Source organism: Triticum dicoccoides, chromosome 4A (assembly GCF_002162155.2).
Source record: "Triticum dicoccoides isolate Atlit2015 ecotype Zavitan chromosome 4A, WEW_v2.0, whole genome shotgun sequence".
Lineage (NCBI taxonomy): Eukaryota > Viridiplantae > Streptophyta > Magnoliopsida > Poales > Poaceae > Triticum > Triticum dicoccoides.
The window spans coordinates 84,232,280-84,304,368 of NC_041386.1; positions in this window are offsets into that span (position 1 = coordinate 84,232,280).

Genomic DNA, 72,089 nt, shown 5'->3' on the forward strand with positions numbered 1-72,089 from the left:
GCTTTGTTTGCTCTGTATTCATTATTTCTTCCCCCTCTTCTCTCCGGTAGACTACGAGACCGACGCTGCTGCTGACCAGTTCGACTACGGAGTTGACGACCCCTCTCTCTTGCCAGAGCAACCAGGCAAGCCCCCCCCCTTGATCACCAGATATCGCCTATTCTACTCTATACTGCTTGCATTAGAGTAGTGTAGCATGTTACTGCTTTCGTTAATCCTATTCTGATGCATAGCCTGACATTGTCGCTACATCTGTTGATACCTTACCTGCAATCCTATATGCTTAGTATAGGATGCTAGTTTATCATCATTGACCCTACATTCTTGTCAGTCTGCCTTGCTATACTATCGGGTCGTGATCACTTGGGAGGTGATCACGGGTATATACTATACATACATACATACTATCCAGATGGTGACTAAAGTCGGGTCAGCTCATTGAGTACCCACAAGTGATTCTGACAAGGGGGCTGAAAGGACAGGTGGCTCCATCCCGGTAGAGGTGGGCCTGGGTTCCCGACGGCCCTCGACTGTTACTTTGTGGCGGAGCGACAGGGTAGGTTGAGACCACCTAGGAGACAGGTGGGCCTGGCCCTGTTCGGCGTTCGCGGATACTTAACACGCTTAACGAGATCTTGGTATTTGATCCGAGTCGGCTACGAGCCTATACGCACTAACCATCTACGTGGGAGTAGTTATGGGTATCCCGACGTCGTGGTATCAGCCGAAGCACTTCAGACGTCAGCGACGGAGCGGCGCGCGCCGAATTGGACTGGAACGCCACTAGGCTAGGTCTGCTTTCGGCCGCCCTCGCAACGTGCAGGTGTGCTATGGGCGATGGGCCCAGACCCCTGTGCGCTTAGGTTTAGACCGGCGTGCTGGCCTCTCTGTTTTGCCTAGGTGGGGCTGCGACGTGTTGATCTTCCGAGGCCGGGCATGACCCAGGAAAGTGTGTCCGGCCAAATGGGATCGAGCGTGTTGGGTTATGTGGTGCACCCCTGCAGGGATGTTAATCTATTCGAATAGCCGTGATCTTCGGTAACAGGACGACTTGGAGTTGTACCTTGACCTTATGACAACTAGAACCGGATACTTAATAAAACACACCCTTCCAAGTGCCAGATACAACCGGTGGTCGCTCTACCTCAGGGATATGAGGAGGGGATCGCCGGGTAGGATTATGCTATGAGTTGTTACTTGGAGATGCTATTTGGAGGACTTCGACCTACCCTCTTCTGCCTGTTGCAAGACGAAGGTGACCAGAAGCGTAGTCTTCGACAGGATTAGCTATCCCCCTCTTATTCTGGCATTCTGCAGTTCAGCCCACTGATATGGCCTCCTTACACATATACCCATGCATATGTAGTGTAGTTCCTTGCTTGCGAGTACTTTGGATGAGTGCTCACGGTTGCTTTCTCCCCCCTTTTTCCCCCCTTTCCCTTCTTTCTGGTTGTCGCAACCAGATGCTGGAGTCCAGGAGCCAGACGCCACCGTCGACGACGACCCCTACTACACCGGAGGTGCCTACTACTACGTGCAGCCCGCTGACGACGACCAGGAGTAGTTTAGGAGGACCCCAGGCAGGAGGCCTGCGCCTCTTTCGATCTGTATCCCAGTTTGTGCTAGCCTTCTTAAGGCAAACTTGTTTAACTTATGTCTGTACTCAGATATTGTTGCTTCCGCTGACTCGTCTATGATCGAGCACTTGTATTCGAGCCCTCGAGGCCCCTGGCTTGTATTATGATGCTTGTATGACTTATTTTATTTGTAGAGTTGTGTTGTGATATCTTCCCGTGAGTCCCTGATCTTGATCGTACACATTTGCATGCATGATTAGTGTACGATTAAACCGGGGGCGTCACAGGATAGAAACTTCCAACTCAAGTTTTTCTTCATAAGATTGCATCAAAGCATCAACAATATGTTTAGTAAAAGCTTTATTTTGACTATAAGCATGAGGAGAATTTAGCATGGATTGCAACAAGGAAATGCAATCTATCAAAGACCAATTATCATAATTAAATTCCTTGAAATCCAAGATAGTGGGTTCGTTGCTATCTAAAGTTTTAACCTCTTCAATCCCACTTTTATCAATTTTTGCATCAAGATCTAAAAACTCCAAATTTTTGGGACGCCTTCTAACTAAAGGTGACTCATCTGCAGTCCCATCATTATCAAGATTCATATTGCAAATCAAGGATTTAATAGGGGACACATCAATCACTTTTAGATCTTCATCTTTATTATCATGAAAACTAGAAGAACACGCTTTTATGAAGCAATCTTTTTTAGCACGCATCCTAGCGGTTCTTTCTTTGCACTCATCAATGGAAATTATAATGGCTTTGAGAGACTCATTGATATCATGCTTAGGTGGAATAGATCTAAGTTTCAAAGAATCAACATCAAGAGAAATTATATCCATGTTCCTAGCCAACTCATCAATCTTAAGCAATTTTTCTTCAATCAAAGCATTGAAACTCTTTTGCGAACTAATAAATTCTTTAATACTAGATTCAAAATAAAAAGGCATCTTATTATAATTTCCATAAGAATTGTTGTAGGAATTACCATAATTATTAGAGGAATTACTAGGAAACGGCCTAGAATTAAAATTACCTCTATATGCGTTGTTACCAAAATTGTTCCTACCAACAAAATTCACATCCATAGATTCATTATTATTCTCAATCAAAGTAGACAAAGGCATATAATTAGGATCAGTAGGAGTACTCTTATTAGCAAACAATTTCAGAAGTTCATCCATCTTTCCACTCAAAACATTAATCTCTTCAATTGCATGCACTTTTTTACTAGTAGATCTTTCCGTGTGCCATTGAGAATAATTAACCATAATATTATCTAGGCGTTTAGTAGCTTCTCCTAAAGTGATTTCCACAAAAGTGCCTCCCACGGCCAAATCTAAAAGATTTCTAGAAGCAAAATTCAATCCGGCATAAAAATTTTGTATAATCATCCATAAATTCAAACCATGTGTAGGGCAATTACGTATCATTAATATCATCATCTCCCAAGATTTTGCAACATGCTCATTGCTACGTCTAGAGCTTGCGTTGGATTTCCCCGAAGAGGAAGGGATGATGCAGCAGAGTAGCGTAAGTATTTCCCTTAGTTTTTGAGAACCAAGGTATCAATCCAGTAGGAGCCCACGCTCAAGTCCCTCGTACCTGCACAAAGCGATAGCTACTCGCAACCAACGCGATTAGGGGTTGTCAAGCCCTTCATGGTCACTTACGAGAGTGAGATCTGATGGATATAATATTTTTGGTATTTTTGATATAAAGATGCAAAGTAAAAAGTAAAAGCAAAGTAAAAAAGCAAAGCAAGATTAAAGTGATGGAGATTGATATGATGAGAATAGACCCGGGGGCCATAGGTTTCACTAGTGGCTTCTCTCAAGAGCATAAGTATTCTACGGTGGGTGAACAAATTACTGTTGAGCAATTGACAGAATTGAGCATAGTTATGAGAATATCTAGGCATGATCATGTATATAGGCATCACGTCCGTGACAAGTAGATCGAAACGATTCTGCACCTACTACTATTACTCCACTCATCGACCGCTATCCAGCATGCATCTAGAGTATTAATTTAAAAACAGAGTAACGCCTTAAGCAAGATGACATGATGTAGAGAGATAAATTCATCCAATATGAAATAAACCCCATCTTGTTATCCTCGATGGCAACGATACAATACATGCCTAGCTGCCCCTTCTGTCACTAGGTAAGGACACCGCAAGATCGAACCCAAAGCTAAGCACTTCTCCCATGGCAAGAACTACCAATCTAGTTGGCAAACCAAACGGATAATTCGAAGAGACTTGCAAAGATAACCAATCATACATAAAAGAATTCAGAGAAGATTCAAATATTATTCATAGATAGACTTGATCATAAACCCACAATTCATCGGTCTCAACAAACACACCGCAAAAAGAAGATTACATCGAATAGATCTCCACAAGAGAGGGGGAGAACTTTGTATTGAGATTCAAAGAGAGAGAAGAAGACATCTAGCTACTAACTATGGACCCGAAGGTCTGAGGTAAACTACTCACACTTCATCGGAAGGGCTAGGATGATGTAGAAGCCCTCTGTGATGACGGCCCTCTTCCGGCGGAGCTCCGGAACAGGCCCCAAGATGGGATCTCATGGATACAGAAAGTTGCGGCGGTGGAATTAGGTTTTTGGCTCCTGTTCTGATTGTTTGGGGGTACGTGTGTATATATATGAGGAAGAAGTACGCTGGAGGAGCAACGAGGGGCCCACGAGGCAGGGGCGCGCCCTAGCGGGGGCGCCCCCACCCTCGTGACCGCCTCTTTTGTTCCTTGGAGCAGGGTCCAAGTCTCCTGGATCACGTTCGGTGAGAAAATCACGTTCCCGAAGATTTTATTCTGTTTGGACTCCGTTTGATATTTCGTTTCTTCGAAACACTGAAATAGGCAAAAAAAACAGCAATTCTGGGCTGGGCCTCCAGTTAATAGGTTAGTCCCAAAAATAATATAAAAGTGGAAAATAAAGCCCAATATAGTCCAAAACAGTAGATAATATAGCATGGAGCAATCAAAAATTATAGACACATTGGAGACGTATCAGGCATCCCCAAGCTTAATTCCTGCTCGTCCTCGAGTAGGTAAATGATAAAAAGAGAATTTTTGATGCGGAGTGCTACTTGGCATAATTTCAATGCAAACCTTCTTAACTGTGGTATGAATATTCAGATTAGAAAGATTCAAGACAAAAGTTTATATTGACATAAAAAATAATAATACTTCAAGCATACCAATAAAGCAATTATGTCTTCTCAAAATAACATGGCCAAAGAAAGTTATCCCTACAAAATCATATAGTCTGGCTATGATCCATCTTCACCACACAAAGTATTTAAATCATGCACAACCCCGATGACAAGCCAAGCAATTGTTTCATACTCTAACTTTTTCAAAACTTTTTCAATCTTCACGCAATACATGAGCGTGAGCCATGGATATAGCACTATAGGTGGAATAGAATGGTGGTTGTGGAGAAGACAAAAAGGAGAAGATGGTCCCACATCAACTAGGCGTATCAACGGGCTATGGAGATGCCCATCAATAGATATCAATGTGAGTGAGTAGGGATTGCCATGCAATGGATGCACTAGAGCTATAAGTATATGAAAGCTCAAAAAGAAACTAAGTGGGTGTGCATCCAACTTGCTTGCTCATGAAGACCTAGGGCAAATTTTTTTTGAGGAAGCCCATCATTGGAATATACAAGCCAAGTTCTATAATGTAAAATTCCCACTAGTATATGAAAGTGATAACATGAGAGACTCTCTGCTATGAAGATCATGGTGCTACTTTGAAGCACAAGTGTGGTAAAAGGATAGTAACATTGTCACTTCTCTCTTTTTCTCTCATCATTTTCTTTAATTTGGGCCTTTTCTTTTTTTCTTTTTTTTGGCCTCTTTTTATTTGGGCTTCTTTGGCCTCTTTTTTTGTTTATTTTATTTTTCGTCCGGAGTCTCATCCCGACTTATGGGGGAATCATAGTCTCCATCATTCTTTCCTCACTGGGACAATGCTCTAATAATGATGATCATCACACTTTTATTTTTCTTATAACTCAACAATTACAACTCGATACTTAGAACAAAATATGACTCTATGTGAATGCATCCGGCGATGTACTGGGATATGCAATATGACAATGATGAATGTGTCATGAACGGAATGGTGGAAAGTTGCATGGCAATATATCTCGGAATGGCTATGGAGATGCCATAATAGGTAGGTATGGTGGCTGTTTTGAGGAAGGTATATGGTAGGTGTATGATACCGGCGAAAGGTGCGCGGTATTAGAGAGGCTAGCAAAGGTGGAAGGGTGAGAGTGCGTATAATCCATGGACTCAACACTAGTCATAAAGAACTCATATACTTATTGCAAAAACCTAGAAGTTATCAAAGCAAAGTATTACGCGCATGCTCCTAGGGGGATAGATCGGTAGGAAAAGAACATCGCTCGTCCCCGACCGCCACTCATAAGGAAGACAATCAATAAATAAATCATGCTCCGACTTCATCACATAACGGTTCACCATACGTGCATGCTACGGGAATCACAAACTTTAACACAAGTATTCTTTAAATTCACAACTACTCAAGTAGCATGACTTTAATATTATTACCTCCATATCTCAAAACAATTATCATGCTTCAATCTTTTCTTAGTATTCAACACACTCAAATGAAAGTTTCACAAATCTTGAATACCAAGCATATTATTATTAAGCAAATTACCATGCTATTAAGAGACTCTCAAAATAATTTAAGTGAAGCATGAGAGATCAATAGTTTCTTTAAAACGAATCCACCACCGTGCTATAAAAGATCTAAGTGAAGCACATAGAGCAAAATTACTTAGCTCAAAAGATATAAGTGAAGCACATAGAGCAAAATTATCTAGCTCAAAAGATATAAGTGAAGCACATAGAGTATTCTATCAAATTTTAATTCATGTATGGCTCTCTCAAAAGGTGTGTACATCAAGGATGATTGTGGCATACTAAGACACAAAGACACAAATAATACAAGACGCACCAAGCAAAACACATATCATGTTGGTGAATAAAAATATAGCTCCAAGTAAATTACCGATGGAAGTGGACGAAAGAGGGGATGCCTTCCGGGGCATCCCCAAGCTTTGACTTCTTGGTGTCCTTGGATTATCTTGGGGGTGCCATGGGCATCCCCAAGCTTAGGTCTTGCCACTCCTTGTTCCAAGATCCATCAAAAGAATTCACCAAAACTTGAAAACTTGACAACACAAAACTCAAAATAGAAAACTCGTGAGCTCCGTTAGCGAAAGAAAACAAAAGACCACTTCAAGGTACTGTAATGAACTCATTCTTTATTTATATTGGTGTTAAACCTACTGTATTCAAACTTCTATATGGATTATAAACTATTTACTAGCCATAGATTCATCAAAATAAGCAAACAACACACGAAAAACAGAATCTGTCAAAAACAGAACCGTCTGTAGTAATCTGTAGCTAGCGCAATATCTGGAACCCCAAAAATTCTAAAATAAATTTCTGGACGTGAGTAATTTATATATTAATCTTCTGCATAAATAATTAACTAAATATCACGCTTCAAATAAAAATGAAAGCAGTTCTTGTGAGCGCTAAAGTTTCTGTTTTTTACAGCAAGTTCAACAAGACTTTCCCCAAGTCTTCCCAACAGTTCTACTTGTCACAAACACTAATTAAACACAAAAAACACAACCAAAACAGAGGCTAAATAATTTATTTATTACTAAACAGGAGCAAACAGCAAGGAATAAAAATAAAATTGGGTTGCCTCCAACAAGCGCTATCGTTTAACGCCCCTAGGTAGGCATAAAAGCGAGGATAGATATAGGTATTGCCATCTTTGGTTTTGGGGAAAAAGAGAGAAAACTTGTTATCTATGGAATTAATCTTCCTATTTTGACAGAGAACATGTCCATTAATGGTAGAAGAAAGATTAAGAATATTGCGTAAATTGGCATCTAGGCTAGCTTTTATCTCTTTAATAGATTCGTTTTGGTAAGAAAGCAAGAGAGATGTAATTTCAGTTTTCTCATTAATGGGGTGCCCAAATATAGTTTTCATCCTCTAATAGGTATCTATGGGGTCTCCTTCAAGAAAACCCCCCTCGAAAATAGAATCTAAGACTTGTTTGAACGAAGCGGGTAGCCCAACATAAAAGCTTTTCAAGTAAACCTCAATTTGATATTGGGGTACATAGCTAGCCCGGATCCTTAACAGCCTATCACAAGCATCTTTCAATGATTCATCAAGTAAATAACGAAAAATTCCAGAATCATCTTCATCAAAATTACTAAGGTTCTCATTGATAAATCCGGCAAGTTGTTCTATAGCATTCCGATTTATGAGTTTAGATAAGATAGCAGGATTGTCTAAAGCACTAGAACTTGGGAGAGAACCCCCAACTCTTTTTGGTTCTGACATGGCGAGGGAAAAGAGGCAAATAGAGAGGGAGGATAGAGAGAGAGAGAGTGAGAGGGCGAATAAAATGGCAAGGGTGAATTGGGGGGAGAGGAAAACGAGAGGCAAATGGCAAATAATGTAATGCGAGAGATAGGGATTGTGATGGGTACTTGGTATGTTGACTTTTTGCGTAGACTCCCCGGCAATGGCACCAGAAATCCTTCTTGCTACGTCTTGAGCTTGCGTTGGTTTTCCCCAAAGAGGAAGGGATGATGCAGCAGAGTAGCGTAAGTATTTCCCTCAGTTTTTGAGAACCAAGGTATCAATCCAGTAGGAGCCCACGCTCAAGTCCCTCGTACCTGTACAAAGAGATAGCTACTCACAACCAACGCGATTAGGGGTTGTCAAGCCCTTCACGGTCACTTACGAGAGTGAGATCTGATGGATATAATATTTTTGGTATTTTTGATATAAAGATGCAAAGTAAAAAAGTAAAAGCAAAGTAAAAAAGCAAAGCAAGATTAAAGTGATGGAGATTGATATGATGAGAATAGACCCGGGGGCCATAGGTTTCACTAGTGGCTTCTCTCAAGAGCATAAGTATTCTACGGTGGGTGAACAAATTACTGTTGAGCAATTGACAGAATTGATCATAGTTATGAGAATATCTAGGCATGATCATGTATATAGGCATCACGTCCGTGACAAGTAGATCGAAACGATTCTGCACCTACTACTATTACTCCACTCATCGACCGCTATCCAGCATGCATCTAGAGTATTAAGTTAAAAACATAGTAACGCCTTAAGCAAGATGACATGATGTAGAGAGATAAATTCATGCAATATGAAATAAACCCCATCTTGTTATCCTTGATGGCAACGATACAATACATGCCTTGCTGCCCCTTCTGTCACTAGGTAAGGACACCGCAAGATCGAACCCAAAGCTAAGCACTTCTCCCATGGCAAGAACTACCAATCTAGTTGGCCAAACCAAACGGATAATTCGAAGAGACTTGCAAAGATAACCAATCATACATAAAATAATTCAGAGAAGATTCAAATATTATTCATAGATAGACTTGATCATAAACCCACAATTCATCGGTCTCAACAAACACACCGCAAAAAGAAGATTACATCGAATAGATCTCCACAAGAGAGGGGGGAACTTTGTATTGAGATTCAAAGAGAGAGAAGAAGCCATCTAGCTACTAACTATGGACCCGATGGTCTGAGGTAAACTACTCACACTTCATCGGAGGGGCTAGGATGATGTAGAAGCCCTCCGTGATGACGGCCCTCTTTCGGCGGAGCTCCGGAACAGGCCCCAAGATGGGATCTCGTGGATACAGAAAGTTGCAGCGGTTGAATTTGGTTTTTGGCTCCTGTTCTGATCGTTTGGCGGTACGTGTGTATATATAGGAGGAAGATGTACGCCGGAGGAGCAACGAGGGGCCCATGAGGCAGGGGGCACGCACTAGGGGGGCGCCCCCCACCCTCGTGACCGCCTCTTTTATTCCTTGGAGCAGGGTCCAAGTCTCCTGGATCACGTTCGGTGAGAAAATCACGTTCCCGATTCCGTTTGGACTCCGTTTGATATTCCGTTTCTTCGAAACACTGAAATAGGCAAAAAAAACAGCAATTCTGGGCTGGGCCTCCGGTTAATAGGTTAGTCCCAAAAATAATATAAAAGTGGAAAATAAAGCCCAATATAGTCCAAAACAGTAGATAATATAGCATGGAGCAATCAAAAATTATAGATACATTGGAGACGTATCACTCATGATCAAGTTGCATAAAATTCATAATATCGTTTCTAAGAGAGATGATCTTAGCGGGAGGAAAATACTTAGAGATAAAAGCATCTTTGCACTTATTCCATGAATCAATACTATTTTTAGGCAAAGACGAAAACCAAGCTTTAGCACGATCTCTAAGCGAAAACGGAAATATCTTAAGTTTAACAATATCATTATCCACATCTTTCTTCTTTTGCATACCACAAATCAATAAAGTTGTTTAGATGGGTAGCGGCATCTTCACTAGGAAGGCCAGAAAACGGATCTTTCATGGCAAGATTCAGGAAAGCAGTATTAATTTCACAAGATTCAGCATCGGTAAGAGGAGCAATCGGAGTGCTAATAAAATCATTATTGTTGGTATTGGCAAAGTCACACAATTTAGTATTATCTTGAGCCATCGTGACAAGCAAGCAATCCTACACACAAGCAAACAAGCGAAGAAAAAGCAAACGGAAAGAGAGGGCGAAAGGAAAAGAGGGCGAATAAAACGGCAAGGGTGAAGTGGGGAAGAGGAAAATGAGAGGCAAATGGCAAATAATGTAATGCGAAGGTAAGAGTTGTAATGGGTACTTGGTATGTCTTGACTTGGCGTAGATCTCCCCGGCAACGGCGCCAGAAATCCTTCTTTCTACCTCTTGAGCACTGCGTTGGTTTTCCCTTGAAGAGGAAAGGGTGATGAAGCAAAGCAGTGTAAGTATTTCCCTCAGGTTTTTGAGAACCAAGGTATCAATCCAGTAGGAGACCACGCTTGAGTCACCTCGTACCTACAAAAACAAATAAGAACCTCGCAACCAACGCGATAAAGGGGTTCTCAATCCCTTCACGGCCACTTGCAAGAGTGAGATTTGATAGAGATAATAATAATAATAATAATAATAATAATATTTTTGGTATTTTTATAATATAAATTGAAAGTAAATATTGCAAAATAAAATAGATTGGAAACTTGTATGATGGAGAATAGACCCGGGGGCCATAGGTTTCACTAGTAGCTTCTCTCAAGATAGCATAAGTATTACGGTGGGTGAACAAATTACTGTCGAGCAATTGATAAAAAAGAGAATAATTATGAGAATATCTAGGTATGATCATGTATATAGGCATCACGTCCGTGACAAGTAGACCGACTCCTGCCTGCATCTACTACTATTACTGCACACATCGACCGCTATCCAGCATGCATCTAGAGTATTAAGTTCATAAGAACAGAGTAATGCCTTAAGCAAGATGAAATGATGTAGAGGGATAAACTCATGCAATATGATATAAAACCCATCTTTTTATCCTCGATGGCAACAATACAATACGTGCCTTGCTGCCCCTACTGTCACTGGGAAAGGACACCGCAAGATTGAACCCAAAGCTAAGCACTTCTCCCATTGAAAGAAAGATCAATCTAGTAGGCCAAACCAAACTGATAATTCGAAGAGACTTGCAAAGATAAACCAATCATACATAAAAGAATTCAGAGAAGATTCAAATATTGTTCATAGATAATCTTGATCATAAACCCACAATTCATCAGATCTCGACAAACACACCGCAAAAGAAAGTTACATCAAATAGATCTCTAAGAGAATCGAGGAGAACTTTGTATTGAGATCCAAAGAGAGAGAAGAAGCCATCTAGATAAAAACTATGGACCCGAAGGTCTGAGGTAAACTACTCGCACATCATCGGAGGGGCTGAGGGAGTCCCGGATTAGGGGATCTCCGGATAGTCGGACTATATCCTTTGGCCGGACTGTTGGACTATGAAGGTACAAGATTCAAGACTTCATCCCGTGTCCGTATGGGACTCTCCTTGGCGTGGAAGGCAAGCTTGGCGATACGGATGTGTAGATCTCCTTCCTTGTAACCGACTTTGTGTAACCCTAGCCCCCTCCGGTGTCTATATAAACCGGAGGGTTTAGTCCGTAGGACAATATACAATCATACTATAGGCTAGCTTCTAGGGTTTAGCCTCTACGATCTTGTGGTAGATCAACTCTTGTAATACTCATATCATCAATATCAATCAAGCAGGACGTAGGGTATTACCACCATCAAGAGGGCCCGAACCTGGGTAAACATCGTGTCCCCTGCCTCCTGTTACCATCTGCCTTAGACGCACAGTTCGGGACCCCCTACCCGAGATCTGCCGGCTTTGACGCTGACATTGGCGCTTTCATTGAGAGTTCATTGTGCCGTCACCGTAAGGCTCGATGGCCCCTTCGATTATCGGTAACGATGCGGTCCAGGGTGAGGTTTTCCTCCCCGGACAGATCTTCGTATTCGGCGGCTTCGCACTGCGGGCCAGTTCGCTTGGCCATCTGGAGCAGATCGAGAGCTACGCCCCTGGACATCAGGTCAGGTTCGGAAACTTAAACAACACTGTCGACATCCGCGCAGACTTGATCTTCGACGGATTCGAGCCCATGTCAGGTGCGCCGCACGATCACGATGAGCATGAGTAACTCTGTTGTCGGATAGTGTTCGGGAGATTGCATCTACAACTACTCCAGCCCTCAATCCGAAGCAAATTGCGCCATCCGAGGACGAGTGGATAGACCCCGGCATGGAGGCTGCACTCTCAGTGGCAATAGAGTCAAATACTGACTTCACCCCTTACGAGAGCCGTGTTGCCAAACCATTGGATTCATCTCCGGCCACGGGCTCTGAACCGCCTGCATCTGTGCACATCGAATCCGATTGGGCACCGATCATGGAGTTTACCTCCGCAGATATCTTCCAGCACTCGCCTTTCGACGATGTGCTAAATTCATTAAGATCTCTCTCCTTGTCAGGAGAACCTTGGCCGAACTATGTCCGGCTAGAATGGGATGCGGACGACGAAGAAATTCGCTCCCCACCGACCACCCACTTAGTAGCCACTGTAGACGATTTAACCGACATGGTCGACTTTGACTCCGAAGACATCGACGGTATGGACGACGATGCAGGAGACGAACAGGAACCAGTGCCCACAGGGCACTGGACATCCTCTTCATCACATGACATATACATGGTGGATACACCCAAAGAAAACGATGACGAGGAATGGGAGGAGACAGCGGAGGATGACCCCTCCAAGAAGCAAACAAAGTGTCGGCGTAGGTGCCGCTCCAAATCCCGCCTCGGCAAAAACAGCGATAACAACGCAAGAGAAAATAACACTCCAGTCGACTCCAGAGGAAACAACGACCACATCGACCCAGCGGTAGAGCATGACAAAACTGCAAACGGCGAACACAGTACGGATCCGATGTCCGAACACGGCGACACTGAGGATAAACCTCATCAAACCCCTCTGGGGAGGAAAACAGTCCGGACGAAGATGCACAGATCATCTCGGAAACGCACTTGGAGCAAGAGAACATCCGCAGATGGCTTATCGCCACAGTGAGGAGTCTGAAGAAGCAGAAGCAAAGGCTTAAGGCCACACAAAATACACTCAACAGCAGGTGGAACAAAGTGCTTGACAACGAAGAAATGTATGGTGGAAGTTACCACACAAAGAGCTATCCAAAGCGCAAGCTATTACCTGAATTCGACGATGAGGCCTTAGAGCCCACACAGCCGAAAAATGAAACGGCCAACCAGCCGGATCAACCACCTTGCGAATGTGATAGAGCGGCTAACAAGGCCGCATATAAGTCAATGCACGATCTACGTGAGGACTTGCGCCAAAAATCCAGTATGACCAGATCCATCTATGGATCTAGGAAGCTCGCTCCGGCACAAAATAAAAAAAAATGAATACTACAACCGTCTGAACGCCATGATACATCCAAATACAGGGGTGCTGCATACCCCCTATGTTTCACCGATGAGGTGTTGGACCACGAATTCCCAGAAGGATGCAAACCAGTGAACATAGAGGCGTACGACAGGACCACAGACCCTAGGGTCTGGGTTGAGGACTTTATCCTCCATATCCATATGGCTCGCGGAGACGACCTCCACGCCATCAAGTACTTGCCCCTCAAGCTTAAAGGACCAGCTAGGCACTAGCTGAAAAGCCTCCCTGAAAACTCAATTGGAAGTCCACCATCACCAAAACCACAATGTGGCTGCTATAGGTTTCTACCAAGAACGTCCTCTAATTGTTGTTGCAAATTTTTACGTGGCTGCTATAGGTTTCTACCAAGAACGTTTCTTACCTACGCCAAAACCACAACGTGGTATGCCAATTTCTATTTACCCTTCATAAGAACCCTTTTCATCGAATCCGATCCGACTAAAGTGGGAGAGACAGACACCCGCTAGCCACCTTATGCAACTAGTGCATGTCAGTCAGTGGAACCTGTCTCACGTAAGAGTACGTGTAAGGTCGGTCCGGGCCGCTTCATCCCATGATGCCGCCGAATCAAGATAAGACTAGTAACGGCAAGTAAATTGACAAAATCGACGCCCACAACAACTTGTGTTCTATTCGTGCATAGAAACTACGCATAGACCTAGCTCATGATGCCACTGTTGGGGATCGTAGCAGAAATTTAAAATTTTCTATGCATCACCAAGATCAATCTATGGAGTAATCTAGAAACGAGGGGAAGGGGAGTGCATCTACATACCCTTGTAGATGGCTAAGCGGAAGCGTTGCAAGAACGTGGATGAAGGAGTCGTACTCGTAGCGATTCAGATCGCGGTTGATTCCGATCTAAGCGCCGAACCACGGCGCCTCCGCGTTCAACACATGTGCAGCCCGGTGACGTCTCCCACGCCTTGATCCAGCAAGGGGAGAAGGAGAGGTTGGGGAAGACTCCGTCCAGCAGCAGCACGACGGCGTGGTGGTGGAGGAGGAGCGTGGAACTCCAGCAGGGCTTCGCCAAGCACTACGAGAGACGAGGAGGGAGAGAGGTAGGGCTGCGCCAAGAGGGAGATGATCTCGTGTGTCTTGCAGCCCCCAATACCTCAAGTATATATAGGGGAAGGGGAGGGGCTGTGCCCCCATCTAGGGCTCCCTCCCTAGGGGTGGCGGCAGCCCCAAAACCCATCTAAGGTGGCGGCCAAGGGGGGAGAGAGGGGGCGCACCTAGGGTGGGCCTTAAGGCCCATCTGGACCTAGGGTTTGCCCCCTCCCACTCTTCCTTGCACCTTGGGCCTTGGTGGAGGGCGCACCAGCCCACCTGGGGCTGGTCCCCTCCCACACTTCGCCCACGCAGCCTTCTAGGGCTGGTGGCCCCACCTGGTGGACCCCCGGGACCCTCCCGGTGGTCCCGGTACGTTACCGATAGCACCCGAAACTTTTCCGGTGAACAAAATGGGACTTCCCATATATAAATCTTTACCTCCGGACCATTCCAGAACTCCTCGTGACATCCGGGATCTCATCCGGGACTCCGAACAACATTCGGTAACCGCGTACATACTTTCCCTATAACCCTAGTGTCATCGAACCTTAAGTGTGTAGACCCTACGGGCTCGGGAGTCATGCAGACATGGCGGAGACGACTCTCCGGTCAATAACCAACAGCGGGATCTGGATACCCATGTTGGCTCCCACATGATCCATGATGATCTCATCGGATGAACCACGATGTCAAGGATTCAATCAATCCCGTATACAATTCCCTTTGTCTATCGGTACGATACTTGCCCGAGATTCGATCGTCGGTATCCCAATACCTTGTTCAATCTCGTTACCGGCAAGTCTCTTTACTCGTTCTGTAACACATCATCCCGTGATCAACTCCTTGGTCACATTGTGCACATTATGATGATGTCCTACCGAGTGGGCCTAGAGATACCTCTCCGTTACACGGAGTGACAAATCCCAGTCTCGATTCGTGCCAACCCAACAGACACTTTCGGAGATACCCATAGTGCACCTTTATAGCCACCCAGTTACATTGTGACGTTTGGCACACCCAAAGCACTCCTACGGTATCCGGGAGTTGCACAATCTCATGGTCTAAGGAAATGATACTTGACATTAGAAAAGCTTTAGCATACGAACTACATGATCTTGTGCTAGGCTTAGGATTGGGTCTTGTCCATCACATCATTCTCCTAATGATGTGATCCCGTTATCAACGACATCCAATGTCCATGGTCAGGAAACCGTAACCATCTATTGATCAACGAGCTAGTCAACTAGAGGCTTACTAGGGACATGGTGTTGTCTATGTATCCACACATGTATCTGAGTTTCCTATCAATACAATTCTAGCATGGATAATAAACGATTATCATGAACAATGAAATATAATAATAACTAATTTATTATTGCCTCTAGGGCATATTTCCAACACCTATGTCCGACCTCCGGATGCAGACAATTTAAGTCATATAATTCAACAACCCAGAGAGTCAGCCCGAAAGCTCTGGAACAGGTTTCTCACTAAGAAGAACCAAATCGTCGACTGTCCGGACGTTGAAGCCTTAGCAGCTTTCAAACATAGCGTCCGAGACGAATGGCTCGCCAGACACCTCGGCCAAGAAAAAACCAAGAACAATGGCAGCCCTGACAAGCCTCATGACCCGCTTTTGCGTGGGCGAAGATAACTGGTTAGCCCGCAGTAGCACCAGCGACCCAAGCACATCCGAAGTCAGGAATGGCAATGGAAAACCACCATGCAGTAAAGGCAAGCGTCGCAATAAACAAGATAGCCCAGATAATACAGCGGTAAACACCGGATTCAGGGGCTCTCGACCAGGTCAGTGAAAAAAGCCTTTCAAAGGCAGCAGAGATGGACCATCTAGCCTAAACAAGATTCTAGACAAACTATGTCAGATTCATGGCACCCCCGATAAACCTGCAAATCACATTGAGGGAGTCCTGGATTAGGGGGTGTCCTGATAGCCGGACTATACCTTCGGCCGGACTCCTGGACTATGAAGATACAAGATTGAAGACTTCGTCCCGTGTCCAGAAGGGACTTTCCTTGGCGTGGAAGGCAAGCTTGGCGATACGGATATGTAGATCTCCTACCATTGTAACCGACTCTGTGTAACCCTAGCCCCCTCCGGTGTCTATATAAACCGGAGGGTTTAGGGTTTAGCCTCTCTGATCTCGTGGTAGATCTACTCTTGTACTACCCATATCATCAATATTAATCAAGCAGGACGTAGGGTTTTACCTCCATCAAGAGGGCCCGAACCTGGGTAAAACATCGTGTCCCCTGCCTCCTGTTACCATCCTCCTAGACGCACAGTCCGGGACCCCCTACCCGAGATCCGCCGGTTTTGACACCGACATTGGTGCTTTCATTGAGAGTTCCTCTATGTCGTCACTTTTAGGCCCGATGGCCCTCCGATCATCAACGATGATGCGATCCAGGATGAGACTTTTCTCCCCGGACAGATCTTCGTATTTAGCAGCTTTGCACTGCGGGCCAATTCACTTGGCCATCTGGAGTAGATCAAAAGCTACGCCCCTGGTCGTCAGGTCAGATTTTGGAAGTTTAAACTACACAGCGGACCTCCGCGAAGACTTGATCTTCGACGAATTCGAGCCGCAGCCGAGCGCATCGCACTGTCACGATGGGCATGATCTAGCTCTGCCGCCGAACAGTGCCTTGGAGGCCGCACCGCATCAGCTCCGACCCTTAATTCAGAGCCAACTGCACCAATCGAGGATGGGTGGTTGGACATTGCCTCGGGGGCTGCAATCTCTACGGTGATCGAGCCGAACACCAGCCCTATTCTCTGTGAAGCCCATGACTCCAAGGAGCCGGACTCCTCTCCCGACCCCGAGCCCTCCGCGCCCCTACCGATCGAACCCGATTGGGCGCCGATCATGGAGTTCACCGCCGCGGACATCTTTCAGCACTCGCCCTTCAGCGATATTCTGAATTCACTAAAGTCTCTCTCTTTATCAAGAGAGCCCTGGCCGGATTATGGTCAACAAGGTTGGGATGCGGATGATGAAGAAATTCAAAGCCCACCCACCATCCACTTCGTAGCCACTGTCGATAATTTAAACGACGTGCTCGAGTTCGACTCCGAAGACATCGACGGTACGGACGATGATGTAGGAGATGAATATAAATCAACGCCTATAAGGCACTGGACAACCACCTCATCTCATGGTGTATACATGGTGGACACACCCAAAGGAAGCGACGACGAGGAACACAGGGATGCAACGAGGGATCGTTCACTCGAAAAGCAATCAAAGCGGTGACGTAAGTGCCGCTCCATGCCCCGCGTCGACAGAGATAGCAGCCATACAGACCCAGCCATAGAGCGGGACAAGCCGGCGGACGACGAACATGCCTTTGAGCAACCATTCGAATAGGGCAACTTGGATAAACAAACCGAACACCCCGTCCCCGGCGAAAACAACAGTCTGGACGACCTTACGCCGGATAGGCTCATGGAGCAGAAGAACCTCTACGAAGGGCTCGTCGCTACTGCGCATAGCCTGAAAAAGCAGAAGTGGAAGCTCAAAACTACGGAAGATGCACTCAGAATCAGATGGAGCAAAGTACACAACACCGCAGACAAATATGGCAGCAGTCGCCGCACAAAAAGCTATCCAAAGCGAAAGCTACTGCCTGAATTTGACGAGGAGGCCTTAGAGCCCCCGCAGTCAAAAAATAGGAAAGACACCCGGTCGGATAGATGACCGCATGGCCAGCACGAAGCGGCAAGTAGCGACACACACAAGCCGGCACGCGATCCACCAAAGGATCCGCATCAAAAAGATGGCCCAGCCAGATCTATCTACAGGCCAAGAAAGCAAGCTCTAGTAAGCAATGCAACACAACAAATATCCAAACATCACGGCACACCCAAATACAGGGGTGCCGCACACCCCCTATGTTTCATCGATGAGGTGCTGGACCATGAATTTCCAGCGGGATTCAAGCCCGTAAACATAGAGGCGTACGACGGAACAACAGACCCTGGGCTCTGGATCGAGGATTATATCCTCCACATGGCCAGAGGAGATGACCTCCACGCCATAAAATACTTACCCCTAAAGCTTAAAGGGCTAGCCCGGCATTGGCTTAAAAGCCTTCCCGAAAACACCATTGGAAGTTGGGAAGAGCTTGAGGATGCTTTCCAGGCAAATTTTCAAGGGACCTATGTCCGCCCTCCGGATGCAGACGATCTCAGTCACATAACTCAACAGCCCGGAGAGTCAGCGCGGAAATTCTGGAACAGATTTCTTACTAAAAAGAATCAGATAGTCAACTGTCCGGACGCCGAAGCCCTAGCAGCTTTTAAGCATAACGTTCGAGACGAATGGCTCGCCAGACACCTTGGCCAAGAAAAGCCAAGAACAATGGCCACATTAACAAGCCTCATGACCCGCTTTTGCGCAGGAGAGGACAGCTGGTTGGCAAGATGTAGCACCAGCGACCCTAGTACATCCGAAGTTAGGGATGGAAACGGAAAACCCCGACACAACAAGGACCAGCGCCGAAATAAGAGAAACAACCCAAAGAGCACGGCGGTCAACGCCAGATTCAAAAGCTTGCGGCAGAATCAGAGAAAGCCGCCCCTCAAGGATAACAGGGACGAGCTATCCAACTTAAACAAAATCTTGGACAAGATATGTCAAATACACAGTACTCCCGGGAAGCCTGCGAACCATACCCACAGAGATTGTTGGGTTTTCAAGCAATCCGGCAAACTCAACGCCGAACACAAGGGGCTCGACACACCAAGTGAGGACGACGACGAACCCCCCAAGCAGAGCACCAGGAAACAGAAGGATTTCCCACAAGAAGTCAAAACAGTAAACTTACTTCACGTGATGAACAGGATGGCGCCAACAGAGACACGCGCCATACGGCCTATCCCAAAGGAGTCTCGCCCATGGTTGTTAAAACCGATCACCTTCGACCATCAGGATTACTCTAGCAGTATCCGGAACGCAGGCTGGACTGCCTTGGTATTAGATCCAATAATCGGCGGACTCCACTTTACAAATGTCCTGATGGACGGAGGCAGTGGTCTAAACCTGTTATACCAGGACACAATCCGCAACATGGGGATAGACCCAACAAAAATTTGCCATAGCAAAACCTCCTTTCAAGGGGTAACGCCAGGCCCGGATGCCCATTGCATGGGTTCTCTCCGGCTAGAAGTTATGTTCGGCTCCCCCGATAACTTCCATCGCGAACAGCTAACTTTCCACATCGCCCCATTCTCAAGTAGCTATCAAGCACTGCCGGGACGCGAAGCTTTTGCCCGCCTTAACGCAATACCGCATTATGCATCTCTCACGCTTAAGATTCCCGGTCCACGAGGCATCATCTCATTAAAGGGAAAATATTGAGTGTTCCCCCCGCGCGGAAGACAGTGCGGCTGCCTTGACAGCCCCACAATAAAGCGGCTTCACCAGCCAAAGCACCTAAACAGGTCGTCAAGACCACGGACACGGCTAGACGAGTCCGGCATAAACATACAATTGATAAAGGCTTAATAGCCGTATACCCCTGTACTAGGGGCTCCGCGCATATAAAACAAGAGACAATAAAGCTCAATTTTACCCATTTCGATTTATACATCGTTTATTTAGTATAACTCATGTTCGGCACGATCTTTTCTAAACTAAGTTCCTCTCTTTTACAGATGAACACTGTGCTACGCCCGTCCAGGATACGGCACAACGGAGACACAGGCGCAGACGTGTAGCAGGGACCCGTTCCAAGGATTCTTTTCAGATTAAGACCCTGCGTAAACCTTTTTTACTGTCTCTTGTTGATACACATCCCTGGTTTCTTGGTATAACCAAGGAGTAGGCTGGCGTTTTGGCATGTGGCCACGTCAGAGTTTTGCGCGTACCTGGACACTAGGGGCTTATTACTAAGGGCGTTATCCCGCCCGCCCTCAGAAAGACCAAATACCTTAGGGAGTGTTCGGCGCCCGAGTTTGGCCTTATATGCATCAGCTCCGAATCATGTCTTTGGTCAAATGTTGGGTTTGCCCGGCTCCTATGTTTTGCTACCTTACGTTCTACTCTATCGGCTAAGGCGGCACCAGGAGAACTACTGCGATTGTGCCCCGGTTCGGCTAGGCGAGCACCTTAGTAGAGAAAGCCGAAAACTGACTATCATGATATAGTGTGAGACTGGTCAACCACTCGATGACTTACTGGAATCTTTAGGATTCCTCCGCATTAACGAAGGGCCGCTTCCCGGCCAGGCACATACGCGCCCCGAGTTCAGGCGAGCGCAGGCGCCACCAGGGGCTATATAAATAGCCTCACTGTCAAACTCCTATGGCTAAGTGAAAGTGTTAAAGCATCATAGTCCAATTGCCTAGTTCGCTGCGCTATCACCTCCTTTGTAGGACCAAGACGTTGGATCAAGTGTGAAAATGCGCCTTCTGCAAACACCCCCGCATTATGTGCGTGGGGGCTGAAGCCGACGACTGCCATCTTTCAGATTATATATACATATATGTTAAACGGCCACACATGAGGTATTATAATACTTGCAGGCACAAGTATAAAAAGCTTCTACAATTTATCAAAATATTGTTTTACAATAATATATGCTATTCGAATATAGTATCCTTCAAGCACTGCGTCTCTATTAAACGAGCGCCTTGCAGAACTTCCTGAAAATAGTGCTCGGCAGGTACTCGACTTCCATCCGAGTCTGGGGATGCAACAGCGGTGGCCTCCATTTCCGCCCATTATGTCTTCACACGGGCAAGAGCCATCCGCTCACCCTCTATGCACGCTGACCTCTTCATCGCATCGATATGCGACGCCGCACCAAGGAACTGCTGCACTAAGTTGAAATAACTTTTTGGCTCTGGCCTCTCTGGCCACAGATGACTCATGACATACTTCATGGCGAGTCCGGACAACCTATTTAGCTTGGCCCATTCGGCCAAACGATCGGCTAATGACAGTGGACACTCCGGATTGTGGAACTGTGACCAAAAGAGCTTTTCCACTTCGCGATCTTCTTGATCTCGGAAGTGTTCGGCCACATCCACGGCACTTGCTGCCAAATCCAGATAGGGGTCCGCTGTACTCCACATCCGGTCTAACAGAGCATGTTTAGGATCACAGAACTTCCTCCACAGCATAAAGGGCTTTCCAGCCGCGTTCTCTCCGGCCTGACGCAGCTCCTCCTTCATAGCTCTCATTGCAGAGCGAGCATCCTTGGCATCGGAAATGGCCTTCTCCAGGTCCGTCTGTTCTGCCCAATCTTCTTTTTCAAGAAGCTTGCAATGGTCAGCAGCGTTCTTCAGCTTCACGGCCATCTCGGTCATTTCCTTCTTGCTTTGGCAGTGAGCAGCTTGTTCGGCTTTCAGCTCTTCAATTGCCTTTCCGGCAGCCGCATCACTTTTCCTGGCTTACTCCTGGGCTCGGGCAAGTTCCGCCCGAAGATTCTCCATGGCAGCAGCACCATCTGCATCAAGCACACACATTGGAAGATACTGGCATAAAGCTCCTCTTACCAGGTGCCGCCGGAAGAATTACATACCTTGGGCCTCGTCAAGCCGCTTGTTGACAAGCGCAATGTCGGCACCTACCACGTCAAGTTGCCGCTTTAGCTCAGCAAATTCATCAGTCCGGCTTGATACCGGACACTTTGCCACCTACGTATGAAGGCGACATATTAGACCTGAGATTATGATCCTCTGCGCGTTGTCACTTTTGACAATGCACAGAGTCTCAGGGGCTACTATCTACACAGGGCGCATCTTATTTATGCGCAACTTTCCAAAAAGGGTACATTATTTCGCGTACCTCAAAACCTGTCAGCAAACTCCTGACGGCCTCGTGCAATCCGCTCTCCGCGGATGAAATCCTCTCAATCACCGTACCCATCAATGCACGGTGCTCCTCTGAGATAGATGCTCGCCCTAGCAGATCCTTTAGCCCCTCCGACCGCGCACCAAACGGCGCCGGACTCGTCCGATGGCCCCTTTCGAAGGCCGGACGCGGAGGGCTTTGGGGGGCATATGACTACCTTCCGGCCCTGCCGGATTCGGAGAAACCCTCCGCGACGATACCTCAGGGTCGCCTGCCTCGCAAGGCGGTACGACAGGGGTAGGCGTTCCGCTCTCCATCATCTCCGGAAGAAGATCCCCTAAAGACGAGCTCTGCTGAGAAGGGCTAAGGTCCAAGCTACAAGGTAAATTTTCGATTACTTTTCTCATATATAAAGCAAGGATTCCTCTTGTTTCTTAAAAAGAAAACTCCTCTCTACTTACGGCTCGATGGAGGGCTGATCCCCTTGAGGGCATAACTCAGCCGAAGTATCCCCCAGCACAGGACCCTCTAGCGAAGATTTCTTCCCCCGCTTTGAGGCCATGGTCTCCGGGTCTTCATAGGCAGTCCTCTTCTTCCCCTAAGGAGAGGAATTTTCAATTCCTCCCTTCCAGACAACCTCCTTCGAGGAGGCTGTAGCTTCCTTGTCCCCTCCCTCGCTTTCCTTTGAAGCCACAACCTCCAACATCCTGACTAGCACGGGACCCGGGCATGGTCTCGGGGAGGGGGGCGGACACCTGATTAGCTTTGCTTTCGCTATCCACTCCTGTTTAAAGGGCAGCTCTTTTAGGGGCAATTTTATGATAAATATACGGATAGCGAGTCCGTGCACAAGGCTACTTACTTGAGTATCCGGACGATTGCACCTCAGACCTGCATCCTCCGTAGAATCTGGACACACTACTTGTGGTCCGAAGAACAATTTGTACATCTCCACGGGCGTCATGCCAAGAAAATGTTGGGAACTCATGGTCCCTCCGGGTTGAACTCCCAAAGGCGGAGGGGGCGACGTTTGCAGGGCAGAACTCGGCGAATTAACATAACCTGTGTCACCACGACCAGACTGATGTCTCTTTCTAGGAGATCTCGGGTGCGGCCCTGCAACAGGGGCACGTCCTTTGCCGGCCCCCAGTCCAGCCCCTTATTGACCCATGATGCCAGTCATGGCGGGGGACCCGAGCGGAAAGCAGGCAGCGCCACCCACTTGGCGCTCCTAGGAGCTGTGATATAAAACCACTCTCGTTGCCATAAGCTGGACTGCCCTTGAAAAGATCCCTCGGGCCATGGAGCACCAGCATTCTTGCTTATAAAAGCACCTCCGCACTTCGCGTGTCGTCCCTCGATCATCTTCGGCTCTACTTTGAAGGTCTTGAGCCATAGTCCGAAGTGAGGAGTAATACGGAGGAAGGCTTCACACACGATGATGAATGAGGAAATATGGAGGATGGACTCCGGAGCTAAGTCGTGAAATTCCAGCCCATAATAAAACATGAGCCCCCTCACGAAGGGATCCGTCGGGAAGCCTAGCCCCCGAAGGAAGTGAGACATGAACACCACACTCTCACCAGGCTTGGGAGTGGGAATGACCTGCCCTTGAGCGGGAAGCCTATGCGAGATTTCGCCGGTCAAGAACCTGACCTCTCTCAACTTTAGCACGTCCTCCTCCGTGGCATCCATCGGCCTCGAAGGTCGGAACCGGACATTATCGAAGGTCGGAAGCGCCTGAAATCTGGAGCCTTGGGTGTTGGAACTCGAGGCGAAGGGCGAACTCGTTTGAGATTGAAAGAAAGAAGTAAGGCCTTGGTCTCTTTATAAGAGGTTGAATACCAAGGGCCCTCCCCGTGACCGTTTGGGACTCGCCTTTGATCGAGAAAACATACCAACGGGAACGGTTGGGTTGCCCACGCCCATATTGATGAGAATCCCAGAATAAGGGGACACGATCTCTGCTTTGACAAGACGTGCCAAGGAAATTGCCTCGCTAAACGCGCTGAGGTGGGACAGTAAAACGATTCGAATAAAGAATTGGCCATGGTGTGATGTCACGCTACGAAATACGTCAGTAGAATAGATTTGTGTAAATATTATTCTCTCTATGGCAATATGTGGAAACTTATTTTGCAGAGCCGGACACTACCTTTGTGTTCAAAATCTTCTACGAAGTACTTGGAGGAGGAACCCGCCTTGCAATGCCGAAGACAATCTGCGCGCCGGACTCGTCGTCATTGAAGCCTGGTTCAGGGGCTACTGAGGGAGTCCTGGATTAGGGGGTGTCCGGATAGCCGGACTATACCTTCGGCCGGACTCCTGGACTATGAAGATACAAGATTGAAGACTTCGTCCCGTGTCCGGAAGGGACTTTCCTTGGCGTGGAAGGCAAGCTTGGCGATACGGATATGTAGATCTCCTACCATTGTAACCGACTCTGTGTAACCCTAGCCCCCTCCGGTGTCTATATAAACCGGAGGGTTTTAGTCCGTAGGACGAACAACAATCATACCATAGGCTAGCTTCTAGGGTTTAGCCTCTCTGATCTCGTGGTAGATCTACTCTTGTACTACCCATATCATCAATATTAATCAAGCAGGACGTAGGGTTTTACCTCCATCAAGAGGGCCCGAACCTGGGTAAAACATCGTGTCCCCTGCCTCCTGTTACCATCCGCCTAGATGCACAGTTTGGGACCCCCTACCCGAGATCCGCCGGTTTTGACACCAACACACACCCACAGATAATGCTGGGTCTTCAAGCAGGCCGGTAAGCTAAATGCCGAACACAAGGGGGGGAGACACCAAGTGAAGACAAGGACGAACCTCGCCAGCAAAGCACTGGAGGACAGAAAAAATTCTCACCAGAGGTTAAAACAGTAAACATGATCCATGTAACGAAAAGGAGAAGCAAACATGCACTCCGAGACATACGCGCCGTAGAGCCCGTCACCCCTAAGTTCAACCCCTGGTTGGCCTGCCCGATCACTCTTGGCTGCCTTGGTGTTAGACCCAATAATAAACGGATACCATCTCACACGAGTCCTTATGGACGACGGGAGTGGTCTAAATCTGATATATTTGGACACAGTCCGCAAAATGAGGATAGACTCGACAAAAATCAGCCGCAGTAATACTACCTTCAAGGGAGTAATACCAGGCCTAGAGGCCCGTTGCACGGGCTCTCTATTACTAGAGGTTGTATTCGGTTCTTCCGACAACTTCCGAAGCGAAAAGTTAACTTTCTACATCACTCCATTCCGAAGTGGCTATCAAGCACTACTCGGAAGAGCGGCTTTTGCTCATTTTAATGCAGTACCACATTATGCTTCTCTCAAGCTTAAGATGCCCGGTCCACGTGGCACCATCACAGTTAGTGGAAATATTGAGCATTCTCTACGTGCAGAAGAACATGCGGCGGCTTTAACAGCCGAGCACTAGACGGCCTCACCAACCAGAATAAATGACATGCCGTCAAGACCACGGACACGGTTAGACGAGTCCGGTGCATCACTACATATACATGAGATTGGTTTCATGGTTAAACCCTCATAGATGGTACCAGGGGCTTCACGTGTGTAATCAGGGCTAGTTCGGCTCAACTTGACTTATCTTGAATTTTAATGGTTTATCTAGAATAACCAACTTTTTTGGCATGACAACTTTCACCTAAGTTCTTCTCTTTTACAGACAATAATCGTGCTACACCCGTCCAGGACACGGCACAACGGAGACACATGCGCAGACGTGCAGCAGGGACCCGCTCAAAGGTTTCTTTTCAGATTAAGACCCTGCGTATACCTTTTTTACTGTCTCTTGTTGATTCACATCATCCGGATACTCAATACAACCGAGAAGGATGCCGACGTTATTGGCATGTGGCCACATCAGGATATTGCACGTACCTTGACACTCAGGGTTTATTATTAAGGGCATTGTTCAGCCCGGCATATGTTATAAAGACCGAATACCTTAGGGAGTGTTCGGCGTCGCGAGTTTGGCCTTATATGCATCAGCTCTGAATCATGTCTTTGGTCAAATGTTGGGTTTGCCCAGCTCCTGTGTTTTGCTACCTTACGTTCCGATCTATCGGCTAAGGCGGCACCGGGAGAACTACTGCGATTGTGCCCTAGTTCATCCGGATGAGCACCTCGGTAGAGAAAGCCGAAAACTAACTGTCATGATAAAGCGCGAGACTGGTCAACCACTCGATGACTTAGTGGAATCTTAGGGATTCCTCCGCATTAATGAAGGGCCATTTCCCGGTCATGTACGTACGCGCCCCGAATCCGGACGAGTGCGGAAGTACTAGCGGCTATATAGTAGTCCCACCGTCAAACTCCTATGGCTAAGTGAAAGTGTTAAAGCAATATAATCCAATTGCCTTGTTCGCTGCGCTACCGCCTCCTTTATGGACCAAGATGTTGGATCAAGTGTGAATACGCATTTTTTGCGAACACCCCCGCATTATATGTGCGGGGACTGAAGCCGACGACTGCAAACTTTCAGGTTATATACATATATACATAAACGGCCGCACAGGTGAAAGGACATGAGGTGCCCCATGTGTGGTTTTGGTAATTGATGACAATCTCTATGGACTAATGGTTGCCTTGAGTTATATTTGAAGGATTTGTCCATAGGATTGTCTTGAATTCCATGTGTTGGTTTCAAGGAGTTTATGAGATGGCCAAAGTGCTTTTCAAGGAATTATCCAAAGATTGGTCATGTGTGAGTTGAGCTTATTGCAAGCATGTCTTGAAGAAGAAGATTGTGTGATCATTCATGTTTACCTTCGAGACATCATCCAAATGAAGAGAGTTGGAAAGATTCAAGGTTGATCAAGACTAAGTCAAGAGTGAATCAAGTTGATCAACTCACGAAGCGTAGAAGAAGTACCGAGAGGGATCAAGTGATCCCATGGTATGGTAAGCATTGTCCATTACGCTTTGTGTACTAACCCATGGTCTACGTGAGAGTTCTTTGTGGGGTTAGGTATGCTTCCATGGTCTTGCGTCAAGTGGAAGATCTCATACAACCCATGGAGGATGACATCAAGTGGTGACCGTCATCAAGTTTGCAGTGTGCAAGTTCAAGTGGCGCAACACGAAGAGTGGCTCACCCATAATGGAGTATGGGGAGCAATCAAGCTTGAAGCTTGTCGTCCATTGTGGTGTCAATGGAATTGTGAAGATGTGCCGAAGAGTGGCTCACCCATAGTGGAGTATGGGGGAGCAATCAACTAGTCTTCATCGAGCCAACACAATCAAGAAAGGTGGTCCAACTTGAGGAAGTCAAGATCGTCATCATCTAGCTCAAGTGGACTATGTGCAAGACAAAGGTTTGCCCGTGATAGGTTTTCTATTTTACCGGTCTCGTAGTGGTAGTTGGGAGACCGGGTTATACTATCAAGGGGGGCTCTCTAGTGAGTAGCTTGATCGTATCGTTCGTCGAGAGCTCAAACCATTGCATCCTTGTATCATCTCTCTTGGTTCTTGTTTTGTTCTTCTCCTTGTGAGATTTGGATCACATGGTCTTCTTCTTGACAAGCTCGAGTTTATCGAAAACCGATTTCATTTGCATCTTCTTTTGCGTTTTCGGTGTTGGAGTTTTTATCGATCTTATTCGAGGAACGGTTCTCTCCATTTTCTTATGGGCCTTTTATTATTTGCTTCTTATTGTTTTTTCTATCAAGATTGTGTTAGCCCTTGTCGCTAGCTTTCCAACAAACTTGATTTCATCGAATTCGGAGCTCATATGCGAAAGTTGTGTTTGTTTTGATATTACCTGTTTTACACAGAGAGGTTGTACCGCCCCATGAAGAGGTTGTACCGGTTGACCGGTAAAACCGGTATTTGGAGCGGTTGTACCGCTCCAGAATTGGTCCGGAGGTTGTACCTGCCATGTACCGCTCTACCATCGGACTAGTCTCTGTTGTGGTGCGGTTGTTGGGCGGTTGTGGGCTGGTTGTACCGCTTATTGCCTGTTACCGGTTGTACCAGTGCTCATAGAGGATGTACCGCTCCTATGTTATTCTGTACATAACGGGCAGATTCGTGGGGACCTATTTAAGGGGGTCTTCTTCCCCAATGGTTCCCTATCTTTTGAGCTCGTTTTTGCCCCCATTGTTGACCTTCTTTGAGCTTGCTAACTCTCAATCCCTCCATGGATTCTTGCTAGTTTTTGAGGGAAAGAGAGAGGAGATCTAGATCCACATTTCCACCAATCACTTTCTCCTCTTTGTGAGGGGAACCCCTTGGATCTAGATCTTGGAGTTCTTGGTGTTCTCCTTCTTGTTCTTCCTCTCACTTTCCTCCCTAGCATTAGTTGCTTTGGTGGGATTTGAGAGAGAAGGACTTGGGCACTCCGTGTGCCCTTGCCATTGCATTTGGTGCATCAGTTTGAGTTCTCCACGTGATACGTGGAAGTTACAAGTTGAGAATCTTATTACTCTTGGGTGCTTGGTACCCTTGAGCTTGTTCCTCTTGGGTGCTTGGGCGCCCTAGATGGTTGGTGGTGTTCGGAGCTCAATCATTGTGGTGTAAAACTCCGGGCAAGCGTCGGGGTCTCCAATTAGGTTGTGGAGATCGCCCCGAGCAATTTGACGGGTACCGGTGACCGCCCCCAATGGTTGCCAAAGTGTACGGGTTCGGTGACCGCCCCCAAGGGTTGCCATTTGTACGGGTTCGATGACCGCCCTCAAGGGTCCCTTAGTGGAATCACGGCATCTTGCATTGTGCGAGGGCGTGAGGAGATTATGGTGGCCCTAGTGACTTCTTGGGGAGCATTGTGCCTCCACACCGCTCCAAATGGAGATTAGCATCCGCAAGGGTGTGAACTTCGGGATACATCGTCGTCTCCGCGTTCCTCGGTTATCTCTTACCCGAGCCCTTTACTTATGCACTTTACTTTGTGATAGCCACATTGTTCTTGGTCATATATCTTGCTGTCACCTAGTAGTTTATCTTGCTTAGCCTAAGTTATTGGTGCACATAGGTGAGCCTAGTTGTTGTAGGTTTTGTGCTTGACAAATTAACCTCTAGGTTTATTCCGCATTTGTTCAAGCCTAAACCATAATTATTTTAAAGCGCCTATTCACCCCCCCCCCTCTAGGCGACATCCACGATCTTTCAATTGGGATCAGAGCCTCGTCTCTCTTTATTAGGCTTTACCACCTAGAGAGTAAAGATGTCGACTAGGGGATTAGGATTCTCTGACACTCTTAGTTTTGATGGCACAAATTTTGATGTTTGGGTAATTCGCATGCTTAATCTCTTTAGGGTCATGGACCCAAATTTAGATCGAATTGTAGACATGGGTTTTTCTCCTCCAAAGGATTCCCAAAGATTATCTTTAGAGGATGAGAAAAACTCTTATCTCAATGCTCAAGCTTCTAATGTGCTTTTCGATGCTTTGAGCAATGTAGTTATATTTCAACTCATGCCATTCCGGGATGCTCATGAGTTGTGGACGAAGCTTCAAGATAAATATGGAGTGTCCAAGATTTGTGGGGATGATTGTTCTCCCTCCACCTCTGGTTGTATAGTCTTCTCAACTTCTTCTACTTCACCTACATGTGGTTTGCCACAAGGTAATGATATAGTGAGTAGTGTCGGTCATTGCAATGATGATAGTATGCTTATTGTGGATGATCCTTCATCACTATCTTATTGCAATGCTCCTTCTTTGGGCTTTAACACTTCGAGCACTCCAAATGTTTCACATGCTTGTGTTGATAGTCCTTGCATATCATGTAGAAATTGCTTGACTAAATCTCATGATGATATGTTTAATATGTCTTGTTGCCATGATAAAAATGCATCTATTTCCTCGAGTTGTTGTGCTAACAATGTAGAGGAAACCCAACACTCCATGGAACAAGATGTGGTCTTGAACGGTGCTTCAAGGGATCCTACATCATCATCGATTGCTTTTTGCCTTATGGCTAAGGCTTCAAAGGTATCTCCCACTTTGAATCCCAATATATCCTGTGATGATATTGATGATGGCATGAGTGATGATGATGTTGATTATGATGAAGAGAATGATGATGTTGCCTCCTTAAAAATTAAGGGGGAAATGATTTTTAAAGCTCTTCTTAAGAATAAAATTGCTCGTTCCAACTTCATGGAAATCATGTCTATTGCTATTGAGGGCAAGAAATATATTGATGAGTTGGAATCTCGTCTTGAGGAGCATGAGGTCACCATTGATCAAATGGAAGGTCATGAGCGTGATTACACTAATGAGATTGCGGACCTCTCTCAAGCTCTTGAACTTGAACAAACCACCAAGGAATCTCTTGAGGAGAATTTTGCTCTAGAATTATCTAGAGTGAGGGAATCTCGTGATAGAGCTCTTGAGGTAGCCAATGATTTTGAAACTAAAAATGAGGAGCTTGAAGTTGTGCATGCTAAACTCCTTAAGGACTTTGAGCACCTCGAAAATGGCTCAAGGGTCATTAAGAGTGAGCTCATCAAACTCACCGAGTCTCATGCTCAACTTAAAGCTTCATATTCAAAAGAGCTTGCCAAGTTGTCTTCTCCTCTTGTTGCTAATGATGATGCTTGTGCCACTAACTCTAACTCTTGTGAAGCATCCATATTGAAGGAGAATGTTGAGCTAAAGGCTCAACTAAAGTTGCTATCTAGCAATTATGGGATGTTGGAAGAAAATCATGTAAAGCTCACAAGCTCTCATGATGATCTTCTAGTATCCCATAATGTGCTAAAGTTAGCTCATGAGGCCATGCTTGCTAAGGTAACATCTAGTGAGCCTCATGTGGATACTAGCACTACTTTTATTCAAAATGCTATATTGCCTTGTGCTAGTCCTCACGATTCATCCATGCATAACATTGGTACATCTTGTGATGAATTGCTTTCCTTGCCTCGTTGCTCTAAAGATGAATCTTATACTTCCTCTAGTGCTTGTGTTGAGACTAACCATGTAGAGGAAATCAAATAGCTCAAGGCCCAAGTCACTTCTTTGAAGAAAGACTTGGAAAAGAGTCATGAAGGGAAATTCACACTCAACAATATTTTGAATGTGAAAAAATCCCCCAATGCCAAAGGTGGACTTGGATTCAACTCCAACAAGAAGAAGAAGTCCAAGGTGAACAAAAAGAAGGGCCAAGAACAAGTCAAGAATTCGGCCAAGATTGTTTGCTTCAAGTGCAAAGTAGAAGGGTATCATGTTCGATCTTGCCCATTGAAGAATAAGCCCATTAGTGACAAGCAACAAGGGAAGCGGCCACAAGTTCACTCTCATTCTCAACCTCAAGTTGCAGAAAGGCCTCTTCCCAAGAAAACTCAAGCAAATGCTTCCCAAGTTGAGAAATCAAGTGAGAAGAAAGTAAAGAGTAGACGTTGCTACCTATGTCGTGAAAAAGGTCACGTCGCTTCTTCATGCACAAATGGTACCTTATCCAACCCTATTCTAATTGATGATATCTATTCTCTTGGGAAGGATAAGGTTGGCAATGTGTTTGCCAAATTTGTTGGTGCTCAAAGTGGTGTCAAGAAAAGAACCATTCGGGTAGCCAAGCCTATTGTGACTAACCTCTTAGGACCCAACTTGGTTGGGGACCAACTAGCTCATACTTGATCAATAGGTGTTGTTGGAGGTCATTGGAGACTTGGCTACATTATGAAGAATTAAGGGGACTTCATCATTCTTATTGTCTCAAGCCAAGTCAATTGAATCATCAAGTTTATATCTTATATCCAATGTGCCTCCTTGCGGTAACTTGTACTTAAATTGCTTACATTGAAAGTTACTTGCCCCCTTGCATGTTTTGGTTTTGTTCCTTGCATGTGTTTGTATATGTTGTGCTTCCAACTTGATTATCTTAAGCAATCAAGTATGTGTGTGTTGGTTTGCACACCATGTGCATGTGTGTCATGCATTGAGCCTTTTGCGTCTTGTTTATTTCTTAGTTGGCTCTTGTGAGAGATTAATGGAATATCCCATTATGGGTGAGTGATGTGCTTTGTGCACCTCACAATCCTATAAATGTTTGTACATGAGTAATACCATCTAGTATTGATATTTCAAGATTATCTAGTCGCTATGTGGTATGTCTTCTCATGAGAAATTCAAATTCTAAATAGCCCATTAATTATCTCTTGTTGGATCCTTTTATTTGCCTCTTGTTTATCCTTAATTGGTATCACATTATGGGGGAGTAACATGCTATGTGTATATTACTAGCCTAGAAAATGTGTACATTTGAGATATTGTCACCTAGAGTTGATATTGTAAATTATCTTGTTCCTAGGTGGCATGTTAGCTCTACAAGTTGCAATTTGCTTTTTGTTTGGTGTGAAGATGATGTCGGATATCCTTGCTATCTACCACCGGGAATTATTTCCATTTACTTCTTGTCTTTTGACAATTGGTACTCACTTGTGTGGTAGAATTTATTGATCATCTTTACATTGGCTTGTGCCTTTATTTGCCTTTTCTCTTGCCAAGGAATGTATCAACTCCATTTGTCTTCCATACCACTTGTGGATCTTGTTTATTTCTTGATCTTGTCTAGTGTTTTCTAGATATAGTGAAAGTGGTGATCCCACCTTGTTCATTTTGTATTCAAATGCAAATTCTCTATAATGCACTAGTCGTGGGGGATCTATCCTATTTTCTATAAAACACTCATCTTGCGATCCTTATCAAGTGTGTGTTGGTGGAAGGCAAGCCGTTTTCGTTTTGGTACTTTGTGCCATCATGAAACTTTGCAGAGAGCTTGGTTTGTTTGGAACCATCCTCTCTTTTGGGGGTTTGATATCTTTTATTTAGTGGGTATCAATGGATATCTCATTCCTTGATGTATCTCTTATGGATATCCTCCAAGTGATGTTTTATTCATTTGGTATCTCTTCTTCACTTGGTATTTCTTTGTCAATTGGTATCGGTTCTTGAAAGTATTGAGCATGCATATTAACTTCATGTAGTTTCTTGGGCATGCTTTCCTTCTTTGACCCAATATATAAGGGAAACTCCACAAAGTCTCTAATTGGATGAGATGTGCATGAAATTCATTTCATTATCTATATGCACATATCTATGTGGAGTTTGTCCTATGTATATTGGTGTTTCTAAGTCTTTGGTCCTAGTGAGTTTGGGTACCATTTTGTTTGTGTTCTTATTCTAGGAACAATTGGAGATGCATTGGATGATCGGCTCACTCACAAGGAAGGTGGTGTGACCATGTGCTTATTGGAGTCAAGCTAGGATGCTCAATGAACTACTATCTACTACCTTCAGTTGGTTTCTTCTACATCCTTCCAATGATATCTTGGTAACAAGTATCTATTCATGCATTCTTTTCTTGCATTCAACCTTGTGTAGGTTGCATCTTGGCATAATATTCATTCCATCTTGTGATACGTGTTTCCTTTCTCAAAGCATCTCAACAATGATCTCATGTTGCTAGTTGTGATGTCTTTGATGGGTGTGTGGTAGGAATTCATTTATATACAATAAGACCATATCTAGCCATGTGCTATGCTTCCAAGCAAATATCTTACTGGTATATATATGACTTCCTTTTGGATATCTTGTTACTTCGTGTTGTAACTATTTCGGGTGTACATCCTTCTTTGTAGATATATATCATCATGATTTCGTCTACCTAGAACCTTATACACTTGAGATAAATTACATCTCTAGATGATATCCTTTCTTTCACGTCCACCTTGTCTTTCTTATGTTATTTCTTTGGTGGCTCCGTGAAAGCTTTTGCATTGAGTGCGTGTCTTCTATCGTTGCATCTTGATGCACTCTAGTGTGTGGTGAAGATTATTTTCCTCATGCTTATCTTTATGAGGCTTTTGCCATCTTAATTGGTATCCCTCGTCTTGATGAGGCTTTCATCTTCTATCTTCACCACGGGTTGTCACAAGCATAGGTTCTTTATATGATTATTAGTAACCTTGTGAACCCATTTGCTAGTTGTGTGTGAGAATGATAGGCCTTGCACCGTGTGCCTCATTCTTTCAAGACTTTATGGATGCCTAATGCTCATCCGTACATTAGTCTTCTCAAGTGCATTGCCTTGACTCACACACATCATTTTGGTTGAGCCCATTCTTAAGTTGCCTCTTTTACTTGTTGCTCAACCATGTGTTTGTTGCAAGTACTAGGCTTTGTTTCCTATATGCTCACTTGCACTTGTTGTAAGTTTCTATTGATTTTGGGGGAGCTATGATCCTACTTTGTGCACTTTGTATCCAAATACAAATATTCCTATGTGTGCACAAATCATGGGGAGCTTCTCTAGTTTCTTTAGAACACTACTTTGCTCATATCATAATATCCTTTATTCATGTGGCTCGTAGGATCTTTGGTCTAGTTGGTTCAATTGATATCCTTTGATTGCTTGCTTCAATTGGTATCTTTTGATTGCTTGATTGCTTGTGTATCTCTTTGTTATGTCCTTGTGGCATATCTTTCTGTTGCAATTTTTGGGCCTTAAAATAGTTTGTCTTCCTCCAAGTATTGACAGTTTGATATGTGTAGTGCATTCCACTCTCTTGTTGAGAAATACACAATTTATGGAGGACCGCGATTTATATTGGCCCTCTAAGATTTTCGCCCATTTTGGCAATCGATGCCAATCGGGGAGAAGTTTCAGAGAGTTTTGTGCAGAAGTCTTCAGAGTTATTTCTTCTTGCTATGGTTTTTGTTCCTAAACATTTGCATCTCATACACATGCATTATTGGTTGTTGCATTGCATGGTGATGCATAATTCCTTATATAAACTCTCTTGAAAGTGATTGTCATCAAATACCAAAATGGGGGAGATTGAAAGGCCATGCGGTGCCCCCATGTGTGGTTTTGGTAATTGATGACAATCTCTATGGACTAACGGTTGCCTTGAGTTATATTTGAAGGATTTGTCCATAGGATTGTCTTGAATTTCATGTGTTGGTTTCAAGGAGTTTATGAGATGGCCAAAGTGCTTTTTAAGGAATTATCCAAAGATTGGTCATGTGTGAGTTGAGCTTATTGCAAGCATGTCTTGAAGAAGAAGATTGTGTGATCATTCATGTTTACCTTCAAGACATCATCCAAATGAAGAGAGTTGGAAAGATTCAAGGTTGATCAAGACTAAGTCAAGAGTGAATCAAGTTGATCAACTCACGAAGCGTAGAAGAAGTACCAAGAGGGATCAAGTGATCCCATGGTATGGTAAGCATTGTCCATTATGCTTTGTGTACTAACCCATGGTCTACATGAGAGTTCTTTGTGGGGTTAGGTATGCTTCCATGGTCTTGCGTCAAGTGGAAGATCTCATACAACCCATGGAGGATGACATCAAGTGGTGATCGTCATCAAGTTTGCAGTGTGCAAGTTCAAGTGGCGCAACACGAAGAGTGGCTCACCCATAATGGAGTATGGGGAGCAATCAAGCTTGAAGCTTTCCGTCCATTGTGGTGCCAATGGAATTGTGAAGATGTGCCGAAAAGTGGCTCACCCATAGTGGAGTATGGGGGAGCAATCAACTAGTCTTCATCGAGCCAACACAATCAAGAAAGGTGGTCCAACTTGAGGAAGTCAAGACCGTCATCATCTAGCTCGAGTGGACTATGTGCAAGACAAAGGTTTGCCCGTGACAGGTTTTCTATTTTACCGGTCTCATAGTGGTAGTTGGGAGATCGGGTTGTAGGATCGATTGTCGTACTATCAAGGGGGGCTCTCTAGTGAGTAGCTTGATCGTATCGTTCATCGAGAGCTCAAACCATTGCATCCTTGCATCATCTCTCTTGGTTCTTGTTTGGTTCTTCTCCTTGTGAGATTTGGATCTCATGGTCTTCTTCTTGACAAGCTCGAGTTCATCAAAAACTAATTTCATTTGCATCTTCTTTTGCGTTTTCGGTGTTGGAGTTTCTACCGGTCTTATTCGAGGAAGGGTTCTCTCCATTTTCTTATGGGCCTTTTATTATTTGCTTATTATTGTTTTTCTATCAAGATTGTGTTAGCCCTTGTTGCTAGCTTTCCAACAAACTTGATTTCGTCGAATTCGGAGCTCGTATGCGAAAGTTGTGGCTGTTTTGATATTACCTGTTTTACACATAGAGGTTGTACCGCCCCATGGAGAGGTTGTACCAGCCATATACTGCTCTACCACCAGACTAGTCTCTGTTATGGTGCAGTTGTTGGCCGGTTGTGGGCCGGTTGTACCGCTTATTGCATGTTACCGGTTGTACCGGTGCTCATAGAGGTTGTACCGCTCCTATGTTATTATGTACATAACGGGCAGATTCGTGGGGACCTATTTAAGGGGGTCTTCTTCCCCAATGGTTCCCTACCTTTTGAGCTCGTTTTTGCCACCATTGTTGACCTTCTTTGAGCTTGGTAACTCTCAATCCCTCCATGGATTCTTTCTAGTTTTTGAGGGAAAAGAGAGAGGAGATCTAGATCCACATTTCCACCAATCACTTTCTCCTCTTTGTGAGGGGAACCCCTTGGATCTAGATCTTGGAGTTCTTGGTGTTCTCCTTCTTGTTCTTCCTCTCACTTCCCTCCCTAGCATTAGTTGCTTTGGTGGGATTTGAGAGACAAGGACTTGGGCACTCCGTGTGCCCTTGCAATTGCATTTGGTGCATCGGTTTGAGTTCTCCATGTGATACGTGGAAGTTACAAGTTGAGAAGCCTATTACTCTTTGGTGCTTGGTACCCTTGAGCTTGTTCCTCTTGGGTGCTTGGGCGCCCTAAACGGTTGGTGGTGTTCGGAGCTCAATCATTGTGGTGTAAAGCTCCAAGCAAGCGTCAGGGTCTCCAATTAGGTTGTGGAGATCGCCTCGAGCAATTTGACGGGTACCGGTGACCGCCCCCAAGGGTTGCCAAAGTGTACGGGTTCGGTGACCGCCCCCAAGGGTTGCCATTTGTACGGGTTCGGTGACCGCCCTCAAGGGTCCCTTAGTGGAATCATGGCATCTTGCATTGTGCGAGGGCGTGAGGAGATTACGGTGGCCCTAGTGGCTTCTTGTGGAGCATTGTGCCTCCACACCGCTACAAACGGAGATTAGCATCCGCAAGGGTGTGAACCTCGGGATACATCGTCGTCTCTGCGTGCCTCGGTTATCTCTTACCCGAGCCCTTTACTTATGCACTTTACTTTGCGATAGCCATATTGTTCTTGGTCATATATCTTGCTGTCACCTAGTAGTTTATCTTGCTTAGCCTAAGTTGTTGGTGCACATAGGTGAGCCTAGTTGTTGTAGGTTTTGTGCTTGACAAATTAACCGCTAGGTTTATTCCGCATTTTTTCAAGCCTAAACCGTAATTATTTTAAAGCGCCTATTCACCCCCCCCCCTCTAGGAGACATCCACGATCTTTCAACAGGAGGCATCATAATACTTTCAGGCAAAAGTATAAACAGAGCCTTTATAATTCAATAAAACATTGTTTTTACAATGGGATTACATGTCACTAGAACATAATATTCTTCGAGCACTAAGCCTCTTCGAACGAGCACCTTCAAGGACCTCTTCAAAGTAGTGCTCGGCGACTACTTGGCAGCTACTCAGCCCACGGCCGAACCCTGTGTTGCAATAGTGGTGGCCTCCATCTCTGCCCAGTATGTCTTGACACGTGCAAGTGCCATCCGTGCACCCTCTATGCACGTCGGCCTCTTCATAGCATCGATGTGCAGCATAGCACCAAGGAATTGTTGCACTAAACTAAAGTAACTATTCGGCCTTGGCCCTTCCGGCCACAGATGATCCACAACAGACCCCATGGCAAGTCCGGACACCATATGGAGCTCGGCCCACTCGGCCATTCGCTCATTCAACAGTAGCTGATGCACTGGAGCATGAAACTGTGATCAGAACAACTTGTCCACTTCCCAATCTTTTTTATCCTTGAAGTACTCGGCCGCTGTCACAGCCCTAGTTTAGCCTTTGCCTGTCCTTGCATGATCACCATGTCTAAATTCTGAAATTTGAATTGAGGGAATTTTAAATGCCTCAGAAACCTTTTAAAAATAACCAACATTTAAATCTCATCAAATGAGTCCAAAGAAATGTTCCTGTTACTCTGTGAAAATATTGGTAAGAGGTAAAATTCAAACCAATATTTTTGGAATCACAGAAATATTTATTTTTGGCCTTTGACTTAAACCAATGACATATTTGAGTTGAATTTATTTCTGTTAAAGTTCAAATATTTTTGTAAGTTGCCTGTGACCTTGGACTAGTTCCCGAGCTCACATAACAATTTACAAAAAGTTAAAAAAATGACTTGATGTTTTAAATCAAATCAAAACCAATTGCAGAAAATAGAAAACATTAATAAATAGAAAAAAACCAGAGAGAGAGAGAGAACCTACCTGGGCCACTTACCTGGCGGCCCATCTGGACTGGCCCAGCTGACTGGCGCTGCCAGTCGTCGTCTCCACCGCGCCAGAAGGACGCCGAACGTGTGCTCGCCGTGCGCACACACGCGCCCGTGCCACCTCCTGCCTGCTAGCTTGCATGGCGTCGCCGACAGACCCGCGAGAGCCGTCTGGATCGCTCTGACCGCCCCGCCATTCTCCCCCTCGTCTCCCTCTCGCCCTCTCCTCCATGGCCGAGACGCCCGCGAGCTCGCTGCCGCCATAGCCGCGGCCATCGCCTCTCCCTCCTCCCCTTGAGCAGTCCAGGAGCTCCGAATTATCGCCGTAGCCCTCTCCATCGGCTCAGGCGACCAGAAGAGCCCCGCCGCGTCATCCTCGACCTCATCTTCTTCCTCGGCCACGGGAGATATCAACCGGGATTCCGACGCTGTCAAGCCTTCCTCGAGCACGCTGACCCCCTCCCCGTCCTCCCTGTGAGCTACTGCGTCTCCCCCCTCTCCTCTCTCTGCTTTTTTGCGCCCCCAACTAGCTTCACCGCCGTGCCCGAATCTCGCCGCCGCCGTGCCATGTCGCTGCCGCGGCCAGAGCTGCCTCCGCCCGCTTTTGAGCGTGTCGCCATTCTCATCGTGCTCCCAGGAGCCGAACGCATGCACCAGCTCCTCCTGTCGTGCTCCCTAACACCGAACCCGAGCTCGCCCGTACTCCGGCCGCCGCCACGAGCTCGACTCCGGCGAGCTCGCTCCACCCCAGCTCCTCCCGCTTGCCCCACTAGATGCGCGCGAGCCCCAGCTACGCGTAGGACCAAACCACGGTCGATTTGGTCGCCTGTGGGCGATTCCTGAAGCCCTCCGTCGTCTCTGTCGTCGCCGGCGACGAGCCGTTGACCTGGTCCGGCGGGTTTGACCCCGATTGACCATGGTTTGACTTTCCCCCTGACACACTGACACGCGGGACCCAGTGGTCAGATTTGACCTGGGCTGCTCTGTTGACCGCTGACGTCAGCGTGATGTCATGATGATGCAGTAAATCATTTACTGGATTTTGTTTAATTCTAAATAACCAGAAAATTCAAAAAGTGATTTGAACTTCAAAAATTCATAGAAATTCAACCGTAACTCCAAATGAAATAAGTTATATATGAAAAATTATCAGAAAAATCCAATCTATCCATTTATGCTACTTGCATGCATGTTCAACCAACTTATATCCCCTGTTTAGGATGAAACATGATTAGGGCAAATTTCATAATAGGTTTGGAGTTGGAATTTGATATAGTTTTGAATTCCACTTCAATTAAAATGACTTTCTGTTGCATTAGCCCAAATCACAACATATTGCCATGTCATGATCATGCATCATATTGTTGCATTGCATTGATTGTATTCTTCCTTGTTTGCCAGTAATTGCCCCCTCTCGGTAGACGTGGTTTTGACGATGTGATCGATGACACCGATGAAGAGCTATAGTATCTTCAAAAGTGCCAGGCAAGCAAAACCCCCTTGTTCATCCCGATACAATCCCACTCTCTTGCTCCTGCTCTCTTTTACTGCATTAGGACAACAATGTTTCAACTGTTACATGTTGCGGTAGCTGAACCCCTTTCCTCTGCATGACCTGTCATTGCCACAGTAAATAGATGAAACCCACTAGCATGAGTAGGAGTTGTTTGAGCCCTGATGTGCCTACTCATTCATGCTTGTTTGTCATGCCTACTACTGCTTAGAGTTGAGTCAGGTCTGATTCATCGGGGATGAATTGGAATGTGGTGAACATGTCCTACCGTTGAGAGCTAAGTGTGTGAACACGATTTGGTAAAGGTAGCGGTGAGAGGCCATGTAGGAGTACATGGTGGGTTGTCTCATTGTAGCCGTTCTCAGGAACTGAATTCTGTGTTTGTGATCCATGAACAGTTACTACCACGCATTGGAATGCTTAAGTGCCCCTCTCGACTTATTAATCCACTTGATCTCTGTCCAGGAGTTGCAACCAGTTTCTGGTGTTTGTAGGTAGTGTTAGTAGTCTACCAAGTGGCACCCGGTACAGGTGGGCTTGGTATAGACTAGACACAGTGGCACGGTGTACCAAGTGGCACCCGGATGGTGGGCTTGGGAACCCTGCACACATCATTTGGGGTCGTGAGCGACACCCCGGCCGGATCTCCTTGTGGATGGAACCCGAATAGGCGATAAACCTGGACTAGAGACTTGTGTGGTTAGTCAGGTCATGGCCGACTCCCTCGCCCGGTTTCCGCTTGAAGGTTGCCGAGGTACATGACGTGTACAGGGCGATAAGTGGCGAGAGCGTGTGTGAAGAAGTACACCCCTGCAGGGTTATCATTATCTATTCGAATAGCCGGATTCCTCGGATATGGAAACTTGGACCCCTTGCATAGTTCATAGACAAGTGAAAGTGGATACTCTAAAATGCACAAGATAAGCGTGAGTGCTATGGATGGCGTTCTCGCAGGGAGACGGGAGCGGATCCATAGTGGTGTATTGGTATGGTGAATTTGTGGACTCATGTGCGCCACCTCAAAAGAGTTACTTGTAGTCGTAGTTCAAGTTAGCCACTGAGTCAAAGCTGGCTTGCTGCAGTTAAACTCCACCACCCCCTTTGTTGATACCGATGCATATGTAGTTAGTTCTGATGTAAGTCTTGCTGGGTACATTTGTACTCACGTTTGCTTAATTTATGTTTTGCAGAGAGACTCCAGTCTCGCTAGTAGTTCCGCGTGGACTTTGATGTTTAGCTTGTTACCTCAGCTACGATCTTGTGCCCTTGGCAGGATCTTGTAGATAGTCAGGCTTCTGAGCCTTCTTCATTTGTAGTTGTCTGTACTCATACAAGTTAAGCTTCCGCATGTGCTTGTTGCTTGTATGCTCTGTACGTTGGGTCATGAGACCCATGTTTGTAATATCTCGCTCCTCGAAGCCTAATGAATAAATACTTGAGTCGTAGAGTTATGTTGTGATGCCATGTTGTATTTGCACATATCGAGCATATTGTGTGTATGATTGAAATGCTTGGTATGTGTGGGATCCAACAATCTAGTTGTTTATCCTTGGCAGCCTCTCTTATGGGGAAATGTAGTCTAGTGCTTCCATGAGTCATAGTAGTCCGCTACAGCCCGGTTCACCAGAGTCCTGCTAGCCCAGCACTACTGCTCAGGACACTTGACTGGCCGGCATGTGTTTCACTTTGTTCCTGTGTCTGTCCCTTCGGGGAAATGTCACGCGGTGACATTTGGAGTCCTGCCTAGCCTGCTACAGCCCGGGTTACCAGAGTCCTATTAGCCCAGTGCTACAGCCCGGATTCACACGCTGCTGACCGACATGCTCGAAGTTGATTCATGTATGCCTGTCCCCATGGGTTAGTGCCGCTTTGGGTTCACGACTAGCCATGTCGGCCCGGGTTCTCCGTCATATGGATGCTAGCGACACTATCATATACGTGAGCCAAAAGGCGCAAACGGTCCCGGGCCAGGTAAGGTGGCACCCATGGGAATACCGTGCGTGAGGCCGCAAAGTGATATGATGTGTTACATGCTAGATCGGTGTGACTTAGGATCGGGGTCCTGACAGCTTTGGTATCAGAGCCTGACTGCCTGTAGGATTACCAAGCCAAGTTGGTCGAAGTCGTGTCTAGAAATGCTTTAGTTATGTAAGGGAATTGATTGTGGAAGGGAACGTAAGGCTCTTTTTACTCTTTATACCTCATGCCTCTGATCTGAGTCATCCTCTTCTTTTCTACGGGGGTTAAGAACTAGGCTTCTCTTCTATCTCTCAGGATGACGTGTTACTAAACCGTAGTTGCCTAGGATTGTTGAGTTCAAGCCTCAGTTCAGTTCCTACTACTTCCATATGTTCATAGCTGGCCTCAGAACCTTGATATTGTGATGTTGAGTGGTTATGCCACCATTTTGCAGGATGTCTCAAATTATTTTGAGCATTTACAGCCGTTATGCTGTCCGAGTCATCCCAGGTTTCTAGATAATCTGATGCATTTGCAAATCCCTTCTTCCCATTTCCGACGTCCCTTTGGGCCAGTTCAACCACACTAATCCGTGAGTTGAGGTACTTTATTGCCTCGACATATATGTTGGAGCTATTATTATGACCCTAGGTGTCTTAGGGAGTCACCTAGTAATTTAGCCATGTTTTGTGTTCCAGTGTGATGATTCTGGCCACCATTCTCGAAAACATCCCGTGATTCCATTTAGTAGTAGGTATTCTATTCCTGGGTTTTGAACCCAAGATTCACCCTACTTACCTCATGTCGATAGTGCTTGCTAGTTCCTTTAGGATATTAGTAACATTTGCATTAGTCCTCGAGGTCCATGGTATTTCCTTCTTCCAAATACCATGAACCATTAAGGCAGGTGTTCTTTGAACCAAAAGCTCACAATCAGAGTACTCTTGAGGAGTTCTCCATCCATAATTGTGAATCTGCCAATCCTTCTTCTTCTGCATGGGTTATCTGGAAGAAACCTGTTGAACTTGGTTTGACATGCTAATCTATGCATCCACAACTCAGAAAATTATATGTTCCCTGAGTTGTTTCCCTTCAGTTGTATTCCGACCATCCTCTATCAGTTGATAGCCAAGAGTATGTGTGCATTTGTGTTCATCGATGCCTACTATTCTTGTGGTCCGTCAAGCCATCCTATTCAGAATGACTAGGAGAAACAAACTCCAGCACCTTATCCATATCTAGAATTGGGTCAAAGCAGTTGTAATCCGCAAATCAAATGCCAATCCAGCTTTTGATTCTGTTCTACCTTGGAGTATTGCCCTCTTGATGCTAGGAATGTCATGATAATTGCACCAACTCTTATAAATTCTTGTTACAGTGATACTTCTCGCCATCATTATTCATTCCTCGGTGTCGTGTTGTCGCAACCAGAATGCCGACAAGTGAATCGTGATGTGTGACATCAATACTCCTAGCAACTCCGTTGCTTGATAGTTAATGGACAATAATTTCATTCTTAGCATGATGGTTATTGAATCATCATTCTAAGATTGATCGTGCTACCTAGTCCATTTTTCCTGGTGCACTCCTCGATCAATGAGATAGGATTGTGTCAATTCCTCACTCTTTTTGATCATATCATCTTGCCCTGAAAAGCAAGGTTGATCTCGAGCTTAGTACATATCGGTGGTTCATGATTTTCCGAATATCTTCTCGGAAGTATTACTTGGTTGTCACCTGACCGCTATGTTGAGTTCGTGATCAAGTTGATTTTCTTATAAATCACTCCTTCTCCAGGAATCTGTGTTGGATATCCCTGAGCTAGTTGGTTGAGCTAGACAACAACTTGGAGAGTTGGAAGATAAAAGCTTGTCTGACTTAGTTCATGTCAAGGGATATCTTTTTGTGTGTGTGTGTGTGTGTTGAAGAAAGATGATATCTCCATCGATTGGTCCTCGTGATCAGTTGTTGGATCTATTGCCTTGTCAAAACTTTGACTTGAGTATGGGCTATCGTCAAGTCAAATCAGAGCCAACGATGTTCGTAATGGTGTCTTACCCGTGGTTGATCCCTCGGGCATACACCATTATATCTTTTGGTCTGACCAATGCTATCACCGTGTTCACATGATGGTGGAAGTCCAGTGATATGGAAATTCCGATGAGTTGTTGTTGAGCCCATCAGCAGCATTTTGTCTCCCCCATGATTCATGCTGAACATCAACCTAGTGTTGAAAATTTTATAAGCAATGCCTTCGTATTCTGTTCATGAAGCTTATGCTTGGATGGAAGAAGTGACTTCCTTGAATTCATGTGCATTTGTTGCAAGTTACCACCGTGAGTTCGAGAAAGATTGTTTTTGTTTCTCCTGGAATCATCCCAAGTCAGTCATGCATATGTGCGAAGTATTCTGTGGTCTGGAGACTTGCAACCTTCATTCTATATGTATGCCTAGCACACCAAGCCACTGATTGCATTGTTCAAGGAGAAGAAGTTCCTTCTTAAGGCATGCCTTATACAAGGACTTCAATATCCTCGTTGATGGTTCCCAACCAGAATTCGGTAGTGTTTCATTGTAAGACTACCATGTGGTCATGCTTGTCTGGGACAGCGTGTTCACATGTTTGTAGCGGAACCCGCTCATGTTTTGGAGCATGCTATCGTAGTTCATCTCCCGAGATTCTCGCAATATCATCTCATCGATTTGTGTTGCAAACTTTCTTTCCAGACATGCTGATGTTTGAAATATCTTGCTGCCTACCAGATCTGAATCTCAGGCAAATATGATGGTTGGAACCTCTTCCAAGAACTATGATATAGGTTCTAGTGAAGTGGACGCACCTAGCTGGAAGCACTATTATTGTAGTATCTTGATTAAGTCGTTTGGTCACTCCCCATGAGGATTTCGCATGACTTATTCTAGAAGTTGTTCCTTATGGATTTCGTGCTCACGAAGTGCGACCTTTCTTGACGGCCATGTTGATGTTTTTGAACATGACCGTGGAAGCTAGAACATCAAGGAGAACATTAGAAGCAGAGTGCTAAATGTCTCTCGGTCGATCATCCAGATTTTGTTCCCTTGGCCTCGCTAAGGTGAAATCTAAGAAAGTGTTATCTTCCTTTGCATCTGCATCATCCATCACCATTCATCATGGTGGTATGTTGTGTTGCCAGGATCCTTGACACGGATATTGGTAAAACCTTGATGAATATGGAAATGCTCAAGTTCTTGAGAGCACGCGCAAGCAAAATCATCCATTGTGTTGTCTTCAACAAGGTGGTCCACATCATCCATCCTTGTCGGAGTATGCCATTTCTTCGAACTCCTTCAAACGATTCTTTGTGAATTTTCCTTAGGCTGGTATGAAGAGTTTCAATGATCTATGCATCAAAAGTAATTCTTTTTTCCACTTAAGGGAATAACTCTACGAGTCGCCCTCCCTAAGGTGCCCCGTTATGGAATCATGGCAATCAACTCCTCGCTACCTTGAAACCTATGCACCATCCTACTTAAGCATGGGAGTGTTTTCTACCAAATTGAACTTTCATCATTTGTTCTTTCCATCCCTTTTGATGTGTGTTTGTGTCTTGGATCAAGAGATGATTCAACGTCTCATTTCCATGAGTTGATCGTGTATCGCCTGATCTTTGAGAAGATCATTTTCTATAGAGTTTCCTTCTGTCGTCATCATGTTGGATGAAGATCTTGAAAGCAAAGACGTCAAGATCAACTTGAAGCAATGAACCAACATCTTCGAGAAGCATAATTGGATCATGAAGATTGTGTTAGTTTGTGTCCCCCTTTGACCTCTTACCTCACGTCTTGAATCTCGGGACGAGATTCTTGTTTAGTGGGGGTGAGTTGTCACAGCCCTAGTTTAGCCTTTGCCTGTCCTTGCATGATCACCATGTCTAAATTCTGAAATTTGAATTGAGGGAATTTTAAAAGCCTCAGAAACCTTTTAAAAATAACCAACATTTAAATCTCATCAAATGAGTCCAAAAAAATGTTCCTGTTACTCTGTGAAAATATTGGTAAGAGGTAAAATTCAAACCAATATTTTTGGAATCACAGAAATATTTATTTTGGGCCTTTGACTTAAACCAATGACATATTTGGGTTGAATTTATTTCTGTTATATAAGAAATAAAGTTCAAATATTTTTGTAAGTTGCCTGTGACCTTGGACTAGTTCCCGAGCTCACATAACAATTTACAAAAAGTTAAAAAAATGATTTGATGTTTTAAATCAAATCAAAACCAATTGCAGAAAATAGAAAACATTAATAAATAGAAAAAAAATAGAGAGAGAGAGAACCTACATGGGCCACTTACCTGGCGGCCCATCTGCACTGGCCCAGCTGACTGGCGCTACCAGTCGTCGTCTCCACCGCGCCAGAAGGACGCTGGGCGTGTGCTCGCCGTGCGCACACACGCGCCCGTGCCACCTCCTGCCTGCTAGCTTGCGTGGCGCCGCGGACAGACCCGCGAGAGCCGTCTGGATCGCTCTGACCGCCCCGCCATTCTCCCCCTCGTCTCCCTCTCGCCCTCTCCTCCATGGCCGAGACGCCCGCGAGCTCGCTGCCGCCATAGCCGCGGCCACCGCCTCTCCCTCCTCCCCTTGAGCAGTCCAGGAGCTCTGAATCATCGCCGTAGCCCTCTCCGTCGGCTCAGGCGACCGGAAGAGCCCCGACGCGTCGTCCTCGACCTCATCTTCTTCCTCGACCACGGGAGATCGCAACCGGGATTCCGACGCCGTCAAGCCTTCCTCGAGCACGCTGACCCCCTCCCCGTCCTCCCTGTGAGCTACTGCGTCTCCCCCCTCTCCTCTCTCTGCTTTTTTGCGCCCCCAACTAGCTTCACCGCCGTGCCCGAATCTCGCCGCCGCCGTGCCATGACGCTGCTGCGGCCAGAGCTGCCTCCGCCCTCTTTTGAGCGTGTCGCCATTCTCACCGTGCTCCCAGGAGCCGAACGCATGCACCAGCTCCTCCTGCCGTGCTCCCTAACACCGAACCCGAGCTCGCCCGTACTCCGGCCGCCGCCACGAGCTCGACTCCGGTGAGGTCGCTCCACCCCAGCTCCTCCCGCTTGCCCCACTAGATGCGCGCGAGCCCCAGCTACGCGTAGGACCAAACCACGGTCGATTTAGTCGCCTGTGGGCGATTCCCGAAGCCCTCCGCCGTCTCTGTCGTCGCCGGCGACGAGCCGTTGACCTGGTCCGGCGGGTTTGACCCCGATTGACCAGGGTTTGACTTTCCCCCTGACTCACTGACCCGCGGGACCCAGTGGTCAGATTTGACCTAGGCCGCTCCGTTGACCGCTGATGTCAGCGTGATGTCATGATGACGCAGTAAATCATTTACTGGATTTTGTTTAATTCTAAATAACTAGAAAATCCAGAAAATGATTTGAACTTCAAAAATTCATAGAAATTCAAACGTAACTCCAAATGAAATAAGTTATATATGAAAAATTATCAGAAAAATCCAATCTATCCATTTATGCTACTTTCATGCATGTTCAGCCAACTTATACCCCCTGTTTAGGATGAAACATGATTAGGGAAAATTTCATAATAGGTTTGGAGTTGGAATTTGATATAGTTTTGAATTCCACTTCAATTAAAATGACTTTCTGTTGCATTAGCCCAAATCACAACATATTGCCATGTCATGATCATGCATCATATTGTTGCATTGCATTGATTGTATTCTTCCTTGTTTGCCGGTAATTGCCCCCTCTCAGTAGACGTGGTTTTGACGATGTGATCGATGACACCGATGAAGAGCTATACTATCTTCAGAAGTGCCAGGCAAGCAAAACCCCCTTGTTCATCCCGATACAATCCCACTCTCTTGCTCCTGCTCTCTTTTACTGCATTAGGACAACAACGTTTCAACTGTTACATGCTGCGGTAGCTGAACCCCTTTCCTCTGCATTACCTGTCATTGCCACAGTAAATAGATGAAACCCACGAGCATGAGTAGGAGTTGTTTGAGCCCTGATGTGCCTACTCATTCATGCTTGTTTGTCATGCCTGCTACTGCTTAGAGTTGAGTCGGGTCTGATTCATCGGGGATGAACTAGAATGTGGTGAACATGTCCTACCGTTGAGAGCTAAGTGTGTGAACACGATTTGGTAAAGGTAGCGGTGAGAGGCCATGTAGGAGTACATGGTGGGTTGTCTCATTGCAGCCGTTCTCAGGAACCGAGTTCTGTGTTTGTGATCCATGAACAGTTACTACCATGCATTGGAATGCTTAAGTGCCCCTCTCGACTTATTAATCCACTTGATCTCTGTCCAGGAGTTGCAACTAGTTTCTGTTGTTTGTAGGTAGTGTTAGTAGTCTACCAAGTGGCACCCGGTACAGGTGGGCTTGGGACAGACTAGGCATAGTGGCACGGTGTACCAAGTGGCACCCGGATGGTGGGCTTGGGAACCCTGCACACATCATTTGGGGCCGTGAGCGACACCCCGGCCGGATCTCCTTGCGGATGGAACCCGAATAGGCGATAAACCTGGACTAGAGACTTGTGTGGTTAGTTAGGTCGTGGCCGACTCCCTCACCCGGTTTCCGCTTGAAGGTTGCCGAGGTACATGACGTGTACAGGGCGATAAGTGGCGAGAGCGTGTGTGAAGAAGTACACCCCTGCAGGGTTATCATTATCTATTCAAATAGCCGGATTCCTCGGATATGGAAACTTGGACCCCTTGCATAGTTCATAGACAAGTGAAAGTGGATACTCTAAAATGCACAAGATAAGCGTGAGTGCTATGGATGGCGTTCTCGCAGGGAGACGGGAGCGGATCCATAGTGGTGTATTGGTATGGTGAATTTGTGGACTCGTGTGCGCCACCTCAAAAGAGTTACTTGCAGTCGTAGTTCAGGTTAGCCACTGAGTCAAAGCTGGCTTGCTGCAGTTAAACTCCACCACCCCCTTTGTTGATACCGATGCATATGTAGTTAGTTCTGATGTAAGTCTTGCTGGGTACATTTGTACTCACGTTTGCTTAATTTATGTTTTGCAGAGAGACTCCAGTCTCGCTAGTTGTTCCGCATGGACTTCGACGTTTAGCTTGTTACCTCAGCTACGATCTTGTGCCCTTGGTAGGATCTTGTACATAGTCAGGCTTCTGAGCCTTCTTAATTTGTAGTTGTCTGTACTCAGACAAGTTAAGCTTCCGCATGTGCTTGTTGCTTGTATGCTCTGTACGTTGGGTCATGAGACCCATGTTTGTAATATCTCGCTCCTCGGAGCCTAATGAATAAATACTTGAGTCGTAGAGTTATGTTGTGATGCCATGTTGTATTTGCACATATCGAGCATATTGTGTGTATGATTGAAATGCTTGGTATGTGTGGGATCCGACAATCTAGTTGTTTATCCTTGGCAGCCTCTCTTATGGGGAAATGTAGTCTAGTGCTTCCATGAGCCATAGTAGTCCGCTACAGCCCGGTTCACCGGAGTCCTGCTAGCCCAGCACTACTGCTCAAGACACTTGACTGGCCGGCATTTGTTTCACTTTGTTCCTGTGTCTGTCCCGTCGGGGAAATGTCACGCGGTGACATCCGGAGTCCTGCCTAGCCTGCTACAGCCCGGGTTACCAGAGTCATGTTAGCCCAGTGCTACAGCCCGGATTCACACGCTGCTGACCGACATGCTCGAAGTTGATTCATGTATGCGTGTCCCCATGGGTTAGTGCCGCTTTGGGTTCACGACTAGCCATGTCGGTCCGGGTTCTCCGTCATATGGATGCTAGCGACACTATCATATACGTGAGCCAAAAGGCGCAAACGGTCCCGGGCCAGGTAAGGTGGCACCCGTGGGAATACCGTGCGTGAGGCCGCAAAGTGATATGATGTGTTACATGCTAGATCGGTGTGACTTAGGATCGGGGTCCTGACAGCCGCATCAGCAGCACTTGCTACCAAATCCACGTATGCGTCTGCAAAACTCCATAGGTGCTCAAGAGGGGCATACTTCGGATCTCCGAACTTGGTCCGCACCAAAAAGGGCTTCCCAGCCGCGATATCCCCAGCTTGACGCAGCTCCTCCTTCGCCGCTCTGATTTTGGAGCGGGCTTCCTTGGCTGCTACCATGGCCTTCTCCAGGTCCGTCGCCTTCGCTCGGCTTTCTTTTTCAAGAAGTTGGTAACGGTCAGCGGCATCTTTCAACTCAACGGCCATCTTGGCTATTTTTTCCTTGCTTTGGCAATGCGCAGCCTGTTCAGCCCTCAGCTCTTTGACCGCCTTTAGAGCGGCCACATTACTATTCCTGGCTTGTTCCTTGGCTCGGGAAAGTTCCGCCCGAAGGGTCTCCATGGAGGCAGCTCCATCTGCAGTCAAAACATATTAAAGATGTTGGCATCATGCTCCTCTTACTATGTGTCGATTACCGGAGAAATCACATACCCTATGCCTCGTCGAGCCGCTTGTTGACAAGCACGATGTCGGCATCTGCCGTATCAAATTGCCGCTTCATCTCGGCAAACTCATCAGTGCGGCTAGCCACCGTACCTTCAGCCACCTGCACATGAAGGCAGCCTGATTATTACCTGGGACTATGATCCTATGTTTGCCGCCGTCCTCGACGGCAACCAGAGTCTCAGGGGCTACTATCTGCATAAGGCACACCTAACACGTGCGGTACTGTCAAAAACATACACTATTTCACGTACATCAAAGCCTTTCAGTAGACTCATAAAAGCTTCGTGCAATCCGCTTTCGGTGGATGAAATCCTCTCAATCACCGTACCCATTAGCATACTGTGCGCTTCTGAGATGGCTGCTTGCTCCAGAAGATCCTTCAGTGCGTCTGACCGCACACTGTATGGTTTCGGACTCTTTTTGTTGCTCTCTTTAGGAGCCAGACACTAAGGACTTTGGGTGGCCAAAGGATTACCCTCTGGCCTTGGCGGATCAGGAGAAACCCTCTGCGACGACACTTCAGGTTCGCCCGCCTCATGAGGCGGGGTGGCAGGGGGAGGTGTTTCGCTCTCCATCATCTCCGGAAGAAGATCCCCCGAAGACGAACTCTGTCGAGAAGGGCTACGATCTGAACTGCAAGATATAAGCTTCGGTTATTATCTTCAGAAGTAATGTAGGATATTTTTACTATTAAGTACCTTTTGTTTACTTACAGCTCGGTAGAGGGCTGATCCCCTTGCAGACACTATGCGGCAAGAGTACCCTCCGAGGCAGGACCCCCTGGTGAAGATTTCTTCCCCCATTTGGAAACCTTTGTTTCCGGGTCTTCAGAGGTGGTCCTCTTCCTTCCTTGGGGAGAGGGAATTTCAGATTCTTCTCCCTGGTTATCCTCCTTCGTGGAGGCGCTAATTCCCCTGGTTTGGATAAATAATGAGCGAGGCATGCTTTCAGCCTCTTTATTCTCCCCTTTATCTTCCCCTGAGGCGCCTGATAAGGCGCCGGCTCGAGCATTCTGGCTAGTACTGGATTTGTTGAACCTTCGGGAAGGGGGGCCGAACACCTGATCATCTTCGCCTTTTTACCCAGTCCTGGTCAAAGAGCAATTTTTCAGAATGATGTTATCATAAATAAAAAGACAGTGTGTTCGGTCACGAGATTACTTACTTGGGTATCTAGGCGATTATAGCTCAGACCCGCATCCTCGGTGGTGTCTGGACACTTTATTTGTGGTCCGAAGAACAATTTGTACATCTCTTCGAGCATCATGCCGAGGAAGTGCTGAATAATTCACGGTCCTTCCGGGTTGAACTCCCACATACGGAGGGGTCGACGTTTGCAAGGCGGGACCCGGTGAACTAGCATGAATTGCATTACCGAGACCAGGCTGACATCTCTCTCGAGGAGATCTCAGATGCGACTCTGCAATATCGGCACATCATTTACTGGCCCCCAGTTCAGCCCCTTGTTGATCCATGACGTCAGTTGTGGTGGGGGGCCTGAGCGAAAGGCAGGGGCGGCCACCCACTTGGCACTTCAGGGAGCTGTGATATAAAACCACTCCCGTTGCCATAAACCGGACACCTCTGGGAAGGAATCCTCTGGCCACGGAGCATCAGCATTATTTCTTATCACGGCACCTCCGCACTCTGCGTGTCGCCCCTCGATCATCTTCGGCTTCACATTGAAAGTCTTGAGCCACAGGCCGAAGTGTGGGGTAATGCGGAGGAAGGCCTCACATACGACGATGAACGACAAGATGTGAAGGAGGGAATCCGGGGCCAGGTCATGGAAATCCAGCCCATAATAGAACATGAGCCCCCTAACAAAGGGATCTAGAGCGAGGCCTAGCCCTCGGAGGAAGTGTGAGATAAATACAACGCTCTCACCGGGTTCAGGAGTGGGAATGACCTGCCCTCGAGCAGGCAGCCTGTGCGAAATTTCGAGGGTCAAATACCTGGCCTCTCTTAGCTTCTTGATGTCTTCCTCTATGACAGAGGAAGGCATCCACTGACCTTGGAGGTTGGATCCGGCATGGTTGAAGGTCCAAAGCGCCTGACCTGAGCCTTGGGTGTTGGAACTCGAGGCGGGGGAAGGATTCAATTGAGCACGAGAGGGAAAAAGGGCAAGCCTTGGCCTCTTTATAAAGAGGGTGAATATCAAGCGTCCTCCTCGTGGCCGTTTGGGACTTGCCTAAAATCGAGGAGTCATGCCAACGGACACGATTGGGTTTCCCACGTCCGTATTGATGAGAATCCCGTAATAAGGGGGACACGATCTCTGCTTTGACAAGACGTGTCAAGAAAACCGCCTCGCGATATGTGCAATGTTGGTTGAGAAAAATGGTTCGAATAAAGACCGGGCTGTGGCATAATGTCATGCTGCTAAACGTGTCAGCAGATTAGATTTGTGGAAATATTATTTTCTCCACGGTGGTATGCGGAACTTGTTTTGCAGAGCCAGACACTATCCTTGTGTTCAAAATCTTCTATGGAATATTCGGAGGAGGAACTCGCCTTGCAATGCCGAAGACAAATCTGCGCGCCAGACTCATCGTCATTGAAGCCTGGTTCAGGGGCTACTGAGGGAGTCCCGGATTAGGGGGTCTCGGGACAACCGGACTATATCCTTTGGCCAGACTGTTGGACTATGAAGATACAAGATTGAAGACTTCGTCCCGTGTTCGGATGGGACTCTCCTTGGCGTGGAAGGCAAGCTTGGCGATACGGATGTGTAGATCTCCTTCCTTGTAACCGACTTTTTGTAACCCTAGCCCCCTCCGGTGTCTATATAAACCGGAGGGTTTAGTCCGTAGGACAACATACAATCATACCATAGGCTAGCTTCTAGGGTTTAGCCTCTACGATCTTGTGGTAGATCAACTCTTGTAATACTCATATCATCAATATCAATCAAGTAGGACGTAGGGTATTATCTCCATCAAGAGGGCCCGAACCTGGGTAAACATCATGTCCCCTGCCTACTATTACCATCCGCCTTAGACGCACAGTTCGGGACCCCCTACCCGAGATCCGCCGGTTTTGACACCGACAGGGGCCATGGAGTTGATGTAGAGGCCCTCAGTGATCAATGCCCCCTCCGGTGGAGCTCCGAAAAAGGCCCCAAGATGGGATCTCTTGGGTACAGAAGGTTGCGGCGGTGGAAATAGGGTTTCGTGGTGCTCCTAGATGTTTTCGGGGTACATGGATATATATATAGGAGAAAGAAGTAGGTCGGTGGAGCAACGAGGGACCCACGAGGGTGGAGGGTGCGCCCCCTGCCTCGTGGCCTCCTTGATTGTTTCTTGACGTCCACTCCAAGTCCCCTAGATCATGTTTGTTCCAAAAATAACTCTCCCGAAGGTTTCATTCCGTTTGGACTCCGTTTGATATTCCTTTTCTGTGAAACACTGAAATAGGCAAAAAACAACAATTTGGGTTGGGCCTCCGGTTAATAGGTTAGTCCCAAAAATAATATAAAAGTGTAAAATAAAGCCCATTAACATCCTAAATAGATAATATAATGGCATGGAACAATCAAAAATTATAGATACGTTGGAGACGTATCAATATGGCACATACAAATTTGCTTAGAATGGCACAGAAATACCACATATAGGTAGATATGGTGGACTCATGTGGCAAAACTGGTTTAAAGGATTTTGGGTGCACAAGTAGTATTTCTACTTAGTATAAGTGGAGGCTAGAAAAATATTGAGAAGCAACCAACCAAGAAACGAAAAATCACATAAGCGAGCATTAAGCATAACTAACACGAACTAACACCAAATAATGCACCACAAGTAGGATGTAATTTCATTGCATAACTATTGACTTTCATGCTTGCATAGGGAATCACAAACCTTAACACCAATATTCTTACTAAAGCATAATTACTCACCAACATGACTCACATATCACTATCATAATATGTGAAAACTATTACAAAGAATCAAGTTTATTTTGTCCAATGATCTTCATGAAAGTTTTTATTATATCCCTCTTGAATATCTATCACTTTGGGACTAATTCCATATGTTGCTTTTGATAAGCTCAAACAAATCTAAGTGAAGAACATGAGCATAATTTTTTTCATCTCTCAAAATAATAAAAGTGAAGCATGAGAGAGTTTCTTCAAAAATACTAAAGCACACCATGCTCAAAAATAAATAAGTGAAGCACTAGAGCAATTACATAGCTCAATTTTTTTAAGTGAAGCATATAAAGCAATTCTAACAAATCATAGCATAATTTTGGCTCTCTCAATACGTGTGTCCAATAGGATAGATGACACAAACTAAAAAGCAAACCAAGCAAAGACTCATATAATACAAGACGCTCCAAGCAAAACTCATGATATGTGATGAATAAGAATATAGTTACAAGTAAAATACCGATGGTCGTTAGAAGAAAGAGGGGGTGCCACTCGGGGCATCCCCAAGCTTAGTTGCTTGTTTGTCTTCAGATAATAACTTTGGGTGCCATGGGGCATCCCCAAGCTTAGGCTCTTCTTACTCCTTATTCCTTCATCCATCATGATCTCACCCAAAACTTGAAAACTTCAATCACACAAAACTCAACAAAACCTTCGTGAGATCCGTTAGTATAAGAAAGCAAATCATGTTGGGGAATACAATATTTCAAAATTTTCCTACGATCATGCAAGATCTATCTAGGATGCATAGCAACGAGAAGGGAGAGTGTGTCTACGTACCCTCGTAGACCGAAAGCGGAAGCGTTAAATAACGCGGTTGATGTAGTCGAACGTCTTCGCGATCCAACCGATCAAGTACCGAATGCATGACACCTCCGCGATCTGCACACGTTCAGCTCGATGAAGTCCCTCATACTCTTGATCCAGCTAAGGCCGAGGGAGAGTTTCGTCAGCACGACGGCGTGGTGACGGTGATGATGAAGTTACCGGCGCAGGGCTTTGGCTAAGCACTGCAACGATATGACCGAGGTGTGTTTCTGTGGAGGGGGGGCACCGCACACGGCTAAGAGAAACCTCAGTGTGCCTTTGGGGTGCCCCCTCCCACGCATATAAAGCGGGGAGGGAGGAGGAGGCCGGCCAAGGGGAGGAGGCGTGCCAAGGGGGGGGAATCCTACTCCAAGTAGGATTTGGCCCCCCTTTCCTATTCCAACTAGGAGAAGGGGGAAGGAGAGTGAGGAGAGAAGGAAAGGGGGGCCGCCCCCCTAGTCCAATTTGGTTTGGGCTAGGGGGGCGCGCGCCACCTCTTGTCCTTCCACCTCTCTTCCACTACTAGGCCCATGAGGCCCAATAACCCCCCGGAGGGTTCCGGTAACTCCCTGGTACTCTCGTAAATATTCGATACACCTCGGAACCGTTCCGGTGTCCGAATATAGTCATCCAATATATCAATCTTTATGTCTCGACCATTTTGAGACTCTTCGTCATGTCCTTGATCTCATCCGGGACTCCGAACTACCTTCGGTACATCAAAACACATAAACTCATAACACTGATCATCATCGAACGTTAAGCGTGCGGACCCTACGGGTTCGAGAACTATGTAGACATGACCGAGACTCATCTCCGGTCAATAACCAATAGTGGAACCTGGATGCTCATATTGGCTCCTACATATTCTACAAAGATCTTTATCGGTCAAACCGCATAACAACATACGTTGTTCCCTTTGTCATCGGTATGTTACTTGCCCGAGATTCGATCGTCGGTATCATCATACCTAGTTCAATCTCGTTACCGGCAAGTCTCTTTACTCGTTCCGTAATGCATCATCCCATAACTAACTCATTAGTTACATTGCTTGCAAGGCTTATAGTGATGTGCATTACCGAGGGGCCCAGAGATACCTCTCCAACAATTGGACGGACAAATCCTAATCTCGATCTATACCAACAAACACCATCGGAGACACCTGTAGAGCATCTTTATAATCACCCAGTTATGTTGTGATGTTTGATAGCACACTGAGTGTTCCTCCGTATTCGGGAGTTGCACAATCTCATAGTCATAGGAACATGTATAAGTCATGAAGAAAGCAATAGCAATAAACTAAACGATCATAGTGTTGGGGAACGTAGTAATTTCAAAAAAATTCCTACGCACACGCAAGATCATGGTGATGCATAGCAACGAGAGGGGAGAGTGTAGTCTACGTACCCTCGTAGACCGACAGCGGAAGCGTTATGAAAATGCGGTTGATGTAGTCGTACGTCTTCACGGCCCGACCGATCAAGCACCGAAACTACGGCACCTCCGAGTTTTAGCACACGTTCAGCTCGATGATGATCCCCGGACTCCGGTCCAGCAAAGTGCCGGGGAAGAGTTCCGTCAGCACAACGGCGTGGTGATGATCTTGATGTTCTACCGTCGCAGGGCTTCGCCTAAGAACCGCTACAATATTATCGAGGAGTATGGTGGAAGGGGGCACCACACACGGCTAAGAAAACGATCACAAGGATCAACTTGTGTGTCTAGAGGTGCCCCCTGCCCCCGTATATAAAGGAGCAAAGGGGGGGTGCGACCGGCCCTAATTGGTGTAGGTGTCACAGAAACCGGTTTCTGTGATGTACTACTTTCCAATAAGGGAGCAGGTACAGTTACCTCATCAAGTTCTACTTTCCTCCCACTCACTTCTTTCGAGAGAAACTCCTTCTCTAGAAAGTTTCCGAATTTAGCAACAAAAGTCTTGCCTTCGGATCTGTGATAGAAGGTGTATCCAATAGTTTCCTTTGGATATCCTATGAAGACACATTTCTCCGATTTGGGTTCGAGCTTATCAGGTTGAAGCTTTTTCACATAAGCATCGCAGCCCCAAACTTTCAGAAATGACAACTTTGGTTTCTTGCCAAACCACAGTTCATAAGGTGTCGTCTCAACGGATTTTGATGGTTCCCTATTTAACGCGAATGTGGCCGTCTCTAAAGCATAACCCCAAAATGATAGCGGTAAATCAGTAAGAGACATCATAGATCGCACCATATCTAGTAAAGTATGATTACGACGTTCGGACACACCATTACGTTGTAGTATTCCGGGTGGCGTGAGTTGCGAAACTATTCCGCATTGTTTCAAATGTACACCAAACTCGTAACTCAAATATTCTCCTCCACGATCAGATCATAGGAATTTTATTTTCTTGTTACGATGATTTTCAACTTCACTCTGAAATTCTTTGAACTTTTCAAATGTTTCACACTTATGTTTCATTAAGTAGATATACCCATATCTGCTTAAGTCATCTGTGAAGGTGAGAAAATAACGATATCCGCCACGAGCCTCAACATTCATCGGACCACATACATCTGTATGTATGATTTCCAAAAAATCTGTTGCTCTCTCCATAGTACCGGAGGACGGTGTTTTGGTCATCTTGCCCATAAGGCATAGTTCGCAAGTACCAAGTGATTCATAATCAAGTGGTTCCAAAAGTCCATCAGTATGGAGTTTCTTCATGCGTTTTACACTGATATGACCTACACGGCAGTGCCACAAATAAGTTGCACTATCATTATTAACTCTGCATCTTTTGGCTTCAACATTATGAATATGTGTGTCACTACTATCGAGATTTAATAAGAATAGACCACTCTTCAAGGGTGCATGACCATAAAAGATATTACTCATATAAATAGAACAACCATTATTCTCTGATTTAAATGAATAACCGTCTCGCATCAAACAAGATCCAGATATAATGTTCATGCTCAACGCTGGCACCAAATAACAATTATTTAGGTCTAATACTAATCCCGAAGGTAGATGTAGAGGTAGTGTGCCGACCGCGATCACATCGACTTTGGAACCATTTCCCACGCGCATCGTCACCTCGTCCTTAGCCAATCTTGGCTTAATCCGTAGTCCCTGTTTCAAGTTGCAAATATTAGCAATAGAACCAGTATCAAATACCCAGGTGCTACTGCGAGCATTAGTAAGGTACACATCAATAACATGTATATCATATATACCTTTGTTCACCTTGCCATCCTTCTTGTCCGCCAAATACTTGGGGCAGTTTCGCTTGCAGTGACCAGTCTGCTTGCAGTAGAAGCACTCAGTTTTAGGCTTAGGTCTAGATTTGGGTTTCTTCTCCTGAGCAGCAACTTGCTTGTTGTTCTTTTTGAAGTTCCCCTTCTTCTTCCCTTTGCCCATTTTCTTGAAACTACTGGTCTTGTTGACCATCAACACTTGATGCTCCTTCTTGATTTCTACCTTCGCAGCTTTCAGCATTGCGAAGAGCTCGGGAATTGTCTTAACCATCCCTTGCATATTATAGTTCATCACGAAGCTCTTGTAGCTAGGTGGAAGTGATTGGAGAATTCTGTCAATGATGCAATCATCTGGAAGATTAACTCCCAATTGAATCAAGTGATTATTATACCCAGACATTTTGAGTATATGCTCACTGACAGAACTGTTCTCCTCCATCTTGCAGCTATAGAACTTATTGGAGACTTCATATCTCTCAATCCGGGCATTTGCTTGAAATATTAACTTCAACTCCTGGAACATCTCATATGCTCCATGACGTTCAAAACGTCGTTGAAGTCCCGATTCTAAGCCGTAAAGCATGGCACACTGAACTATTGAGTAGTCATCAGCTTTGCTCTGCCAGATGTCCATAACATCTGGTGTTGCTCTAGCAGCAGGCCTGGCACCCAGCGTGCTTCCATGACGTAATTCTTCTGTGCAGCAATGAGGATAATCCTCAAGTTACGGACCCAGTCCGTGTAATTGCTACCATCATCTTTCAACTTTGCTTTCTCAAGGAACGCATTAAAATTCAATGGAACAACAGCACGGGCCATCTATCTACAATCAAACATAAACAAGCAAGATACTATCAGGTACTAAGTTCATGATAAATTTAAGTTCAGTTAATCATATTACTAAAGAACTCCCACTTAGATAGACATCCCTCTAATCCTCTAAGTGATCACGTGATCCAAATCAACTAAACCATGTCCGATCATCACGTGAGATGGAGTAGTTTCATTGGTGAACATCACTATGTTGATCATATCTACTATATGATTCACGCTCGACCTTTCGGTCTCCGTGTTCCGAGGCCATATCTGTATATGCTTGGCTTGTCAAGTATAACCTGAGTATTCCGCGTGTGCAACTGTTTTGCACCCGTTGTATTTGAACGTAGAGCCTATCACACCCGATCATCACGTGGTGTCTTAGCACGAAGAACTTTCGCAACGGTGTATACTTAGGGAGAACACTTCTTGATAATTAGTGAGAGATCATCTTAAAATGCTACCGTCAATCAAAGCAAGATAAGATGCATAAAAGATAAACATCACATGCAATCAATATAAGTGATATGATATGGCCATCATCATCTTGTGCTTGTGATCTCCATCTTCGAAGCACCGTCATGATCACCATCGTCACCAGCGCGACACCTTGATCACCATCGTAGCATCATTGTTGTCTCGCCAATCTTATGCTTCCACAACTATCGCTACCGCTTAGTGATAAAGTAAAGCATTACAGTGCAATTGCATTGCATTGCATTGCATACAATAAAGCGACAACCATATGGCTCCTGCCAGTTGCCGACAACTCGGTTACAAAACATGATCATCTCATACAATAAAATTTAGCATCATGTCTTGACCATATCACATCACAACATGCCCTACAAAAACAAGTTAGACGTCCTCTACTTTGTTGTTGCAAGTTTTACGTGGATGCTACGGGCTTAAGCAAGAACCTATCTTACCTACGCATCAAAACCACAACGATAGTTTGTCAAGTTGGTGTTGTTTTAACCTTCGCAAGGACCGGGCGTAGCCACACTTGGTTCAACTAAAGTTGGAGAAACTGACACCCGCCAGCCACCTGTGTGTAAAGCACGTCGGTAGAACCAGTCTCGCATAAGCGTACGCATAATGTCGGTCCAGGCCGCTTCATCCAACAATACCGCCGAACCAAAGTATGACATGCTGGTAAGCAGTATGACTTATATCGCCCACAACTCACTTGTGTTCTACTCGTGCATATAACATCAACACATAAAACCTGGGCTCTGATACCACTGTTGGGGAACGTAGTAATTTCAAAAAAATTCCTACGCACACACAAGATCATGGTGATGCATAGCAACAAGAGGGGAGAGTGTTGTCTACGTACCCTCGTAGACCGACAGCGGAAGCGTTATGACAACGCGGTTGATGTAGTCGTACGTCTTCACGGCCCGACCGATCAAGCACCGAAACTACGGCACCTCTGAGTTTTAGCACACGTTCAGCTCGATGATGATCCCCGGACTCTGATCCAGCAAAGTGTCAGGGAAGAGTTTCGTTAGCACGACGGTGTGGTGACAATCTTGATGTTCTACCGTCGCAGGGCTTCGCCTAAGCACCGCTACAATATTATCGAGGAGTATGGTGGAAGGGGGCATCGCACACGGCTAAGAAAACGATCACGAGGATCAACTTGTGTGTCTAGAGGTGCCCCCTGCCCCCGTATATAAAGGAGCAAAGGGGGGGGTGCGGCCGACCCTAGGAGGAGGCGCGCCGGAGGAGTCCTACTCCTACCGGGAGTAGGACTCCCCCCCCTTTCCCTAGTTGAATTAGGACTTGGGGGAAGGAGGAGAGGGAAGAAAGGAAAGGGGGAGCCCCCCCCCCCTCCTTGTCCAATTCGAACTTGGGGGGGAGGGGCGCGCGGCAGCCCCTAGGCCTCCTCTCCTCTTCCTCCACTAGGCCCATTAAGGCCCATTAGGTTACCGAGGGGGTTCCGGTAATCTCCCGGTACTCCGGTAAAATGCCGATTTCACCTGGAACACTTTCGATGTCCAAACATAGGCTTCCAATATATCAATATTTATGTCTCGACAATTTCGAGACTCCTCGTCATGTCCGTGATCACATCGGGACTCCGAACAAACTTTGGTACATCAAAATATATAAACTCATAATGAAACTATCATCGTAACGTTAAGCGTGCAGACCCTACGGGTTCGAGAATAATGTAGACATGACCGAGACATGTCTCCGGTCAATAACCAATAGCGGAACCTGGATGCTCATATTGGCTCCCACATATTCTACGAAGATCTTTTATCGGTCAGACCGCATAACAACATACTTTGTTCCCTTTGTCATCGGTATGTTACTTGCCCGAGATTCGATCGTCGGTATCTCAATACCTAGTTCAATCTCGTTACCGGCAAGTCTCTTTACTCGTTTCGTAATACATCATCTCGCAACTAACTCATTAGTTGCAATGCTTGCAAGGCTTATGTGATGTGCATTACCGAGAGGGCCCAGAGATACCTCTCCGACAATCGAAGTGACAAATCCTAATCTCGAAATACGCCAACCCAACATGTACCTTTGGAGACACCTGTAGAGCTCCTTTATAATCACCCAGTTACGTTGTGACGTTTGGTAGCACACAAAGTGTTCCTCCGGCAAACAGGAGTTGCATAATCTCATAGTCATAGGAACATGTATAAGTCATGAAGAAAGCAATAGCAACATACTAAACAATCGGGTGCTAAGCTAATGGAATGGGTCATGTCAATCACATCATTCTCCTAATGATGTGATCCCGTTAATCAAATGACAACACATGTCTATGGTTAGGAAACATAACCATCTTCGATTAACGAGCTAGTCAAGTAGAGGCATACTAGTGACGTTTAGTTTGTCTATGTATTCACACAAGTATTATGTTTCCGGATAATACAATTCTAGCATGAATAATAAACATTTATCATGATATAAGGAAATAAATAATAACTTTATTATTGCCTCTAGGGCATATTTCCTTCACATAGTGCTAAGCTAACAGATGGGTCAACTCAATCACATCATTCTCTAATGATGTGATCCCGTTCATCAAATGACAACTCATGTCTATGGCTAGGAAACTTAACCATCTTTGATTAACGAGCTAGTCATGTAGAGGCATACTAGTGACACTCTGTTTGTCTATGTATTCACACATGTACTAAGTTTCTGATTAATATAATTCTAGCATGAATAATAAACATATATATAAGGAAATATAAATAACAACTTTATTATTTCCTCTAGGGCATATTTCCTTCAGTCTCCCAGTTGCACTAGAGTCAATAATCTAGATTACACAGTAATTATTCTAACACCCATGGAGTCTTGGTGCTAATCATGTTTTGCTCGTGAGAGAGGCTTAGTCAACGGGTCTATAACATTCAGATCCGTATGTATCTTGCAAATCTCTATGTCTCCCTCCTTGACTTGATCGCAGATGGAATTGAAGCACCTTTTGATGTGCTTGGTTCTCTTGTGAAATCTGGATTCCTTTGCCAAGGCAATTGCACCAGTATTGTCACAAAAGATTTTTATTGGACCCGATGCACTAGGTATGAACCTAGATCGGATATGAACTCCTTCATCCAGACTCCTTCATTTGCTGCTTCCGAAGAAGCTATGTACTCCGCTTCACACATAGATCCCGCCACGACGCTCTGCTTGGAACTGCACCAACTGATAGCTCCACCATTCAATATAAACATGTATCCGATTTGTGACTTAGAGTCATCCAGATCAGTGTCAAAGCTTGCATCAATGTAACCATTTACGACGAGCTCTTTATCACCTCCATAAATGAGAAACATATCCTTAGTCCTTTTCAGGTATTTCAGGATGTTCTTGACCACTGTCCAGCGATCCACTCCTGGATTACTTTGGTACCTCCCTGCTAAACTAATAGCACGACACACATCAGGTCTGGTACACAGCATTGCATACATGATAGAACCTATGGCTAAAGCATAGGGAATGACCTTCATTTTCTCTCTATCCTCTGAAGTGGTCGGGCGTTGAGTCTGACTCAACTTCACACCTCGTAACACACGAAAGAACCCTTTCTTTGCTTGATCCATTTTGAACTTCTTCAAAACTTTATCAAGGTATGTGCTTTGTGAAAGTCCAATTAAGCATCTTGATCTATCTCTACAGATCTTAATGCCTAATATATAAGCAGCTTCACCGAGGTCTTTCATGGAAAAATTCTTATTCAAGTATCCTTTTATGCTATTCAGAAATTTAGTGTCATTTCCGATTAATAATATGTCATCCACATATAATATCAAAAATGCTACAGAGCTCCCACTCACTTTCTTGTAAATACAGGCTTCTTCGAAAGTATGTATAAAACCATTTGCTTTGATCACACTATCAAAGCGTATATTCCAACTCTGAGAGGCTTGCACCAGTCCATAAATGGATCGCTAGAGCTTGCACACTTTGTTAGCACCTTTTGGATCGACAAAACCTTCTTTAAGATATCCATTAAGGAATGCAGTTTTGACATCCATTTGCCAAATTTCATAATCATAAAATGCGACAATTGCTAACATGATTCGGACGGACTTAAGCATCGCTACGAGTGAGAAGGTCTCATCATAGTCAACTCCTTGAACTTGTCGAAAACCTTTCGCAACAAGTCGAGCTTTGTAGACAGTAATATTACCGTCAGCATTAGTCTTCTTCTTGAAGATCCATTTATTCTCTATAGCTTGCCGATCATCGGGCAAGTCAATCCAAAGTCCACACTTTGTTCTCATACATGGATCCCATCTCAGATTTCATGGCCTCAAGCCATTTTGTGGAATCTGGGCCATCATCACTTCCTCATAGTTCGTAGGTTCATCATGCTCAAGTAACATGACCTCCATAACAGGATTATCATACCATTCTGGTGTGAATCTTACTCTGGTTGACCTACGAGGTTCAGTAGTAACTTGATCAGAAGTTTCATGATCATCATCATTAGCTTCCTCACTTACTGGTGTAGGAATCACTGGAACTGATTTCTGTGATGAACTACTTTCCAATAAGGGAGCGGGTACAGTTACCTCATCAAGTTCTACTTCCCTCCCACTCACTTCTTTCGAGAGAAACTCCTTCTCTAGAAAGGATCCATTCTTAGCAACGAATATCATGCCTTCGGATCTGTGATAGAAGGTGTACCCAATAGTCTCCTTTGGGTATCCTATGAAGACACATTTCTCCGATTTGGGTTCGAGCTTATCAGGTTGAAGCTTTTTCACATAAGCATCACAGCCCCGAGGGCCGTTTTATGATGTTAATCGTAAACGGGGTCTTTGTAACACTTTAAGTCTCTCCCACTGACCGTTAAAATGTTAGGTCCTTAGTGAAAACCAAGGCCGATACTTTACCAATGTAATGATATAGCTTTCCTCAGCGTAGCCCCCGAAGGCCGGTTTAGCTTTGCAAGGTAATCCGGGTTTTAATCCATGCGTCCGTTTTGAACAGATGTACATTAGCCCCCAAGTGTCAAGGATAATGCTTGCATTGTTCTGGAGACTTTACTAAAGATGTAGGGAATCAGAGCAAATAGGCATTAGCCCCCAAGTATGAAGTGCATAACTTGTTATACGCTTTGTACTTAGAAAATATATATCCTGTTGTTTGACATTTCTCCACTGTTGTAGGCCGAACTAAGCAATAGAGATGCCCAGACCGCTGATTTGCAAGAGAATGTGAAGTCCCAACAAGCAGAAGCTGCGAAAGCCAAAGAGGAGCTAACCAAAGCCCTGGCAGCGATGGAAAAGCTGAAAGAGCCTTTTAACAAAGATCATGCTGACTGGGAAACCAAGAAAATCGGTTTAACCAAAAGAGCTGAGGATGCCGAAGTAGCCCTGAAACCGGTTGTAGATGAATTGGCTTGTTTGAAACGGCAAATCAACGCCATGACTTCTGTTGTCTTTGGTAAGTATCTCCTTGTGCAGTTTGTCCAATTCATGGAACCTTATCATTGACCAGAACGCTAATTTTAAACCGTAACAGGCACTCGTATTGCTCATCTGGGCATAGATATGCGGATGAAGCTTAAAGTGGCGTATACCTTGATTGAACAGTTGTACTCTGGGTCCCAGCGGGCTATTTGCACTGCAGCTTACAATAAACCGGCACCATCACTGATAAAGGAAACTCTTGAGAAGCTGGCCATGTTACCATCCCGGATTACCGAACTAAAGAAGGCAGCTGCAAGAGCAGGCGCATTAACCGCACTAATCCAAGCCAAGGCATGGATCCCAGATCTTGAAGTGGAGGACATTATTAAAGGATATCCAGGTGTAAAGGAGGACGGTTCAAACTTTGACAATGATGACCTCCGAAGGCTAACCAAAGAAACGCGGCCAATAGCCAGCAAACTGGCAGAGGACACATACTTGTCTCATTTCCAACCAGCTTATGACGCTAAATGGAAGAGACAGCCTGCCGAAATCCATGAAGTCGAAGAACTTGTGCCTCCAATCCGTAAGTATACCTTTGCTCCTGATATTAACCCCTCCAGCCTTATCCATGAAGAGGCCATGTTTCAAGCTTTAACTGGAATCGATTGGTCGACGGTTGATTTCCAGCGTCTGGGAAGGGATGAAGAAGAAGTGATCGCACCAACTGACCCTCAAACGTCAAACCGTCCAGATGAAGCGTCTTAAACCGGCAGCCTGTTTACCAGATATTGTATGCCAATGCCAAAAAACAATTATGCACTTGTAGCCGCTTTGAAGCTTCTTGTAATAGGATAGCAAAAACTCCTTTATCTGTCATGCCATCGAGCATGTTTTGTGACACTTCGTGAAAATTTGTTTCACTTTTTGGGATCTATTTATGCATAGCCCATGATGAGTTGTGTTCCTGGATACAAGAACTTGAAAGTATCCTAGTGGTTTACCACTGGACGGGTTATGATGCTCAACAAATATACAATACTTAGATTAATAATCAAAGTTTTTGTATAAAAAGTAATATGTGCAACATACCTTGTTGGTTGACCAACTGCTTGTATGGTAAAGGTGTCAACACTAATCCGGAGTGTTGATAACTCCGTCCTTATTTTGCTGGATTATCATAATAAACCGTACCGGGATATAATAACCACCGGGTTTTCTTTATAGCACTGGTGATTTAGTCAAACCAGACCGGGGTAAGGAACGCCGGCTTGTAACTGATCATGTACTGACAACGTGTAGTTGAAAGTCAAGCCGGGCCAAGGACACCGGTTTATCAGAACATATTATGAACCTCAATAAAGGCAGAAAACTTAGCAAATAGGACTCAAAAAAGAAATATGCGAGGCTTTTTACCAGCTGCCAAGCTCCAAATCGCGGCTTTTCATGGGCTGCCAGGCCTCTGAGTTAAACCGTTTAGCAAAGCCTTTTAAGATGGGCCTCCAATTAACCAATCGTTGTTTTAACTTTGACAAGTTCAGGGTCTGTAGAAGATTGACTTATCAAACGTTCGGCGGGTCATACCAGGATTACCTGGATAGGAGTGGCTTACTTGATGAAGGCAGGTTAACCCGGGGCTTTAGGTGAATACACCAGGCTTCCAAGTCGTGGCTTGATAGCCAATTACAAGGGTCCTTTCAAACTATCTGTTGCTTTGCACAAAGAGCCCCCAAGTAACATTCTGAGTTGTGCTCAGTGGGTGCCCATGTTTGAGTTTGTGCTTTGTGCAACACTCTCTTTGGCCCCACATAATTTCCTTTGTGGCTTAACGCCTATCAAGAGGTGTAGCTATGGTGTGATAACAACCTAGCCCCCTAGTGATTTCCCTTTGTATCCGTGCGGCTGCAGAGACCGGTTTAACAAAATTATGTTTTGTTAGCAGAAACCCTTATGGGCACACACATGATGTAAAAAGAACAGAGACCCCGCTTTATTCGAGGCTCCGGTTTATTATATAATATATACATTGTCATAAATATGTACATATGAAGAGCCTGTGGCTCAAGTATAGTAAGACCAAAGAAGAGCTATATTCCACGGCCGCTTGGTCTCCTCCTCCGATTTACGTGAGTCTTTGTGCTCTCGAACATCAATGAGGTAGTATGACCCGTTGTGCAGATTCTTGCTGACCATAAATGGTCCTTCCCAAGGTGGGGATAACTTGTGCATATCGGTCTGATCCTGGATGAGCCGGAGCACCAAATCGCCCTCTTGAAAGGTTCTGGTCTTAACCCGGCGGCTGTGATAACGTCGGAGATCTTGTTGATAAATCGCCGAATGTGCTGCTGCAAGATCACGCTCTTCATCTAACAGGTCCAGAGAATCCTGACGTGCCTTCTCATTGTCAGCTTCAACATAAGCTGTGACACGGGGCGAGTCATGACGGATGTCACTAGGAAGAACTACCTCTGCTCCATAAACCATGAAAAAGGTGTGTAACCCGTAGACCTGTTGGGTGTGGTGTTGATGCTCCATAACACAGAAGGTAACTCCCCAACCCAACAACCCGGTGTCCGTTTCAAAGGAACCATAAGCCGGGGTTTGATACCTCATAAAATTTCTTGATTTGCCCTCTCTGCTTGACCATTAGACTGGGGGTGAGCCACCGATGCTATAACAAGCTGAATGTGCTCACGTTGGCAAAATTCCTCCATCTCTCCCTTTGACAGGTTAGTACCATTATCAGTTATAATGCTGTGTGGAAAACCAAACCGGAATATCACCTTTTTGATGAATTGAACCGCCGTGGCCGCATCACACTTATTGACTGGCTCTACTTCCACCCATTTGGTGAATTTATCAACTGCCACTAACAAATGGGTCTTTTGTCCTTGGATCGCTTGAAGGGTCCAACCATATCAAGCCCCCAAGTCGCAAACGGCCAAGTTATTGGAATTATCCTCAACTCCTGAGCCGGAATGTGAGCACGGCGTGCGAATTTTGACAACTCTCACATCTCTTGACTAAATCCTACGCATCAGCATGAGCTGTTAACCAGTAAAAACCGTGGCGAAAAGCTTTAGCAACCAAAGACTTGGAACCGGCATGGTGACCACAATCCCCTTCATGGATTTCTCGCAAAATCTCACAACCCTCTTGAGGAGAGACACAACGCTGAATTGCTCCTGAGACACTATAATGATGTAACTCCCCGTTGACTATGGTCATGGACTTGGAACGCCGGATTACCTGTCAGGCCAAGGTTTCATCGTCCGGTAACTCGCCCCGGTTCATGTAAGCCAGATATGGGATTGTCCAATCCGGTATGACATGCAAAGCCGCCACCAATTGAGCCTTCGGATCAGGAATAGCCAACTCTTCCTCTGTTGGTACCTTGACTGACGGATTATGCAACACGTCCAGAAAGACATTTGGTGGAACCGATTTGCGCTAAGAACCAAGGCGACTTAAAGCGTCCGCCGCTTTGTTCTTTCGCCGGTCTATATGGTCCACCTGATAACCCTTGAAGTGACCAGCCACTGTGTCCACCTCTCGCCGATATGCGGCCATGAGTGGGTCTTTAGAATCCCAAGTGTCAGACATCTGTTGAGCCACCAGATTTGAATCCCCAAAGCACTTGACCCGGCTTAAGTTCATTTCCTTAGCCATCCGAAGACCATGGAGCAAAGCCTCATACTCAGTTGCATTGTTAGTACAAGGGAACAGTAAACGGAGGACATAACAAAACTTGTCACCTCTTGGGGAAGTTAGTATGACTCCAGCCCCCGAGCCCTCCAACTGTCTGGATCCATCAAAGTGAATAGTCCAATACGTATTATCTGGCTTCTCCTCTGGTACCTGCAACTCCATCCAATCATTGACGAAGTCCACGAGTGCTTGGGATTTGATCACTGTGCGAGGTATATATTTGAGCCCGTGAGGTCCAAGCTCAATAGCCCACTTGGCAATCCGGCCAGTTGCCTCTCTGTTTTGAATGATATCTCCCAAAGGTGCTGAACTGACCACTGTGATAGGATGGCCCTGGAAATAATGTTTAAGCTTCCAGCTTGCCATAAACACTCCATATACCAGCTTCTGCCAATATGGATACCTCTCCTTTGATTCAATGAGCACTTCACTGATATAATAAATCAGCCGTTGAACCGGATACTCCTTTCCAACTTCCTTGCGCTCCACCACAATAGCCGCACTAACAGCTCGGGCATTAGCAGCCACATATAGCAATAACGGCTCTTTATCGATCGGGGCTGTAAGCACAGGCGGTTCAACTAGCTACCTCTTCAGATCCTCAAACGCTTTATCAGCCGCCTCGCTCCAGACAAAATCATCTGTTTTCTTCAGCATCTGATATAAAGGAATAGCCTTCTCCCCAAGACGACTGATAAACTGGCTCAAAGCCGCAATCCGGCTGGCCAAACATTGAACGTCATTGATACACGTCGGTTTAGCCAAAGATGTGATTGCTGAGATTTTTTCGGATTAGCCTCAATACCTCTGTTCGATACCAGAAATCCCAAGAGTTTGCCTGCCGGGACACCAAAGACACACTTTTCCGGATTGAGCATCATCTTGTAAACCCAGAGGTTGTCAAAGGTTTCTCTCAAATCATCTATCAATGTTTCCTCCTTTCTGGATTTTATCACAATATCATCCACATATGCATGAACATTACACCCAATTTGCTTATGAAGACAATTCCGAACACAACGTTGATAAGTCGCCTGGGCACTCTTAAGCCCGAAGGGCATGGAGACATAACAAAAGGCTCCAAAGGGAGTGATGAAAGTTGTCTTCTCCTGGTCCTTAACTGCCATTTTGATCTGATGATAACCAGAGTAAGCATCCAGATAACACAAACGGTCACAACCCGCCGTAGCATCAATGATCTGATCAATACGAGGGAGGGCAAAGGGGTCTGCAGGACAAGCTTTGTTCAAGTCTGTGTAATCTACACACATACGCCAAGTGCCATTTTTCTTAAGAACCAGCACCGGATTAGCCAACCACTTTGGGTGAAAGACCTCCACAACAAAACCTGCGGCCAACAACCGAGCTACCTCTTCACCGATAGCCTTACGCCTTTCTCCATTGAAGCGGCGGAGAAACTGCCGGACCGGTTTAAACTTAGGATCAATTTTTAAGTGTGTGCTCAGTGAGTTCCCTCGGTACACCTGGCATGTCAGAAGGTTTCCATGCAAAGATGTCCCGGTTCTCACGGATGAACTTGATGAGCGCGCTTTCCTATTTGGGATCTGTAACATCCCAAAATTCTAAATTTTGGAATGTTATAATAAATAGATAGATTTGATTGATTGATTGTGTGAAATTGAGTGAAATTCGAAACCTTTTTGAAAGTTAAATGAGAGAGAATAAAAGGACTTTCCCAAACTTTCATTTTGCATTCGTGATCTCCGTGAATTCAAATTATTTTCACCATGAAACCCTGGAGAGAAGATGACATGACTTCTTCCATTTATTTAAATGACAAGGGGTGTTGAAAATATTTGAATTCCATTTGGAAAATATTTCCAATTCTGAAACTTTATGCAACTCAATGATTTTCACGAGAGGAGATAAAATGACTTCTTCAAATTATATGAAATATGAGTTGGGAGTTTCAAAGGATCAAATTCAAAGTCTTCTTGAAATTATTTTTTCAATTTGGAGTTATTTGGATTTTATTCAAATTATTTTTCTCCAAAAATAAAATACATGGAAAATAGGGTAACATGATTCCCTACAACAAAAAATTGGAGAGAAATAAATTTGATTTCATTTTGGTATTTTTAAAATGATTTTGTTGGATCTTATTAGAGCAGGAGCACTGTTGGAATTATTAGAATTTGTGCATATTTTATTTAATGCTAGAAAAATGTTCATGCCGTAGAAAATCTTTTTCTGAGAATTTTGATATATAATATGCGAAGGGGAGCCTTGGCGCAGTGGTAAAGCTGCTGCCTTGTGACCATGAGGTCATGGGTTCAAGTCCTGGAAACAGCCTCTTACAGAAATGTAGGGAAAGGCTGCGTACTATAGACCCAAAGTGGTCGGACCCTTCCTTGGACCCTGCGCAAGCGGGAGCTACATGCACCAGGTTGCCCTTTTTTTTGATATATAATATGCCTATATAAAATTTTTATTTTATTTTTGTTATTCGGTTTTCCTTTTGTTTCTATTTTTAAAAAAAACTGTACGTGCGACCCATATTTATTTACCGCCTACATGTGCAGTATAATAGCTTCTGGCGCCCCATTGTTTTTTCTCTCTTAAATAGGCCCGGCCCAACCAGCCTTTTCATTTTTTTTATTTTTTTCTTAGGCCGAATTTTGTAAAAAAAACTGCGGCCGCAGCGTGCACGCGGCCGACCGAAGGCCTAGCCCATGCGAGCCGCTCACCTCGTTTCATCTCTGTATCTAATATTTTTGTCTATGTTTAGTCCCACATTGCCTAGCCTTTGACCTCTAACCCTCTTTTCACCAATAAATATAGACTCATAGAGTCTCCAAAAAATCGTCCTATTCGGGTTAAATCAATATTTTGGTTTGAGTATATTCATTTAAGAAAAATATATTTCTCCTCTCCGGCGCGACTTCTGGAAATTGTCTCTTCTCTCCAAAGTCATCTTTTCTCTGCCTTATAAATGTATCTTTCTTTGTTTTTTTTCTTC